At 46.8% G+C, this 72089-nt stretch overlaps 2 long non-coding RNA genes across 2 annotated transcripts in view; one reads left to right on the plus strand and one right to left on the minus strand.

Annotated features, from left to right (window-relative positions):
- Positions 1-10816: 10816 nt before the first annotated feature.
- LOC149336477 (uncharacterized) lies at positions 10817-27653 on the minus strand. The gene is made up of 2 exons (XR_016284282.1): positions 27426-27653; positions 10817-24528 (listed from the first exon to the last, which is right to left on the minus strand). It is a non-coding gene; the product is annotated as an uncharacterized LOC149336477 (long non-coding RNA).
- A 40328-nt stretch (positions 27654-67981) lies between these two features.
- Positions 67982-72089, plus strand: part of LOC149336478 (uncharacterized) — a 4198-nt gene continuing 90 nt past the window's right edge. Inside the window, exons 1-2 of the long non-coding RNA XR_016284283.1 lie at positions 67982-69308; positions 72013-72089. The exon at positions 72013-72089 is cut by the window's right edge and continues 90 nt beyond it. This is a non-coding gene — a long non-coding RNA (uncharacterized LOC149336478). The remainder of the gene's footprint in view (positions 69309-72012) is intronic.

Below are 72089 nucleotides of genomic sequence, written 5' to 3' on the forward strand. Positions count from 1 at the left end.
TACACTCGTTTTAAGGAAGATTGGAAGCATTCAGATGGGTATCCATTTCATGGTGTTGCAAAGCTGCCCTGCTTGTAAAGGCAGTGGAGCAAAAGCAACATATGAAGGATCTTTCCTGGCTGTGGGATTGCACATGACGATATAGGTTCTGCCTATTTGAAAAGGCCACGTTACATAGACTGCATTGGTATGGCCTCTCGCCAGTGTGGATGCGAAGGTGCATTGTTAGGTTACTCCTGATTGCAAAGCTCTTGTTACAATGCGTGCACTTGTATGGCCGTTCACCTGTGTGGATTCGAAGATGCTTTGTCAGGTCTCCCTTTGTTGTAAAGCCTCTACTGCAATGGCTACACTGAAAGGGGCGCTCGCCAGTGTGTGTCCTTTGGTGGACCTTGAAGTTTGTGTGCACATCCGTGGCATAGCCACACTCAGGGCACAAGAACCGCTGTCCTCCGGCTTGCGATGTTTGTTGAGGCTGTGAGTCGTTCTGCCACCAATTCGCGGCCGAGCCTGCGCAAAAGAAAAAAGAATTTGTGTCTTAAAATGGGGGGGATATGTTTCAGGGCATGAATGAATGCTAGTGCATCTCTCAAGAGTCGATGCATGATGAGAATATTAAGGCGAAAGCCTTCAATGGCTCATACTGTCGTGACCAAGATGTGTTAGCAAATTTGTCCGCATTTCAGATTGGTCCAAATGGTCATGACATCACTGCACAGAATTTTGACGGGTGTCCACCGAAATATGAGAGACAATTACTGCGCAATTTCCTTTCCTCAAATACAATTTTCGACTGGTGTCCACTGAGATATGTGAGACAGTTACTGCGTAATTTCCTTTCCTCAAATACAATTTTCATTTTCTTCATTCCACCCCTCTCTGTCTTTCTTCTTTCACTCCACTTCCTCCATTCCTGTACAGTGCTGTTCAGGTGTCCACCGAGATGACAGAGAATTACTGCGCCATTTCCTTTCCTCAAAAAGCGTTGGGCACTCCTAAAGGCAAAGATTAAACGTCATTAATTGGCAGTTAATTAATGCATCAACAGAATGTGAAGTGAACAATCGCGTAGCAGAATGCAGCACTCAGGCTTTGGCCTTTCATCACTTTAGCCGCTAAAGTTCCTCGTAATTTTTTTTACTCAGGGTTTGTCATGCTGCCGGAAAATGTGCAAGACAACTCTGCCGTAAAACAGTAAATTTCAACTACAAAGGTGGCATGCTCATGCCAGCCTGTTAACCCATAAACAGCCAATCATCAATAAAACCTTACAGAAATGCTTAGCCAGTGCATGACTTTTGATCACTTCCGTTCACAAAAGAAAGTGAAAACAGCAACACAAGCAACAAAGTCTGTAAAACTTTCACCTTGCCATCAGGTTCATCTCATAAATGACTCTGAACATCATGAAGCACATCTGACAGAAATAATTTTACAGTTACAAAGTGGCCACCATAAAATAAACATCCATCTAATTCACAGCTGCAACATTACAGGCAGCTATACAAAAAAGCATTGTCTCGCTTAATGAAGGAGAACTGGAAAAATAAAAGAAAAGGACACTTGTATTTGCAACGAGGCCTCACAATTTCTTTTCGCCACAGGTAAAGGAAGCAGGTGACGTAGCCATGGGTAGAACTTTGTGCCATCCTTGCAACCAAACTTGTAGAGTAAAAATACATGATAAGCGTTAAAACACTCTTAGAAGGGGTTAAACAGAAGTCGGCTGGCAGCTTTGAGGATGCTAAGACAGGCTATTTCCACAAGTCTCCACAAGTACACATGAGTAGAAATTTTAAAGACAAACTCCAATGGGGTGCTAATGGTTACATTCTTTACGTTCCATGCTAAATGTATGAGCCTGCATTTCAAACCGACTCAGGAGCAAAGCAGAACACATAAAACCCTATGGCTGATGCCTATAAGAGCAGAGAAAAAAGAAGGAAGGGAAACTGTTTCTTACAGTTTAAGAAGCCGTTAGGAATGGACATGGTTGGTTACACATTTTATCAACCTTGCTTGCTACTCTTTTTTTTATGCAAGCATGCATGACTGTAAAAGACATCAAGCATGAGCAAATTCATCAAGCAGAGAATGATGACCTAAAACACGTGTATAATATGGGCTGTTAAACACATTTACAGAACCTCCATCCTGCTGCCAGATTTGTGATAGCAGCATCAATTAGTGAATCGAACTCCCAGCATTATACCTTTTACACAGGAACTATTGGTTATTAGAAACAAACTTTCTGCAGTCATTAGAAACATAACCCTCTTTTCCTGTTCAGTACTTTGTGTATAGTGACATTGAAAGTGCACCTCTTCTCTTACATCACAAGTACATGGGTGAGTGCAATTTACAGTTGACCAATGAATTCATGACAGCATGAGAAAAACATTGGTAAACTACAACATATTTCTGCATATTCAGTAACCATACACATGCAATCATTCCGCAGCTATGACTCACAATGGTGATTTTCCCAGTGCACAAAAATACTTGTAAAAATACACCACCACTTGATTCCCTGTATTAAGTGCAGAGTGAGACATGGGACCTCCTCTGAACAGCGGCACACATAGCTAAGACTCTCAACATAACTGCAGACATCACTTTTAGCACACACTGGAGAGCCCTCCCAACAGTGTTTAAGCTGTTGGAAGGACTCCCCGGTGTGCATGAAATGAACATGGAAAGCAAAGTGTCAAAAATGGAATGCTGGGCCGCCACGTGATGCACTGACGTATATCATAACATTGTGCATCATTCCCTAATCCTTATTTCCCCATAACACCTGTTAACTTGACTGCACTGGTGTTTAAAGAGATAGATTTTCGAGACAATACAACTCATTTCACGTCAATGTGCGTAGTTCCATGTCAGCAGATGATCGAGGTGCAGATTGAGTAATGCAAGGCGGATGAAGCATGAAATGGCTGCAAAGTAACTGCTCCTCTGAACAGAAAATAAAAATGCATGAGGAAAACCATTATAAACATCAGCAAGGTGGGAAAGCGTCATGAAAAACACAACATAAAACAGGTGTGTGAGTGTGTGTGTTGCATAGTCAGCGAACACGCAGGGCACATCAAGGCGAATGATGTGACACTTCGACGAGCTGCGCTGGAGCGACAAGAGGAGGCAAGCAACAATGCCTCAGCAACGAGCAGCCTGCAGATTGGTGCACAGGAGACCTGCACTTGGTTGAGAATACGAGAGCATAGACTTCCAGTCTGAAAAACAAAGAAAAAGAGAATACATCATTTCTAGGCAGGAGTTCAATTCTCAAGCATTTTTTTCCCCAGGCGTTCCCATACAAATGCAGAAAAGAATATGGTATGCGAGTTCAACGACCCAAAGCTGCACACAGGCTTTGAGGGACACCCTAGTGAAGGTATCCAAATGAATTCGAACCACCTGGGTTTCTTGAATGTGCACTAGCAACGCACAGCACACAGGTACTTTTACATTTTGCCTCCATAGCGGCCAGTGGCATGTGGTCGCTAGGGCCAGACTTTAGCCTGCAAACTTAAGCACAGCACTTGAGCGCCAAAGCCATTAAAACAGTATGCAGGTGCAGAAAATAATATGACAAGTTGATGGTGCTTGGTGCAATTGCAAAATGCCCCAGCAGAAAAGGCAGCGTATCTCCAAAGTTTTCTGAATAGTTCGGTTGCCAGCAATGGTCTCGGACAAAAAGAGGAGTGGTTTATGGAGTACAGAGTTTCAGAACTCGGGTACCCATGTCATGCCGATCAGCTTCTAAGGGCTGTTTTCAGATAAGAACAGCCTACCTTTGAAATAAAATGATTTAGGTCATTTTCACACACAAGACAGACACACTGGAGTGGCCAAATAAATCTGTCTGACAATCCCAGATGCACAGAAAGCAGTGGCTGCAAAATATTTCCTTTGGTTTGCTTATTTGTATTTGGAATTGAAAAAAAAGTTAGCTGAGATTGGACAATGGCAACAACACAAGCATGACATCAGAAGAAAGCAAAAGCATTTAAGAAGAACCAGAACTGGTTTACTCCTATAGCCGAGCATTAAGATGTGCCATTATACAGAAAGAAAGGTGTCTTACATCACTTGCCAAATATTGAAAAACGCACTAAAACCAAAATGCTGATTCCAAGCTGGATTAAAAGAAACAGGTACTCTACAAGGACCCTTGCGCCATTAGACTGTTCACATACCCTGATGTTCATATATTCCTTTGAATCAAAGTTCTGAGTGTCCTTATGACGCTAGAATCGTGCGCGAAAAAGTTGTAGCAGTGTAAGACAAATGCAACGAACAGTTAGAAGAGCCATTCATGAAAATTTAAGTGCTAGCATGCTTGCATTAAGCCCACAAAGAGGAAAATATCTGCAGATAGATGCTCAAGGCAACTCCAGCTAGAATGAATTTTCCCACAGAAGCTCCTACACTAAGACAATCTTCTTGTTCTTTGTTTACTCTTTCTTCCTATTCTCAATCTTTCTATTTAAATGCCCCTTCTCACCTACACAGCTATGTCGGCTGTGTACACTGCACGCGGCCATTTGTAAAATATACAGTTTCAAAGATATCGTTTTCAATCTTGTCCAGGAGAGCTTGGACCTGAACTGTTATCCATATAAACTACGCAGGTTGAACATAAAAGTGGGTGAAAACATGTCACTCAACTCTGAGGATGCATTTCTGCATTACAAAGTTTAAGCACTTAATGCAACACGAACGCAGCATTGGTTTATGGGGTTTAACGCCCTAAAGTGACTCGGGCTATGAGGGACGCTGTATTGGAAGGCTCTGAATAGATTCAGCCACCTGGGATTCTTCAACGTGGACTGACATCTTACAGTACACAGGCCTCTATCATTTCGTCCCCATCGAAATGTAACTACAGCTGCCAGGACCAAACCCACGTCTTTCGGGTCAGCAACCGAGCACCATAACCACTGAGCCACCGTGGCGGCCACGAACGCAGAATCATCCAAAGAAATCAAGAAATAAAAAACATGATGAACAAACAAGAAAAAAGTGACCACACAACAGTTTACAGTATGGTCGCAAATTTTAAGTTCACTGCTTTGGGTGCACTCATACACAGGACCACACAGAAACACAAGGCACAAAGCATCAAGAGACAAAGAGCCCCGCAGTATCCTGACACACAGAGTGTTGTAATCACCAGACTAGCTATCTTACAGGTGACTCCCAAGCTGTAATCCACCTATAAAGATGAACAGATCTTATTCTGAAGCAGGGTTCACTTGTAGACTTTGCGTTCTTAATGCGAGCTCCAATGGCCATAAGAGTGTTCACAAAATTGACACGATGTGAGAAGCAGCTACACTTAATTGGCCCATACTTTTAAAATATACAGCCCTTATCAAAAATTATGCCTCTTAATGAGAGCTCTAATGCCCATAAGAGTGTTTACAACAAAAACGCAATGTTAGAAGCAGCTATGCTTAATTGGCCCGTACTTTCCACACATACAGCCCTTTTCAAAAATATGGATCCCAAGGGTTTTGCTTCCAAGCCCTGCAGCATGGCTTGATTTGCACCCTCAGCGAGCCTAATCTCCCAAAAGTGGGAGGAACTCATGTCCTCAATCCTCCCAAGCTTAGGACCCCCACATGTGCTAGAAGGCTATTCTAAGCAGCATAGAAGCAAGCCCCTTAAGTTGCACATTTTTGATAGAGGCTATAGATTCTCTGCTTTTTGAAGACGGCCATGGCACATAAAAAAAGAGCTTGAAAGGTTTTCACAGTTAAGCAGTTCTAGCTAAGATGGATGCCGAGTTCTGATCTTGCACAACAGCATGGCACAACTAAGGAATGCCTTCCTTCACAAGTGCTTGCACGGACAGCCAAAGCTGGAAGCCCCTTCAGTGTTGTTTGTGGCATCAACAGTTGATGCATGCTTAGCGACGCAATGTACCGTAAGCACTACCCCCCTTCTAATGCTGCCCTTGAGTCATCAACGCACCCTGAATTGTCTCACACATGTTGTCATAATTATTTGGCAAGGCATATTTGAGTGCATGTTAGGCTCTGACGGTTTGTGGGAAAATAACCTCAAAGAAAAATTGGTGCCTGTACACCCTCAACGCCTGGCGCCTCAAATGACCCTACGGCCGACAGAATAAGAAGCGCAGGGCGTGTCCTGCGTAATACGATTACGATTTCCAGGAATTTGTCAGGAAGTGGTAATGTGTTCGTCCGTTTTACCTCCCGCGCGCGCGATACTGCAGCGGTTGTGCTTTCGGCTAACTTCGTCTCGGGGATCAAGCGTTGAAGTGAACAATTCAAGTCACGTGTGAGTCGAAATTATTTAAACAGACAGCCTTAACAGCGGCGATGCTGGACAATAGTGCCCCTACTGGCATAAAGATTTCGAAAAACCCCGCGACGTCCATTTGGAAGTATCCACGTTCGGCTCGGTGAGCCCACAAAAATGGAGCACGCTTTCACTGCTTCAAAATGACAGGTGCTGAGCCGTCCACAGTGCAAGATTCAGTGCATCCGCACAACACTGTTACTCTGTCTGTTCGCGACACTCTGCGTCAAACACGCAAGAACAAAGACACACACTGTATGACGCCGATACTGCTTCAACTCGCTGCTATCTCTGCAAACTCCTTGAACTTGTTGACTTGTTGTCGTCGCCATAGTTGATGCATACCGCGTTGGGGCTTCCGCAACCATGAGAAGTTACTCTGTGTACCGTTTCAAAATTTAAAAGGCATAATTCCCAGCAATAATTTTATTTTTGCAAGAAATAATAGGGTCATTTCTTTAATCTACACCAGCTACACCAGTGTAGCGGTGCTTCATTGGAGGTATTGGACATTTGCTACACTGGTGTAGCTGGTGTAGGTTAAAGAAATGGCCCTAATATATAGAAGTTAACTGTCGCTCATGTATGGTGCTGCTCCCTAGTGCTGCACTTAGCTGTATAACCACTGTACCTATAGAATAAATATACCCATTGAAGCAAATTTGTCGCTAGCGCCGACTAGCGACGGCAGTAGGAAACCTGCGCGAAAGCGCACGGCCGGTCTAGAGGGGGGCGCGCTCTCCCCCCTCGTGTCCGGCCGTGGAAAGCGCTATCAGTGCACGCTCGTGGCTCGCCGCCTGCAGCCGTCTGTGGGGGACGGCGTGGACGTCCCCGGATTAGGTTTTTTTGCCGTGCGCTGATGTCGCACAGCATTCGGACCCTCTATATTTCGCATCCGTCTAAATGCGGTCGCTGTGACCGGGATCGAACCTGCGGCCTTGGGGTCACCCACGACCGGCTTTAATAAAGCCGGTCGTGGGGTCACCAAACGTCAAAACCACTGCGCCACTACGGCGACTTCGTCGTCTGCTGCAACTGCCCAGCCAGCCCCAGCGTCAGTGCTGTGTAGACTAGAGCTCGTGACTGTCTCCCGTTTGCAACAACAGCTGTGCTAATTCTATCTGGCAGTGCGAGGATCAAAGCGTCGACATTGTCGCGGTACTTCGAAGCACAAAAACAGCGATAGACAGAAGAGGAAGTATTTTCTATGCAGCGTAGTTTCTGCGCTTTTTCCACGAGAACGCTCGGGAAATTATGGACTAGTTTCTAACTCAAGAACTGTGTGAGCTTTAACAAGGCCGTAAACGCTGCCTGCTGACAGTAGGCGAAAGGACAATGAAGGGAGGGGCTGAACAGCATTTTCCGCATGGCCTTGAGTGAGTGAGTGAAAAACATTTATTGCTCCAAAAATCTGGTTTTAGCGGTGGGCCGATGTCTTCGTGCCTTCGGCCTCTTCACAAGGTCGGCGCCCCTATTCCAGGGCACCGCTGAGTCTTGCTGCTTCGCAGGCGTGCTGCACCAGTGCCCTTTGGGCCGTGAGCTCGCTGCTGGTCAACAGGCCCTCCCATTGTTCCGCATTCGGGTCATTTAGCTTGTGAAATGCTCTGTTACGTTCGCATTCCCATGTGATGTGATGACATTCTCGATCACGTTGAGGTCAGCTAACAACTTCGGGCCAGTTTGGGATCGACGGCGATTCTGAATGTCCGCAGCAGACTTGCTGTAGCAAATGCTGAGTCAGGACATACCGCTTAATCGCTAAAACTTCTCAAACTCGAATGACACTGTCATTTATGCCCCTTATGTCCCAATAGTAAAGCGCGCATGCTAGCAAAAGTGTCAGTTTTTTCTGACCCCATCGATCGTACGTCCCGTGCGTTCGAACGACTATAAAAAAAAGTGTGCGTAGAACACCGCAGCGAGCGGGTTATTGTTGTAATGACAGGGCGATCAATGAGAATAGTTTATCGCGCAATTTATTTGTGTACAAATGAACGCGTCATAGATGGGATGAAATGAATGGAGACCTCGACAACTCGTGAAGGAGAATCAAGATTTATGGTCGCTGCAGCTGCACTGGAACGAAGAGCTACAATTGAAAGTCGGTATATATACTTGGCTAAGCGCTGAATATTCGTCTAGTGTAGCGACGCTCATACATATATAGCCTCAAAAAGCAGGTGGCTTGGCGGAAGACTCCAACCTTGAAGCCGTGGGACTATCAAAAGTGTACGACTGAAGCTGTTATACAGCCTTAGCTATCGGTGGAACGCACTTCTTGTAGACGACGAAATGGGAGCGATCAAGAACTTGGCGCTATGACGATTGCGCCACTAAGCACTCTTCAGCTAGAACCTGCGCCTCTTTACGATGGACGCTAAATCTTTTAGTTGTCGCGCGAACAAAGTTTTAAAATAGCAACTTTTAGCGATACGCCCTTATTTGTCCGTGTGACTGAATCCTCAAGAAGGGTCATATTTCAACTCGACAATTCACAGAGGAAAGTTAAAAATGTGCAGTGTCAGTCGTCTGACATCAACATTATAGAGAATGTGCATAATACCATAAAGTGTATATTAACTCGTTCTCCTTTTTGCATATGGCCTATTGGTCATCGACATGCGAGTCCGTTGAGGACTGAGAAGGGACAAATGCCAATATCAGACGTTCTGTTGCGCTCACTGTCACAAACAGAGAAGCGACTGTCTACTAACCTCAGGCAACATATGACACAAGCGCAGAACCAATATCATCGATAGATGGCTCACAGCGGCCGACAACCCCACGACCACAGTAACTAGATGACGCACTGAAGGCCACGCCCTTCTACGCTCCATTAGGCGTCTTCCGTCACACCGGACGGTCGTACGTTTGCTCCCAGTGTAAGTTCCAACCCGTATGCATGAAAAATGCGAAAACGAAACTATGGCGTGTTTCAATTAATAGGCACATGAAACGCGGTTCAGAAGTGACTTTCAAATGCGTGCATTATGAATATCAAATACCACACTGAGCTTGCAACCACACAAGCGCGAGAAGTGAGCCGATAATTTATAATTATATATACTAAGTGTTTCAAGGAAGGTGATCAGTAATTTTCAAAAATAGGGTTATTGAAATAAAGAGAAGCTTTCTCCGGCGTAATATTACCAGTGTTGGCGGATGTATAAAAAGCAGGGGAATCACGTTAGCAAGTAAAGTGATTAACTAAATTTCTCTGTTACCGGGTAGTGTCTCATTTCTCCTTCAACTCTGCATGGACCCTCAGAATCGTGTCGCTACCCTAACCAGGGCCATCACAAATGGTGGGAACGGTGTGTGTACTTAAAATAGGTCTCAGGCGATTGAGACTACACCCTCACATCAGAGAGGAAATGGGACACGGAGCAACGGATGCCCAAGCAGGCGTGATGGGCTGTGTTAATTACGGCTAAGGGAATATGATCCCTGCCTTTACCGAGGATGGTAACGGAGGGATGATTTCTTCAATTTGCTGGGACAAGTGTGGGAAGACTGGCGGATGGACGGACGAAGAGCGGATGATAATGACGGATTTTTATGACGCAAGGGCATCTGTCAGAGACCCATTTCCCAAGCATTTCACCATAAAGAAGCCGAGCTCCAGGCAGGGGAAAGCTTGTACCTACTGTGTCACCGGTGGGTACCCGGCGGCACTGGGGATCGAACCCCGCCTTAATTGGAGGCGGATGCTGGAACGAGTAGGCCATCGCTGCGGATAGGGATCACGCGCTTTAAAATGGTCAGCTTCACCAGCAAAATTCTGCGACTTGAAAGTACTGCAGCGAGAAAGAGGTCTGACATCGACAAGTTTCTGTCGGCCAAACAAAACGGGGACGGAGACGTGCAGTCGCTGGGTAACGCCATCGTATCAGCTAAGGTTTCCAAGTCTAGCTCCAGGCAGGAAACTCGGTAAGAAATTTTGAGTGAGCCCCGTGAATGAGCTCCTCCACAAAAGGATTATCGAACACTAGACATCACCATGGGGGCGCTTAAATGTACTACTATAGCGGGATATAACTCATTAACAAAACGGCAAACTCCCCTCAAAAGGAGGTCGTTCAGTTAATGGTGTCAACCGATCTTCGCGACGCCGCGGTTAATCCATTGAAGCCGTGGTTATTCCCCATTCATCTGCCACGCCCTGCGATTTCACGCTAGCAGGTCCAAAGCGATCGGTCAAAGGGGAGATAGTCACTGGGAGAGGGGAGAATCGGTCGACGCCATTGGCTGGAGGGGCTCTTTTAATGGAAAGGGCATTCGCCACTTCGTTCTCGGGTTGGTCAAAACGGTTTGTCGTCGACTACCGCGATTTGAACCATGTAACGTTGACCCCACCCACTACAAAACAAACATAGTGGAGACGTTGGTGGTACTGGGCTCTGTAGAATTTTTCACAGTTGTCGATATGGCCGCCGGCTAATGGCAGATTCAAAATGCACGAGGACGATAAGGATTAGACAGCATTGATTTTTATTTATTTTCAATATACCTGAAATGCCCCTGTGCAGAGATTTTACATGAGGGGTGTGCATTTGCGATGACAGATGAGTTCTTCAGTGAAACGCTTGAAGTGCTCGTGATTGCAATGGATGACAGCAGCAGGGTCATTCCAGTCCATGGGCGTTCTTAAGAAAACTGAGAAAAGAGGGGCTCATGAACGGGCTGAAGGTGGGTACACAGTCCAGTCATTGTTGAGGTGGCTGGAGTGTCGATGTGCTGGTAGAATGGCAAGGTTGCACGGGCACTCATAATAGAATTTATGGAAGAGGCGAACGACTTTTCTGCGTTCTAAAACGTTGGGCAGATTAGCTTGCACTTTGAGTTTAGTAGTGCTTGATGGATATGAATAATCAGAACGCACAGCACGGTACTGGATGGATTCTAGTACGTTGATGTGGTTAGTTTCGACCCCGAGAGCACATGCGTACTCGAGTTTAGGTTGAACGAACGTGTAGGATGCGAGTAATTTTACAGAAGGGGCTAATCGAAGGTTGCGGCGTAAACAGCCGAGGACACGGTTAGCTTCATTTGTAAGTTTCGTTATATGATCGGTCCATGAAAGGTCGGCAGATTTCCTAAGTATCTGTAAGAGGTTACGTAGCTGCTGAGATGAGAGCCAGAAAGCGTATATTTGCGCACTGGATGTGACTTTCTGTGATGGAAAGTAAGAAGAAATGATTTCTTAATATTTAAAGATATAAGCCATTTTTTGCACCAGATTTGGATTTTGTCAACATCGGTCTGAAATGCATTAACATCAGTAATGCCATCAGGGCATTACCAGTGGTGTCGCATGCCTGTTGGTCTGGTAAACGGCACTGCTATATCACAACATCGCTACTACATCGATGTCCTCTGAGCAGGACTTCTGGGGCGAATCTGCCAAGTGTACTCAGATGACACCATCTACAGTAGCATATTCAATGGAACGTGCTCATAATTGTTCAAGTGGCAGCTAGGCCTTGAAAATAAGCCGTCAAGGCACCAGTTCTTGCTCCCCAAAGTATCTAGGACACCTTGCGTTGGCAGAAGGTGTGAATCCGGATCTACTGAAGGTGCAGTGCATTCAAGGCTTCTCCAAACCTAGAACCAAAATCGAAGTTGGGCAAGTCATAGGACTGTTGTCGTGCTACTGACGGCACCTCCTTAACTTTGCAAAACAGGCACGCTGCTTGACTAAGCTAACAACAAAGGAGCAGTTTAGGCGGGTCGAGAAAAAAGGCCACATTTACAGCCATGAAAGTAAACTGGCCATAGCACTGTTGCTAAAGTTCCCCGATTTAGTTACCTCGGGGTTACCTCTTTCCTATCTCTTTCGTTTTTCACTCCCACCTTCCTCCCTTCCCTCACAGCGCGGTTTGGGTGTCCACCGAGATGCGGGACAATTACTGCACCATTTCATTTCCTTCAAAACAAATTTTCATTTTCATGAGGGATGCCATAGTGAAGGGCTCTGGAAAGCTCAACCACCTGGGGTTCTCTAACGTGCACTGACATTGTGCAGTACATGGGCCTCTAGCATTTAGCCTCCATCGAAATTCGACTGCCGCGGCCGTGATGAAACCGGGAACTTTCAAGTCAGCAGCCGAGCTCCACATCCACTAAGCGACCGTGGTGGCCCCATGGGATTTAGGATCCATTCAGCGTGCAAATGTGCTTGAGCAAATGTTCCACACGAACAGTTGTTAACAATAGTGGGCTTGCACATGACGCCTTAGGTTCGCCCTGTCTCCAAAGGCCATGGAACATACGGCGCATTTATATGGCTTCTCGCCCTTGTGGATGCGAATGTGCGCTGCTAGATTCCCCTTTGCTGTAAAGCTATGGCTACAATGTGTGCACTTGTACGGCCTCTCGCCCGTGTGGATGCGAAGGTGCTCCACGAGGCTGCACTTCCTTGCAAAGCCTCGACTGCAATAGCTACACAGGAAGGGGCGCTCTCCGGTGTGTGTCCTCTGGTGGTTCTTGAAGCTGGTTCTGATATCTGTGGCATAGCCACACTCGAGGCAAACGAAACGGCGTCTTCCCGTTTTCGATTTTTGTTGAGACGGCGCATCACAGGTGCTCCGAGTTGCGACAGATCCTGCACAACAAGACAAAGCACAAGTTAACAAAAATGCAAGGAATAAATTAGAGCTGGCCTACTTCTCAAAACGTTAATTCATGGTGAGCATACTTTTATGCACACCGTCTTGTGTTGCTGGCAAATGTGGATTGAAATTGAGAAAGTCAAAGCTTGGGAGACCTCGATCTTGAAATAAAAATGTTCTGGTTCAAAGTTGGCATGCATTTCTCATCAGCCTAACAGTTCACAGAGAGCCTATCATCTCAAGACGCTGTGGCTACGCTGCAGCTAAGTTACAAACTAGATATTTTAAAACACTTCATGACTTCTGATCAATTCAGTTCACAAAAAAAAAAGAGAACAGCAGACCGCAAACTGCCTACAACAGCTTCACGTCACAGCTTCATAACATCGATGTCCCAAAATCATGACGTATATCCGACAGAATAATTTTACAAGTGAAAAGCCCCTACTTGCAGCCTATGTTCTCCAAAGACATCCAATTGCCAGCTGCAATGTTCCAGGAAGGGGAACGTAATGGCAGTTGCATCCAGTGAACAACTGCAACTTTATCAAGAAACAGTTTCACTGGGAACACGATCTCATTACCAAACTCCCTTTCTTCCTTTATGTTCTGGAACCAAGACTTGCAACCGTGAATAGTGTTTTGGGCAATGCGCAGTCTTGCAAACAAGACTTGCAGAACGAAAATAACGTCACTCGCTGATATTCACAAGCTGCACTGATTATAAGTGGGCTTTGAGGACACACAAAACAGGTTTGTTTTCACAAGTAGACACAAACAGAAATCTTTGTCACAAAGCCAAATGTGATGCAAGTAATTATTCTTTGTGCCTGACCATGCGTACTCAACTCAAAAGTGGAGCACAGGAAATGAAAGCACACAGGTAACATCTAGAAAATGGGTAGACAGGAGAATGGAACAGAGGAAGGACTCCATTCCCCAGAGTTAACGACGTCATTAGGTATGGACATTGGTTACATGCTGCACCCTGTCTTGACTGTTACTACTTCCTTTCTACATAATTATGAGACACAAATCACAAGAAGGTACATCATGAGCAGAAAGGCTACACAAAATTAGCAAAGCTTGACACAGGTTTTAAAATACATCAGAAAAATCATTGTCCTCTAATCAAATTAACGTAGACAGCATCAAATAATATAGCAATAATATACCAATATTATAGCATTAGAGCAATTTTAACATGGTTCAGTTCATACCTAACTATCTTACCACTATCAATTTCGATTTTCGCTAGGAAAATCTGCTGCATAAGGCCACAAAAACCTGCACATGTTCATTTTGGCCAGACAATAAATCTCTTACAGCTCTGCGGAAAGACTTGTAAAATTTTCATATGCACTTAACCAAAAGAGTACTCGTAGTCAAAAGTAACTGCAAGTTCTGAGCGGTGCCACAATACATGCGAGCACCACCAGATGATGCACTTCTGGTGTGTAGATTGGTGCAGTCTGCTAGTCTCGACACGAGGAGTGCATTGTCAGGTCATGACCTCGTGTAGTGAGGCAGTGTTCGGAGCTTGGAGTGGGGGGCTAATTTTGGCCCTGATAGCACACAATATCAGCGCCACACTATCAGGGGGAAAGAAGACTGGGGGCAAGAAGATTATGCATCATTGCATTACTTTACAGCCAAGCATCCTGCAATTATAACCTCCACTGCTGTTTTTTTTTTTTTTGGATGCACAAAATTCTCATGTTGCTTCCACATGGCACGTTTCGTTTCCTTTAATTTTAATGCCAAATACACCGTGAAGCCTCCTCTGATCACAGGCCCAAATTGTGAATCTTTTGATCCAATCACTGCTGACAGTCTCGTGGTGCTCCAACAGCCCAGACACTGTTAGAAGCATGCCCCTAAAGAATACAATGGTCACAAAAAAAATGGCCTTAATATTAAAGCAATGTGTCACCGGGAGGTGATTCATTATTCAAATTTTGCGAAATGTTCTATGTTTCACAATCTATAGTGGCCAAACAGAACTGATAATGCGACTGCACTGCTCATTTATTTCTTGTTTAGCATATGCAACCATCTCTGTGAAAATGTACGCAGTTACCATCCAATAAAATTTCCAAGGTGCAGCTTGAACAACACAAACAGGAAATAGCAGAAAAATTGTTGCTACTGGAAGGGTGCAATGAATATAGCTCAGATAAATCTGAATTCTGAACCATGTGAAACGTGAAGATAATACAAGCAAAACACTTTCACAACAGACTATGAATGTGTGATGTACGACACTCTTCACAGGTGCGCACTCGAGTAAGGAGAGAAGGTGAGTAAGAATCGCTTGGCTGTGAGTAATTCACCGACCAGTAAAACGGAGACTTCCACTTTGTCAAACATGTCAAAAGATAGCTTTCCTACCCAAAAAGAAGCAAAAAAAAGAGGAAATACATTGTCACTACCCATGACTTTGCTCCAACCCTGCCAATAGTTTTTTTCTTTTTCAGACACTTCTCACACCAAAAAAAGGGACGAATGTGACAAGTCAAGGCTTTTTGGTGCCACTGCAGAATGTAGCAGCAAACAGCCAGGGGATAACTCCAATGTCTGATCAAGAGTTAAAACACAACGCACGGATTCGGACACGAAGGGTAATGGATCCTTCAAGTGGTTGTTGAGCACAGAGACAGCCTTGCTGTACAAGCCGGCTTACATGGACTGCATTAACCTGAAAAATGCCCACATTGGCTTGTTGTTGCCCCATATAAAATGCGCAAACTTGCGGCCCTTTTTATGTACTATCAAAAAGAAATTACAAGAATGAAGTATTATTTGCCACTCCCAAATGCAGAGCACACAGTATCTGCAAATTATTTCTTTCCTTTGTGCTACTTGCTTTTCTCATTAAGGAGAGGTATTATGGTTATTGGGCACAGGCAACAAGTGAACCATGGCATCAGAAAATAGCAGAAGTGTTGTAGAAGAGCCAAAGCGATGGCACAGCTGTGTGAAATGCCCTTAACCCTTTGAAGGTTTTTGTCGTATATGTACGGCGGCGGTTTTCTGTCCCGCAAGGTCTTTGCCGTACGGGTACGGTTTCGATCTTCCGTTTGAAATTTTGCGCCAAAAGAACAATGCGTGCTCACTGGGGGGTGCTGCCACCTCTTAGGAATTACAAAAAGTGTTTGAATTTTGTGCTGCCTTCTTACGGAGATAAGCAGAACTTATGTCTAGCTTTAGCGCGGCGGCACAGACTGCGGGAACACCCCTTTTGTAGTTTTGGTTTCGCCGCGTGATCGCAACGGACGCGCGAAATTTGAGTTTTCTTTTTGTCAGCACTATCTTGCAGGGGCTGCCGAAGTTGATTTCTATCTTTATTGGCGCTGCTCTTAGCTTGCTTATCACCGTTGCTCGCGAGGTATTCTCGCCTTCTGTGGCAACGCGCCTACGTGGTTTCGATTCCGCCGCGGGATCGCAACGAAGTCGCGCGAAACGTGTTTTCTCTTTGTGGACACTGTTTTGCAGAGGCGGCGAAAGTTGATTTCTATCTTTATTGGTGCTGCTCTTAGCTTGCTTATCACCGTTGCTATTCTATTCTATTGAACATTTTCCAGTTGTGAGTGATGCTGTCACCAAAGTACTGTTCCTAATTTTTTTTTACTATTTATTCTCGATTATATACATTTTGTAGATTCAAGATTGGCAATAAAGTAATTTGACCACCTGGGAAAGTTTTCTTCAAAATAATTCGACCCTCAAAGGGTTAAACAAAGTGGATTTCTAGCTGCACATTTCAAAACACTGATACTCACACCAAACCCAAGAAACTGGTTTTGCCATATAAAAAACAGTCCTCCGAAAGGAAATGCCCTTGGCTTTCTTGGATTGTTCACGTACCATGACAGCTGCATTAACACCAAAGCCTTGTGCAAAGTACGGCACATGCATGCGTGCCAGAAAAGAATGTATGATGATTAAGAACTGATTTTAATGGTAAAGGCAGCTTGACCAAGGAGTCCTACAACTAACGTGCGATTGGTCTGCATAAAGTGGGATCTAAGACCCACATTCCCAAGTGTTCGAGCGGAGCACCACGCGAAGGGGGGGGGGCTTTTGCCCATTGCAAAGCACGTGGGTACTTGATGACACTGGAAAATAATTGTGACAAGGAGATTGGGTTACAGGATAACCGGAAGTAATCAGCCGGGCATCTGTTTAGTAAAACCGAAACAGTAACATAAGACAAAAATTAAGGCATAAAAGGCCCCATGAAGAAAGGCTTCTTATCTTGAATACCTTTCATTTATTTATTTAAAATACCCTCACGACCATACGGCATTATAGAGGGGAGCGGTTGTACAAAGTACCAAACTGAAATGTGAGCATAATTTTACAGAAGGTTGCTAGTTATACAGTGTTAGCTAATGCATTCTTAAAATAAACGGTTATCATTAATCAGTGCCAGCAGTGGGGGAAGGTGATTCCACTCGTGGGACGTCCGGGGTAAAAATGAATGAAAGTAGGTTTTCGTTTTGGAGAATGGTATTCCAACCTTGTGGGTGTGATCCATCCGGGGTGACACGTACTATGGGGATAAGTTCTTCGCGCAGGTAAGAATGGTGAAAAAGTTTATGAAAAAGGCGAAGATGAGGTATTCTTAGACGAGACGCAAGGGAAGGCAGACCGAGACTAGCTTTCACGCTGGTTATGCTTGCAGTTCTGTTGTAGTTAGAGAGAATGAATCGAGCCGCTGTATTTTTGACCATCTCAAGTGAGTGTGTTGAGTTCTGATGATAAGGATCCCATATTGATGCTGCGTATTTGAGTTTAGGTAAAATAAGTGTTTTGTACAGTAAAAGCTTCAGAGATGAAGGTGCTTTACCAAAGTTACGGCGAAGATATCCAAGAGTTTTGTTGGCATTGTTAATGACATGTGTAACATGAGCAGTCCAGGTAAGGTCATTAGTAATGTGAACACTGAGGTATTCATAAGAGTGTACAGAGTCTAGAGACAGGCCGTTGAGGTAATAAGAGGCCAAGTTATAAGTCACTCGAGGCACACGCATAGATTTGCACTTGTTAACATCAAGGTCCATTAGTCAAGATTTACACCAGGTTCAGATGGAGCCAAGGCCGGATTGAAGCATTATTATGTCACCATCGTATGTTATTTCCCTGAATATTACGCAGTCGTCGGCGAAGAGGTGAATGTGAGATGAAATGCAGGAGGGTAGGTCGTTAATGTAGATAAGGAAAAGAAGCGGACCGAGCACAAAGCCTTGCGGAACGCCGGAGTGAACCACACTCGGATCCAAGGTAAGGTCATTAACAGAAACAAACTGTTGACGGTTTGTAAGAAAAGCTTCAAGCCAGGTTAGAATCTTCGGGACGAGTTTAAGTTGCTGAAATTTGTATAGTAGCAAGCTATGGTATAGTTTATCAAACGCTTTCGCGAAATCTATGAACACACAGTCAGCTAGTGAATTACGATCAAGAATAACATGCAACTTGTTAGTAAAGGATACAAGTTGGGATTCACACGAATATGACTTATGAAATCAGTGTTGAAATTGCGAGAAGAAAGAGTGCGATTCTAGGAAGCTAGCTAGGTAAGAAAACAAGATGTGTTCAAGGAGTTTACAGGGAATGCTGGTGACAGAAATTGGCCGGCAGTTTAGTGGAGAATGCGTGTTACCCAATTTATAGAGTGGAATCACCTTCCCGACCTTCCGTGCGGCAGGTAGCGAACCCTGCTCAAGCATGGCATTATTTACCTCATCACTAATTATGTATTTTCACCACATACAGAATATACCCAAGGAGTAGAAACTCAACACTTTTTTAAAATATAAAATGCTTGTACTATTAAGACAAAAGAACGCCTCATTTTCTACTCCAATATGTACAGCACACTTGTAAAACGTTACCTTTATCTCCTGCACTGAGTCTGACACTAAGGTGAAGTATTTTGATTATCAGATATCGGTGGCAAATGTAAGCACGAAAGGAGATGAGAGCAACAGCATTGGGGAAGAGCCAGATGGAGAGGCTTATCATGACAGCACAGTACTGGGAAATGCTTTACACAGATACGACCAGACTACAACAGGTATACAGAACGTGGTCATCCCCAAAGTTTAGCTTTTGTTTACGATATGAGAAAAGGTACACTACAAGCAGGGGCCTCGGCCTACGCGACTTCACATATACTGATGCCCACACATTCATTTGCATCAAACTTCCTAGCATAAGTAAAAAAATACCACGACATACCTACACAACAAGAACCTGGCAATCAAAATGAATCAGGAAGACAGCCATTCATAAGAATTGTCAAAAGAAAAACACGAACAAGAACACGTGGAAGGGTCAACATGCACCATGAAGATGGGCTCATTCCATGGAATCTGGACTAGTAATGGTGTGGGCTAGCCGAGATGCCAGACATGGAAAAATAAGAAACAGAAGATATGAAAACCGTACCTTGCGGTACAGATGCAAACACCAATGCTGTATGTGCACTTTTACACATGGACAAACAGAAACAGATGCACAGTGCCTAGCTGCAGTGGCAGAACACATGCACAGCCGTGGCAATACTGCTGGTACAAAGGGGTGAACACAGGAAATGCCCTCTGTGCTTGGGTGCACCACACACTATTTTACATACCGCGACCTCAAGCTATAATCAAACCACGAATATCGGCTTGATTCATTTTGCAGCAGCATTTTCCTGCAAGCATGTCTTTAGCTTCCTGGTGGGAGCTCCAACGCCTGCGAGAACAAAGAGAGCAATACAGCATGTTTATAACAAAGACCAAATGCTCACAGGCAGCTGTGCTCAATTCCTCCATGTTCTCTACAAGTACGTTCTTGGTGCCTGTCATGCATTTGGAAGGCGGATTTAAACAGCACATTGGAAGACCTTCTGTGGATTTTGAGTGAGGCAACCATCACTACTATATCTAAGTTGCAGGTATTTTAGTGTGAAAGCACTAGTTCACTGGCAATCCTGGAAAAGCCGATGGGTCTCTGAACACTCGACCTTCGACCCTTGACCTCTGAGATGAAATGACTTGGATACGGTGTGGTTAGGGGAAGGTCACATGGTATGAAATGTTTAAATAAAATAGACCTCTCCCTAGTGTAAACAGTATGACGTCAAAAAGGTGTGGCCCGATGGGCAAAATCATCCACTTTCGGTTCTGAACCAGTTTTACTGGTGTCGAGAGCTCCCCCGCCGCCTTTGTTCCCCGATTCGAGACGCCCCGCAGCCTTTCTTCTCCCTGTGAGAGCCTCCTCGGTACGGTGCATGTTTTGCCCATCAGACCAGAAACGCGTGCGCTGATGACGTAGGCCGGGAGAGGTCTATTGGACACTGTGGATACTGCGAGGTCATGCGGTATGAAAGTTTAAAGAAATCGGCTTGTGCATGGTGATGCTAATGTGATGGTCATGTGGTATGAAAGTTGCCTTGTATACTGCGTGGTTACTGAAACGGCCATGTGGTATGAAAGCTTAAATACTGTGTTGCTACTTGAATAGTCACATGATGTGTCAACTCCAACAGGTACTGTATGGTCATGTGGTATGAAAGTTGCGCTGCATACTGCATGGCCATGTGATATGACAGTTTCTTATTCATGTGGTATGGAAGTTGCTTGGTCATGTGGTACGCTATTGCAAAATATTACATGCTTAGCAGTGCTAAAACACCACCCATCTTCTTCTTGTGAATGACCAAGGCAACACTGAAGCCTGCTCTTTTATGACAAGGATGCTCTCATGGAGGACAATAGTGAGTACATGCATTTTCATACCCTGTAGGCAAAAACATACTCATGCTTAGTGGACTGACTAACTGTCAAAACTATACCTTCTACCACCGCTCAAGTCATCAGCATATGCTGCCACAACTGTCAGGATTGTTATTAGCAAGTATATACAAAGCACACATTAACTAATGCTTGTACTCCCTAAAAGCTAGACGGCTCAGATGACACTGCAGTTCAAACATGTCTGATTTGGAAGTACAGACAATTCGTTCAGTAGTACTTTGGAGATATTCATGAGTAGCGCAGGATACAGGAAGATATTTCTACTAAATTCCCACTATTCTTAAAAACTACTGGCAATTCTTGGTAATTCAGTCCAAACCATACTGTAGCATAGAGCACCAAACCCCGAGACAGATGTATATACCACGTTGTGCGTTTCTTTGGCTAGCAGGTAATAAAAGCCTAGGAGATGCCGCAAATGCAACCAAACTACAGCATGTCAGTAAAATATAAATGAAGTGCTGCAAAAATTAAGACACTATGGGCAGCTGAAGACAACACCCATAACAGTAAGCTAATGCAAATCCGCAACACAATGGCTCTCGTAGCCAGAAGCTGCAATGCTTGATGCAAATGAATGCTTTAAAAGTCGTATTTGCCATTCAAACTATGATTACGTTTTTTATCAATTGATTTCAAGAACAACATACTACAAGCACTGACTCCTTCTGCATGTGTCCTTCCACACCTACACACTAAATCCAGCCATTTCAATGTTGCATGATTCAGTAGTCACCATTTGCAAGAACGAAGGCACCACAGTGCCCTCTGGAACTCGCGATGAGGGCACAGTGCAACAGTAACAAAGAGCAATCAGGCATTGCTTTTTCGTGTTTGTTGTATCTTTCATTTTTAACATGTTCTCTGCATATGGAAAAAACTTTAAAGACGAAGCTGACATCTGTTAGGTGCATTACCCCGCTTGAAATGTCCAGGTAGTCCAGCAATATTTGCAGTATACCACAAATTTCAGATAGTCCTCCGCAACCAGCACGTTTGTTTCGGGTGAATGGCTGAAGTGAGAGCCACTAATTAACTTGCAAATTGGCAGACCACTAATGAAGCCTGAGAGACTGTCGTGCCGGAGTCTCTTTTGTGGGGTGCAGCATGCAAGGGGTCAAGCAGCCTTACAGGTAGTTTTGTAACCCTCTGGGAGCAGTTTTGGCATCAACTTAGTATGCTGCGCACAGTATGGATGCCAAACAATGGCAGTTTATGCTATGAAGTGGCTAACATCATCATCATCATCATCAGCCTGACTACACCCACTGCAGGGCAAAGGCCTCTCCCATGTCTCTCCAATTAACCCTGTCCTTTGTCAGTTGCCGCCACTGTATCCCTGCAAACTTCTTAATCTCATCCGCCCACCTAACTTTCTGCCATCCCCTGCTATGTTTGCTTTCTCTTGGAATCCACTCCGTTACCCTTAAGGACCAGCGGTTATCTTGCCTTCGCATTACATGCCCTGCCCAAGCCCACTTGTTCCTTTTGAATTCGACTAGGATATCATTAACCCGCGTTTGTTCTCTCACCCACTCCGCCCGCTTTCGATCTCTTAACGTTACACCTATCATTTTCCTTTCCATAGCTCGCTGCGTTGTTCTTAACTTAAGCAGAACCCTTTTCGTTAGCCTCCTCCACGTTTCTGCCCCATAGGTGAGTACCGGTAGGATACAGCCGTTGTATACGTTTCGCTTCAGGGATATTGGTAAGCTACTATTAATGATCTGAGAGAACCTGCCATATGCGCTCCACCCCATTCTTATTCTTCTAGTTATTTCGCTCGCATGATCCGGATCTGCGGTCACTACCTGCCCTAAGTAGACGCCAGAAAAAAGTGCTTGCAGTGCTTCCTGCCTAGCATAATCCGTCACCAAGCAGAACAAAACTATTGCATAAATTTACACATACATACAATCAATGCAGTTTCAAAGCATGTGCAAGCAGTGTGCTGCAAATTAATCCTCTTTTCTGTTTTAGCAGTGCTCATCTATCTTTTTGTCTTTCGTCTGTTTCCCGTTGCACCACTCACAATGAGCTCTTTTCTGTTCTTTGCCTCCTCTCAAGTCTGGCAGGATACGACCCTTTTATGTTTCCAAAAGCGGACCTTAGTTTCAAGACCACTAGTGCAGACCCAAAATGGGGTCAAGAACTTGGATCCTAATCTGCATCCGGATAGCAACATTGTGGTTTTTCATGCCAGAGAATAGGCTGCACCATACCAACAGCGCAATCAACAAATTTGTTCTTTTAAGACCAGCACACTCAGTAATTTTGGCACTAGGTGCGTCTTAATTCACTCGCGAACATTTCCATCACTAAATCTTGGTGTGTGTACGCCCAGTAGCAAGCTGGTTTCGTTAGGTTCAAGAGAGAGAGAGGGGAAAACCCTTTAATAAAAAGCATAGAATTTAGCCGGCGTTTAAAAAACAACTCTGCATGCCGAAAGAAGTTTGGGAGACAAAGACTGAAGGAGAGCGGTGCAGAAAATGTAAAATAAAAATAAAAAGTGGACAACGCTTGGCATCACCCACAGAAAGTGCTCTTTCTTCACAATCTCCCGTAAGAATTTCTTATTTCCACAGCAAATTCTGTGCCCGTACAGCAAGAACTCAGTCATCCTACTTAAAAAAGTTTAAAAGAAAACAGCACTGGCACAATAAACGTGTACATGGTTCTTGCACTATTCTCATGCCTGAATGCGCAGCTCTCACACTGTCCACCCAAAGCATATTATGTGGCCAGCCTTTTATACCCTCTTAGCTTTCTACAAAAGACAACAAATTAGTGACTTTTTCAAAAGATGACAGGCAATCAGCTGCCCACAGTGAATGCTTACGCGACTAGGGTGGCTGGCAACACGTGCTTTCTGTCCACAACACTTCACCACAAACACCCAAAAACGCCAGTGACTCAACCTGCTTGAACTCATGCTAGTATACTTTACCTCTCTGGTGGACTGAATTAGATCTGGACCTTCCCATTTGTATCGGATGTACACAGTGTCCTGGCCGCTGCAGCTGGGTCTTTGCTACCGCGTTATACACACAAAACCTGCTGCTTATGTCTCTGCCAATTTTCAAGGCGGCGTTTATTCGTTTTGACCGCTTTGGCCCTGGTGCCTTCATGTGCTCCCCACTGCACCACCTGACGATGATGATGTAGGCTGCACCCTTTGGAGCGGGCAGTCGGCATCGCTGGAACTTATCCAGCAGTTTGTACACGACACTTGAAAAGCATGCAACACTAAAAAATTATTAAAAAGGGTGCACAGTGCCCACACATGTAAAAAAATGAAAAGCGACACACCTCCACACATGCAATACCACATGCATCTCACCGTTCTCCGCCGAAACTGGAGGTGGGTTAACTCACACACATGCATGCACACACTCACACACCAAGTAGAGCGGCAGTTCACAGTGGACCATCCTCCGCCAAGCCTGCAGAAGAGTTCTCGTCACAGCAGCAGTGCTTGCTTGGGTGGTTTCACGCACAGTGCACCCATCCTGACTGGAGCAGAAGCCGAGCGCCACTGGCAGAGTGGCGCCCTCTGTAGGCCATGGGTGCAGGCAGTGCCAGATGGTTTCTTATGAAGTGTGTACCCATCGCAGCCTGCACTTCGGCTGTACAAAGCACCAAGAGCAGGTCAGCATTGGCTGACCTGCTTACGTGCATGACTCGAAAAGCGATGAGCTGGCAGCGCTGCTGTCATACAGCTGCTCCTTGCTAATGGTCGTCTTGTGGGTTCGGCACATGTTCACGGTCGTCTTGTTCTGCATAGATAGGGACCACCAGCACCCAAAAAGCTGAATTTCTGGTGCAACAGATTCACTCACTCATACCAAAGCATTCTGATACCTTTGAAACAGACGCAGCGGTACACCCGCTGCACCCATCGGTTTGGTTTATGGGGTTTAACGTCCCAAAGCGACTCAGGCTATGAGGGACGCCGTAGTGGAGGGCTCCGGAAATTTCGACCACCTGGGGTTCTTTTACGTGCACTGACATCGCACAGTACACGGGCCTCTAGAATTTCTCCTCCAAAGAAATTCTAGCTGCCGCGGCCGGGATCGAACCCGCGTCTTTTGGGTCAGCAGCCGAGCACCATAACCACTGAGCCACCGCGGCGGCCGCTGCACCCATCGAGAGTCTTTAATAAGGCAAAGGTGCCCATCATAGCTGAGTTTGCTGCAGGTCTCGCGTGCCTTGACCAAGGACCATCCAATGTCTCCCTGGATCACCTTAACTACCACGTGAATCAAATTAGCCAACCTCTCTCCGACCACGTTCAAGCCAGGTATGAGTGGGGGCAGACACACATACCACAGCATTAAAAAACATGAGCACTGACATATGGACAGTTTTCCATACCTCACGGACCAGTCGATATCGGTTGCACCCCTATAGACAGCGGCACCGTAAAATTCAGCCAGCCCATTAGGAGGAGCGCCTCAGGTGATCCTCGTGTAATGTGTACAGCCTTTGTCAAAAATTTAGAGCCCAGGGGGTTTGCTTGAACGCACTATTGTGGCGCTCCTGTAGCACTCATGGAAGTCCTACGCATCGTAGGGAGCAGGACGAAAAATCTTCTTACCTTCAGGAGATCTGGGACGCTGAGGACGCATTACGAGCAAAGCAGTGTGGCCCAGAAGCAAATCCCCTGGGCTCTAAACTTCTGACAAAGGCTGTACATGTTGGTAGCGCTACTGAGGACAACTCCAAAGTGCTGGTAGTGTAAGACCGGGGCTATGGTTTCGCCACTTGGCAGGGTCACAGGACTGGCCAACTCCGATGTTCCAGCAAATGTTAAGGCCACTGACTTAGGTTAAATCGGAGCCCATCGAAGCTATGTGGGTAGCATAGAGGAATATGAGCTGTTATAGTTCGCAGGCATTTTTGGACAGTAATACCAAACTGCCGGCTAACACAAGGCCTGGACGTGTCCAAACACCTGGTCGTCCTTGCTGTGTTATGCGAAGCTGAAAGCCAGAGCCCGATGCAAGAAGAACATGTTCCAGCCCCGCTGTGTAAGGCAAGTAAAGCAGCAGGGACAATGAGCAGCCGTGCTTCAGTCCTCTGCCTACATTGACCGGCTGGGAGTGAACACTGGCAGAGAAGGCCAGTACAGTGTTCTGGGTGTACAAAAGGCACAGCAGGCTGATATCCGTCATGCAGGACGCTGTTGTAGGATCAAGCAACATCTAAAGGTCTCCGATTTGGCTGCACTTTCTGCACCAGTTCAAGGAGCGCAGCACTTTTGCATTCATTTTGCCAATGTAGCGCACGCCCACCGCACTTCCGTCTTCATTTTGCAAAAGTGCCAACCCTGTGCAGCATTAGTTCTTGGCTGGCTTGCACTCTCCGAAGTGGAAGTGCAGCTGCAGTGCAGCAGTATGGCAGCACCAATTTGTAGGACGGAGAAGCGAAGCAGATACGACGGTAGTCGCTTAATGAAATGATGGCAGTTCTTTCTTGAGAGGAGGAGCTGATTAACTGTTTATGGTGTCACAATTGTAAACCTAAGCGGCTAAGCGGTTTGACAGATCAGAAGTCTTTTTTATCTGCTGTCATATCATCATTTTAAGCCCAGTGTATTCATTCATGCTCTTTTGTATTTTTAGGTAACCGAGTGTATTTAATCTTGCTCTTTGTCTTTCTATAAAACCCTGTGTGTTAGCTTTTGCTTCTTTATTCGCATTTTTACTTGCTTTGTTTTGTCGCGATGTACGTACGATGTATCCTTGCACCGCTCCTGCCTTGGCCACCGAATGAAGGCTGGCAGTATTGAATAAATAAAAATAAATAAAATAAAGTTGAGGCGCATGGGCGCCACTCCAACGCATAATCGTAAATGGTCTGCGTGTATACATTCAACGACTTTTTTTTTTTCTGTGAAACCAAGATTTCCTGGAGCTGGTTCATGGCAACATTTCTTTAGGATTTTCTGCTTGAAAATTCTTCACGTGGCTCGAGATTTTGGCAGTCGTTGAATCGATGTCCGTGGCACGCAGCTGGCTGTAAACTGGTGGCGGCAAGGCTAGCAGAAGACCAGGCCTGCACTCGACCATTCGTTTTGGAAGCAGCCAGTGCCAAGCTGCACTTGAACTGACGCTGCACGCGGGCGGCACCGCGGCGGAACCTCACGCAACTAGTGCAGCCAAATTGAAGAGACCTTAAGAAGCCGCTCTGCTCCGTGCCGGCTATCTCCGCTCTGCTCCAGCAAGAACCCTTCACGTCAGCAAGCGCCCGCACTCTTTTCTTCCAGCCACATGCGCCCAGCGATCCTCCCCGAGCCCACAGGTGCGCATCATAAAGCTGAGCTTCTCCACTGCCTCCCGGGCCTCAGAGGAAGACCAGCCTATGCACAGCCTCGTACCTACGCACCCTACGCAACGCCTATGCGGCCTATGCAACGGGTATGGACCTGCTTGCACCGCCTCGTAAGGGGCCGTCCTACGACGGGCACCCAGGGGCTGCCGCGCCAACTCCCACTGTCTTCTCTCTAAGAATGCCCGCGCCGCTGCCGAGGCGCTGCGTCTGCGTACGTCAGCCCTGGTACCATAGCTGCGTTCTTCACAATGAGCAGCACCTCTATTCTTTTAAAGGACCGCAACGCTTTGGCCCTACTAAGCACACGGTTGCGCAGAGCCTTCACTCGAAGTCCACTCACGTAGTTTTCCAGGTAAGCACGCTGGGTTGTTAGGTCGGTCATGATGTATCGATACGTTGACGCCCACGGTCTCTATAGCCACAGGATTTCGCGCCCTTGCAGCAGTAGCTTCGGCTCCTCGCCGGCCTTTTACATAGGACCAACAGAGAACAGTATTCATCCCTGTGCTGAACTGCAAGCCCGGCTGCTTTCTGCATGCTATGTAAACAGTAGTAAACAGCCCGACAGCCTGACGACGGTGTGGATTGGATTGACTTTTAGCGCGTTTAGTGATATCACCTAGAGGGAAAGCTCACGCTATTGATAAATGGATAGAAGATAGCAATGTCTCCTTTGAAACAGGGTGGTGGCAGTTGCTGTTACTGTGGTGCTCGGCTTTTTTTTTTTATTTTTGTTAAAGTATGTTGTACGTTGTTATTAAATTCTCCATTTTCTCCAAATACGTTTTCCTACGCTTCTAACCTTTTGTCACCTCTCTGCTTTTGAGCCACTAATCTTTCAATCGCTTTTTGCTAACTTTCACCGCAGATTTATTCCTTGGGCCTCAGGAAGACTGACTCACTGATCTCCACTAGGGGAGCTGGATGCCGCATCGGGCTAGAGTCACTGGAAATTTTTTCCAGTGACTCTACATCGGGCGCCCGAAAGTGAAGCCACCGGAAGTAAGCGGCCTTGTCCCGGAAGTCAGCCTTTGGCAGTGCATGAAATCGGAGCTCAGCACGGTTTTTCAGTTCCAGTTTTGTTTTCCCACTTAGCATTTCGTCTTTTCGCCGTTCTCGTCTTTTTCCATGACAATACCTACCTTTTGCGCCGCCAACTGAGCGAGGAGACCAGCGAAGTCTTCGGGAAGGACGTTTCAAAAATAAGGGCCCATTGCATTTCAATGGGGCGACACTAGCAGACGACAGGACGCCGCTACGCACAGCAAGTATGGAGCCTCGTCTACTCGGCTCGGTGTCGTCTCGTTTGCCTAGCTTTGCCAACTGTGCTCTTTACTGCGATGCTTGTTCCCACGCTCAAGCCCAAGTTATGCTATCAATGGGGGATAAATATAAGAAAGAATAGGTTGAAACATTCACCAGGCAGCTTACTTTGCAGCGACCATTTTACCGAATTATATTTAGACCGAACCGGAGCGAGGGCTAGGCTACTATCTTGTGAGGTGTCGACGGTGTTCGGTTGGTTCACATTAGCGCCTCCAAAAGGTATGGTACTGCTTTTTCGACGGAGCGTGTCATGTACTGTTTCGTGTTGTTGCAAGTTAAGCCTGAATGGTCTTTAATTCGTGGTGCTTGGTGCAGTTGACTTCTAACAGCGCTTCTCACGCGCACTGCACCATTCGCCTTTCTTGTCAGTCGTTCCTCTCGCGCTGTGCCTTTTCTTTGCTGCACGAAAATTCGGTTTTAAGGTGACCTAGCCTCATCGTCATTCCACTACTTCTCCTTTACGCTAGAACCAGGCAAGAACATAGTGTTTAATGCACGTACCCCTTTGCCGAGGCAGGGTGAGACCTGCATGCCTGTTTTCTTCACTTTCGCAGAAATTACAGGGTTCTGCACACAATACTCACATTTCTCGCGTTCAGCTTGCTTGTTCCTTTCATAAAACAGCAGACATCACACGAAAACAACGCAAAAAACTGAGAACGAAAGGGCGAAAGACACGACTTTTTTCATTGAAATACACAGCAGACACCCGACTTCCGGGACAAGCGGTCCAACTTCCGGTGGCTTCACTCGCGCTCGTCTCGGAAAGCGGGAATGCGGCATCCAGCCACCTAGTGGAGATCAGTGGACTGACTGTGCCTGCACCCTCATCCGGATACTATCACATTCTAATACATATTTACCACACACTGCATATCGGTCTTCTTCTTCGTTATAAATTTCTTTTTTCTGCCTGCGCGTTCTCAGACACAATAACCTAGCTTCAAAGAGTAGGGTGCTGCCTCTTGAGTTATCATAGAACAATTCCTCTCCTGATCTGCCTTTTCCAGCCTCGATACAGTTCACCGCTATGCTTCTTTTCCACTGCATTAATCCAATGTTTACCTTCCGCGTTTTTTACCTGTCGTTTAATGCTACCGTATTTATTCGAATCTAGGCCGATAGTTTTTTTAAAAAAACGAGATGTAGAACTCTTATGTCGGCTTAGATTCGAGGATTTCGTTTCGAGGTTTCGTATTCGTAAAATACGAATAAATGTAGCACGCAGGTGGCGCCCCCACGAAACGCCAACGAAAGACAGCACTGTAGCCGTTACTATCCGTAGCCGTTGCTATCCGTAGCCGATACTGATCAAAGCACACATGAGCACTGGCTGCCATTTTGGCCTTGTTCTGTTCTCGTGCGGTGGCGTGAGCACATTCGCAGCAGTGAAGTTTTCGTGCGTGGTTTTTATCACCAACACCATGGCACCAAACAGGCGGTGCCATTATAGTGCCGCCTTCAAGCGGAGTGTTATACTCGCTGCAGAGCAATCGTCAAATCTTCAAGCCGGGCGGGACTTCGGCGGCTGATCCCGGGCTGGCGTTGCATATGTCTCCTCGCCCAAACGCCAGCCCGGGATCAGCCTGGCAATAAATGTCGTTTGCGTGCTGTACCTCTTGTTCGCAGTTGTTTTTTCGGCCGGCCTACAATCGAGGTAAGTTTTTTTTTTTTCTGTGGCCTTCAACTTTCGGGTCTCGGCTTAGAATCGTGGCCGGCCTAGATTCGAGTAAATACGGTATGTCTTTCTCCGTCCTTGTGTCCGGCATGCTTACTGGTTAGTTTAGTTCTTTTGCGCCATTGTGAGTCAATGCTCTTTTTGTATTTAAATACCTTCGCTGCCCGCCTGTTATCGTTCAGTTTCCTCAAGCGTTTTTCATATAATATTTTACTCTGAGCTTTCCGTGTTTCGAGCAATGCCTAGCCCACATCCCCCTGTACTCGTGTATGGTTTTGCCGTGGGCACCTAGCGCTAATCTTCCAACAGCTATCTGATTTACGTCTTATATCGACTGAACTTCTGCCCTTAAGCACAGAACCGCATTCACGAAAGTAACCCTTGGCACCATTATTTCTTTCCAAATACCTCTCAGTACTTCATATTTGTTGCACCCCATAATGCCCTATGTTTCATTATCCCGGCGTCTCTTCGTCCTTTTGCCCTAAGAGCCTATTCATGCTTTTCCGTGTATATCTGCCCTTCGTTTAGCCATATCCCAAGGTATTTGTATTCGGCCACTTTGGGTATTTCGTGGCCTTGTATTGTAAGCACCTGATCAGTTGTATCGTTGAAAATCCTCACACCTGACTTAGTTGCGCTAAAACTGAATCCTAGAGCGTCTCCTTCGTCTCCACAACAGTTACTCAAAGTTTGTAAATCTTCCTGGCTATCTGCTAACAGTACAATATCGTCCGCATACATTAAACCCGGGAGCCGTTGCCCAACGACCTTTCCGCCTAATCTGTACAACGGATTACAACCTAGATTACGTCCTTCTAGCCTTCTTTCCTTACTTATAATATACAGCATGAACAGCAGCGGTGATAGAGGACAACCTTGCCTTAATCATTTGCGTACCTTGAGAGTTGTCGTACTTTTTATCCTTTCCCATGTAATTTCAATTTTATTATCTCGGTATATTTCCTGTAGAAAATCAAGTACCTCATGACCGAAACCTTCATCTTTTAATATGTCCCACAGGACTTCGGTGTTCACGTTGTCGTATGCACCGCTTATGCCCAGGAAGGCTGAATACAGAGGTCTGTTTTCCGCCTTAGCTATTTCTGTGCCATGAAAGGTCATGCTCAAAAAAATACGACACGAAGACAGAAGACACGACAGGACGAGCGCAAACTAACAACTAGTCTATTCAGAAGTTGGCACCTCTAAATATAAGACAAGCCGGGAATGCCGAGAATGCCAGAAATGCCGGGAAGACAGCGGTGAATACAAGGGGGGTACTGCGCACAAAAAGACAAGGACAAGAAGATAACACAACAAGCGCAGCAATCATGGTGAATACAAGGGGGTACTGCGCACAGAAAGACAAGGACAAGAAGATAACACAACAAGCGCAGCAATCATGGTGAATACAAGGGGGTACTGCGCACAGAAAGACAAGGACAAGAAGATAACACAACAAGCGCAGCAATCATGGTGAATACAAGGGGGGTACTGCGCACAAAAAGACAAGGACAAGAAGATAACACAACAAGCGCAGCAATCATGGTGAATACAAGGGGGGTACTGCGCACAAAAAGACAAGGACAAGAAGATAACACAACAAGCGCAGCAATCATGGTGAATACAAGGGGGTACTGCGCACAAATCGCACAATTTTTATCGATTTTCAGACGACATGGGAAGGGTCTAACCTTTACTCACGAGTTACCGGAACATGACAAGCTACAGTTTTTAGATATTAACCTGACTTTAACACCAGATCATGTTTGCTGGATGTACTTACCACGTGCACGGAAAGACCTGTTGCCGTTCAGGTCAGCACATTCCAAGAATGTTAAACGGGCTATCGGAACCTATTGCCTGCAGGACGCCTTGTCTAAGTCTTGCGCTCACCTGGTGCACGAGAGCCTCAATAATCAGGTAATTAGGATGACGAAGGCTGGTTTTCCTGCTTCAATCATTGTTGCAGTGGCAGAGAAGCTTCTGCGCAAACTGAAAAATAGGACGTGTCGGGATAGTGGCCGTTCTAAGGAAATGAGGCCAGCGGTTCTACCGTATATTCACAGAATTTCCCACAACTTGAAGAACGTGGCGAAACGGTACGGCGTGCCGGTAGTTTTTACCGCCCCATGCAAGTTGGCCTCATTGTGCCCTCAGGTCATGTCCGGAGGGAAGAGGAGAGCGGACTGCGAGAAGCGTCATGCCACTCGTTTTGTCAGGTGCCAGACGGGTGTCGTTTACCAGATTCCCCTCACCTGTGGCAGGGTATACATCGGTCAGACAGGCCGATGTCTGAATGAGCGCTTAAGAGAACACCAGCTTTCCATGAAATCAGGGACAGGGTCGAATTTACCCCTGCATTGTGGCGCATGCCCGGATGCTACGCGCAATAACCCTTGCCTGCCTTTGCTGACAGATACAAAAGTTTTGAGGAGGAGCCGTGACCAGGTGGCGCGTGAGTTGGCGGAGGCGTTTTGCATCAAACAGAAGGATAAAGATTGCGTAAGTGACCCTTCTATCAAAGTGTATCACAATGAAGACAGGTTGTTGGTTTCATCATGTGTGTGATGTGACAGTTTTGAAACTATAAAAGGAGTGTCGTGTTTTCAATAAAGTTAGTCGCGAGTACCGACTAGCCCAACAACGTACGCTTTTAAGACAGCGGTGCCATACTTGGCTTGGTTGTAAAATAAAACTACGACTACCGAAATACAAATATTCATAAATTACATGTTGCAAGGAAGCGTTCTTCTACAATAAAATATGCTTACTGGACATGGCACTAAATGAGCAAGAAAGCGGATAGACGTAGACGAACACCAAATTGGCCCATGGCGAGAGAAGACATTCTCTAACCGTGGAAAATATATTTTTGGGGGTTTAAGAGACACACATTTTAAAGTAAATTTTCTTGCAAAAAATTCTTAGCGCTTAAATACTACACTTAAAAAGCTTCCGTTTTCGCATTGTGAAAAACGAACTTTTGATTTGTGTAGTCTGATAGTGCGGGTTCGCACCCTATGCCCGTGCGTATACTATGTCCGTGCCATGAGAAACTTGCCCGAGCCTCCGCTTTTCCATGGGCATGCACCGAGTGCCGTCTCTCGCCATGTTCTGGCGCTGCGCTTATAGCTTTTCCAAAGAAAAACGTGAACAGGATACACGTAGCGACACGCCGTCGCTGTCGTTCAGCAGCTTGGCGGTGTCTCTCCGCGATACGTTTCTCTCTGCATCACCATCATTTATACACCGCGACCTTCCTCCTCCCCTTGCAGCGCATGCACAGTAGAGCCCGACGCTCCAGTTGCGTGCCGCGCATGCGCAGTCTCTCGGTAGGAGGCGAGCGGCGTCGGCGCGCGGCGCCGGAAGCTGTGACGTCACTCGGCGGCTCATCTCGGTCGGAGACGAGCGGCGCGGCGCACCAGCTGCGCGGGTGTGACGTCACTCGGCTCCTCGCGCATGCGTACAAGTGGCGCCGAAGGCCCACAGCTAAACGGCGGGACTGCGGGTAATGTAGCTCTCGCTACAAAACTTTGTTCTCTTCTTTCACCCTTCAATGCACAAGTAGCACAGGTTCCCGCTGAGCAAACCCAGCTTGCTGCGTAAATGGCTCCCAGCGAGGGGCCAAACGGACTAATAAAGGACTAGCAGGCACCAGACACTGTGCTCAGCTAATTTGGAGTCAAGCTCCTTCGGATAGTTCGGATCTAAAATGAACTTTGTGCGTTGTAGCATGGACATCTACACCACAAAGCGCATAAAACATTATTAAAAACTGCAACACTGAAAACGAAACTGAACAACAAAAAATCGAATCCATAGCTCAGTGAACAAGCCACCAGATATCAATCCGAAGCGCTCTCTTCCCGGAAGCGCCTCGGGCGTCCATGGCGGATGAATTGCATAGCCGCCAGCGTTCCCGCTAGTGAACTGCAAGAAACTCTGGGTGCATTCCAATACCTCCAAGTAGACGTCTAGCCAGACAGCCGCAATCTTAGGACGCGTTCCATTCCTGGCAAAGTCGTCCAAGATGACTGATTCGCTGAAATCAACATCATCAGCATCAGCCTGGCAGTTTTCAAACATACGAAATTACTTAAATTCAAGAACGTTTAATACCCAGTCATGTTCATATCGATAAATCTACGCGTTATGCATTACATTGAGCAATACACATGCCAGTAGCGACAAAATAGTGGAAGTTCGGAACTTATATCCAACCATTTCCTTTTGGAATAAGATGGTTAATGCAGCTCGTGACAGCACAGAAAAATGGCGCTGCCACGCTCTCAACCCTTTATCACAGATTCGTTCCATGTTATAGTAAAGAATGCAGTCAATTTTTTTTTCATGGCGTGACGCCGGAAGCAAACGGACTTATCAACGCTTTGGTAAAATATCCCAGGGAATCAAGTTGAGATAAAGAAAGCCTGTGACCTCAGGCGCAAAGACAGGCTATATCTGCGTCCTTGGAATGTAAAAGCGGGACACAGCTGATCTAGTTTAGACACTGGAGTGATACTGGAGGAGTAACGTGTCGAGCAAGCTCGGTGAACTGAACTTCAGCGTTGGCCGGGTAAAGATGGCTGGCTGCAGTGGCAACTATGTCACCGCCATCAAGTTCAATGTTCCTGACGACTTTCTGCACGGAAGGACGATCCACTTCGCCGGTCCATGTCCCGACGGGTATGTGTGCGTGTCCTGCGGCGTCCTACACAGCCACGTCAAACTGTCGAAGTGTCAACATCCCTTCTGCTATTCGTGCGGCAGAGTAAATTTCAAGCTGGGAGCGCTTTGTCCTCTTGACGGTGAGCCGGTTTCCTTCAAGAAAACAGTGATTAGTCATTTTGACGAGGCCGCCAAGTCCGAGTACATAGTGCGCTGCCTCAACGCACAGCACGGATGTTTCTTCGAAGGAAAGCTGGCCGACTTGGAGGAGCACGTACTGGAACACTGCCTACACAAACCGGTGCCCTGCAGAGAGTGTCTGCGACAGATGCCCATATCGCAGTTGAGGCGCCACAGGGTAGCGTGCTACGGTAGAATAGCGGCTGGTGCTGCCGGCGGTTCTGGACTGTCGGACAGGAAAAGGGCTAGCGAAAAGTACGTCGAACCCGAAGAGTCAGAAAATGTAGGAAGAGCTGATTCGGCAGAAGCTGCAATGAAGAGCATCTTGCTAAGGACTGTTGGACGCGAGGAAGACAAAGATGCAGCTAATAGACGCATCAAGGAGGAACTGTCATCAGAGAAGCCGAAGCGCCCATTCCCTAACTCCGCTGACGTCATGCTCGGTATTCGCCGACACCCACTTTGGACGCAGCCACACGCTGTCAAAAGTTCCCAAGGCGATATGAATCTTTCGGATCGAGCGCTCATTTCTGGCGACGGTAATGACGGAGAAGCACCCGAGACGGAGGTAAGCTGGGTGTCCGCTTTCGGGTCACAGTCTCCGGACGAAGACTTGCGGAATCAGAAAAAGGATTCCACTGTCCGAACCATGGCTCTGGACTTGAGCCCCAGGAATGTCCCGACACTCACGGCAACAAGACTGGAAGCAGGCTTAGTCAATGGTGCCCTTCAGTCGCCAACCGCGAAACTAGCCAGCGCTTACGAAATGTCCTCGTTATCGGACGTGCTGCAAAACGGCGTGGCTGAAAAGTTATTTGCAGCGAAATCCGCCGTTACGGCTGTGGTAGAAGATGAAGATACAGATACTTCCACGCTCGTTGACTGTGACCTTCATGACGAGGACAGGGGGCTGCTGCCCTTTTGCAACCTCTTCTGTTGAAGTTCCAAGAGGTGCGTTTTTTTTCTGCTGTCTGTCATCCCACGCGGTGGACCAAGACCCAAGTTGTCGTATATGTTTCCCTGGCAGAGCAATATGTTCTAAGCGCCTGTCGGACATCAAGACTGTAACCCATCTATACACGTTTACAACACTCGAGGAGGAAGATTCTGCGCTACAGGACCTGATACGAGGACTGGGATGCTTCGGAAAACAAGACCCCTACCGGCAGCTCACAGGATCTGGGCATTTATAATTTCAGTCACGGAGCCTAACCTGATACCATGGCGTGCTAGTCAGCGGCAGCGGCGCGACTTCTAAACCAGGTGTGACAGAAGCTTCATCGATAGCGCCACTTCGGAAAAATGAAGATTTAGTAAGAGCACCTACATGTTCGCGGTAACCTATTCTTCAAAAGGATTCTCGAGTTCGAGGACAAGGAGCTGATGTTCGGCGAGCTGGACGTCATCTGCGGATACCAATTCAGCAGGACTTGCCACAGACGATGGAAGTGGCAAGTTTTTTAGATGTATTTCTTTCTTTTACTAGGGCGAGTAAGACTACTGGTGCCCGTGGCCATTCCATACCAAGATATCCCTAGAAGTTGTTCATCTCAGGAAGGGCAACAGGAACATTCCAGTTCACCTGTGTCCCTTTCAACGAAAGAAGCTGTGGCATTTGACAAGCTGCAGCCTTGACAGCTCGTCGTATCTCATGGGCGTCACTTAAGAACTGTGCTTGGAGAAACTATTGCGTCGGCACGCGTTGCCCGCCGTGCACTGCGTAGCGAGTGACGTTCTTATCTTTTCTTATCTTTTTATTCGATATCAATGGGAGAATGTAGACACCCATTTCATTTCATTGACGCGATTATCTCAGAGAATCAAGTTCGAAATAAACTGCTGAAAGGTTTTTTCCGCTCTTGTCTTTCTGCTCTTTCCCGGCGCATGGGATAAAACCTATCCCCTAATACGCAGCGAATTTGGTATCTTTTTTTTTTGAGCAAAATCAGAGCCGAACAAGCAGCACGCCCTAGCGACAGTGTGGCACAACCAAGCGAAAGACCCATAATGCGTTCAATCGTACGAACCTGTTGCATATATAAGTACTGATCTCGTGGCTGGGAGTGTACTCAACAATGATTCAGCATTCTTCCCCCCGAAACCGTGTTCTCAGCTGACAGAAAGAGGTTCAGATATGAGAGCAATATCGCGGTGCAATGGTGGCTCCATCGGCGGAACGTCGTCCTCCCCTCTTTCCGATTTGTGCCTCGCGAGCAGTTGGAAATGGCGGCTGGTTTTAAAAGACCGCCATTTCCAGGCAAAAGTGAACGGCGGCGGCTCAAAACACCGCAGGGATTAAACGATTTCATCCAAGTCCCGCTTGCGAATGGCGAGTCCATGGATTCATCGGCGGCAGTTTCAATCTCGTGTATCACTTCAAAAGCTTTTATATGGCAGCTAAGCAGGCAGTGACGAATGTGCGGCAAGGATTTATAAGAAGCTCGTCAGCTTGGCGCAGCAACCACTTGCAATATTGGTGTGTGGAAATAGACTGAACAATGGAACAACACGGGCTTGTTGTTAGGTTCATAGGAGAAATCGAAAACAATTTCACTTCTTCATTTTACAGCGATAGCTGTTAGAGCCACGTTTGCCGTTTATACGGCGCTGGTGTTGTCGGCGTAGCACACCAGGCGGAGGGCGTCACGCTGATTGGTAAGAACTCCAATAGCTCACACACAATGACGTAACTTGTGACACTACAAGGCATCCACGAGAGTTTAGCGGCATAGGGACCGGGCGGTCGTTGTATGGCGCCACCGTCGCCTCAGCGGAACAGCGCCACCCGTGGCAAAACGCTCGTCAGAGTATAGTGAACTAGAATACTCTCTAGTGGCGCGAGCGGCGAGGCGCAGGCAAGCCATTTTCCAACAGACGCCACCAGATGGCGCCACCGCAACTTTTCCTAGGCACGGGAATTCGCGGAGTGTTGAAAAGTTCGTCTGTTATCTTGCGTTTTTCAGCTCATTTACTAATTAGAATCGTTCATTTATTCTTTCTTGCTGTTCTCCACCTGTTAGTTACAATGACTAGCCTTGTTAAGGATTAAAACGCGTGTCCGAAAACCACGTAATTAAGCGAGGATACAACGTTCCTACTGTCGCGTCGTTGACCAAACTCCAACTTGCAGAGTGATTTTGTGGCGCGAAACGCCATCGCAGAATGCCAAGCGGTCAGCATCACATGCGGAGCAGATTATTTGCGCGACCATTACTGTGGTTTGAAGATCAAAACCCGAAAGCAATGCCATTTAGAGTGTGTACCCACCGTCATTTATTGCTCACACACTTTCAGAAGCAAACCGGTTAAGCTAAATTTTATGCGGAATTTTGAGCTCATATATGGTTTAGAGAAGTCAATGCGCTTGTAGATATTTATTTACCGCTATGATGTGAGTTTTGGTGGTGTTGTTGATTTAGTAATAGTCATTAAATTGATGTATGTACACATGAACACCATATGAAGCTTTTATTTGCAACTGACTTCAGTGCAGAAATGATAAGAAAAACAATCTTGTTTGCAAAAATCCACAACTTCCCTGCCATTGACTTGTTCAGCACCTATTCAATTTAAGGTGCTTTGATGCGCGGTATGAGAGGTAGCGCAAAACGGGACAAGGTACCGAGAAAGACGCACACAACACAGGCGCTAACGCGGCGCTTTGACGCGGTATGTGAGTTAGCGCAAAACGGGACAAGGACACACACAACATAGACGCCTGCTATCGCTGGCTCCGTTAATGCTCTTCGTGAAAAAATGCAGACGAGTTGTGAGGTAAAATGCAGTTATTTCTGCAGATATGGTTTGAGCGTGCTCAGGGCATCGAATTGAGCAACGAACTTTCGCGCGACGTAACCAGCAATTTAAAAGGTTAGCCTGCCGTCGCTTGATGCCACAACAACGGAAGAATGGTCAGGCACAGCTTTTGTGAGCAGTGCGTCGGCTGCGTTCAAGTTTCCGGCATCGAGAAATATCTCAATCACTTTCTCCCTCCCAGAGCAAGTGTACTGCTCACCAGCATCTGCATTCAAGAGTGAACTTAGAACAGCGGGCTCGCTGTTTCCTCTTGACACAGTGCGCAAGGTTGCTGAAGCTGACACAGTTCACTGTAGCAATGAATTGCTGAAGTGTAGGATGAGGACTGCATCCTGATGACTGCCTGACGATGAGAAAGATGTTCCACGGGGTCTTGGCTCACCCTGCTTGTCATTACTTGACTACTTCAACAGCGATAAGGTACTGCATAGTGTAACACGCAGTCCAGTAACTGCGGACTGACTTAGAAAGCCTCGCTGCCCATTTGTGTGGCGTTCCCACTCTGACAGAAACGACAGAAAAGAATTCAACTTCTCGGCTGATGCAGAGGAGGCAATGCTTCAGCTGGAAAGCGTGATGTCATGACTTGAATAACACCATGAATGAACGGTCCTGCAAGAGCAATCTTACAATGAGATGCATGTACAGCTAAGAACCATTCAAAGTATTACGTTAATACAAGATTTAGCTAAACAACAAAGTGGCAGTGGTTTAATCATGGTTCAACCGAGATAGATGAGCGATAGCTCGGTTTTGCGTGGTTTATCATTTGTTTTTGGATTCTACTCGTTGAGACCTTTTAAACGATATGAGTTGCTGCTGTATCGCGAATTTGTTTTAGTCATAATTAACTAACGGAACTTAATTAGGACCTGCAATTAGCGTACTTCAATCGTACTAGAAATAAGCTATCCATCGATATATGTCTTGAAACTGCAGCATGAAGTTCAATATCGAATCACAAGTAACTTTTTATTGGCAGCTAATTGAGACTTAAATTTAACCAATGAAATGATACACAACCGAAGCTATCCGACATATATTGGTGCGGCAAACAACGATGCTTTTGGCGAGCCCGGATAGCCGGTGCGGCAGCCTGGCGCAAAACAGTGGGAATCAGTTCTTCTTATCGCCATAACTTCGTCAAATTTCCTGTCATTGGTGCAACAAAGTTCCTGCTCACTGCTATCACTACTTAACAGCAAGATACGAACGCTGAAGTGAAAATATCTGCGTAACAGCGCGCGCCCAAAGCGAGCTAAACCACACACCGCATTGCCATGTCCTGCCAAAGGGCGCGCCGGAGGCTAGGAAAAGGCGCAGCAGCGCCCCTACCGGTCGTCAGTGTCAATTCGCTTCACCCGAGCTGGCCCCAGCAGCCGCCGGTCGCGCCACTAGAAAGTATTCTAGTTGAGGAATGAGGAGAGAGAGGCGCGGCCGGTAGCGCTCGGCGAGAATGGCTCTACCCGCCATTCTGCGGGGCGGCTTTCAAAGCTTAAATAATCGCACGCAGTTTTTCGATCAGCCAATCTCGAAAAAGGGAAGGGCCTTCACGATGCAAGTGATGTGTACGACATGCGCAAGTGTCAAGGTGTGGTCACACACATATTCGGTCTAAGTGCATGCCACAGACAAAGCTGACTGCGCCAAGCTATACGATGCGGACCTGGAAGTGCAACGTGATTCCTTCGGGTAACCGTTGTAATACACAAAACGGATTTTACATGCCGCATTACTTCCTGCATGCAGTTGGCCACACCAAGGAACATATCTGCAGCGAAATGTTCCTGTAAAGCCGGCGTAGACGGCCGATGCGAGCGTGCTTTGGCGCTCGCATTCGCCGTTGATAGAGAAGAAACGGCGTCGTGCACGAGCGCCAGTCAAAGTTTGGGGGCGCCTTCTAAGAATATTTACCCGAATGTAAAAAGGTGGCGCTCATTGGACGATGGTACCTAACTTCATTGCTTACGGCAGAATCGGGGCCAGTTTCACGGCAGTGCGACGGTGTTCACAAAAGCCGTAGAAATCCGTTTCTAGAATAAACACCGCTTGACAGTAAACAATTGCTGGAAAGGCAGTGCTTTATGGCTGAACTGAAGGAGAGAAGCGTGGTACCAGATTTCTCTTGCTGTTCCTTGAACAAAAATTCCAGAGGTGCACTCAAGTATGCTTAGGTGTAGTAATGCGAAAGCGTTTCTTTTACTGCTGCCAATTATGCTGCTGCGTGTTCTTTTGTTTACGCCTGTGCCATTTCCAAGTCGTGTTTCCGCACTAATTTCGGTTCTACCGCATACGAAGACGTGGGTCCCTCTGTTAGAGCGTCTAGTAAGCACACAAAATTGCTTATTATTGCTTAATTTTGGTAATTAACTAATTCATTAATTAAACCAGCAGTTCGATTCCATTGTCGATGAATGTAAGAAATAATTCACTAATTGGTATAATCAATTCGGTCAATATCTTAATTACTCAGTTAACCAATTGGAGACTTAACATAATTTAATGAAACTTAATTTTCTATTTAATTAGAGACATAATTAACCAATTCACAGGTTTGTATAAATTAGCGCTTGTTTGGTTAAGCTATTGATTAATTCAACCAATTAATTAAATCGCTAAGTTAATTATTTACCCTTTTAATTGATCACGTTAGTGACGTAAATATTCATGCATGATAAATATTTATTTAATCACCCATTTTATTAATTTGTCCGGTAATGGATGACTGACAGTTCGTGCGGACTCGCTCTGATGACATGTCCTGTACAAGCCACTCATGAGACAAGAAATGCTTTCCCATTAATAAAGCGTGAAGGTCCTTTGCTAGCTTCCGAAGAGTTTCCCTCAGTTTCACGCCCGAATGGTGTGATCGCGAATTTTGCTGCAAAGTTTTGAGATTTTCGCTGCTCCTATTATGACTTCCTCGAGAACATGAGCTTTGTGGACCTAGAGTGCACATACTTGCAACTTTTTATTGCAGGAAAAAAAAAACTGGCTGTGGCTTAGCTTGGTTAAGCCTGGTAATTACGAAGCAATACGATAGGTTCCGCTATTTTATTGGTTTCCCATGTACTGACACGGCTAATGACGCATAGCCAAGAATGACGACACACACGTGTTACTGAAAGTCGTTCACGTTCTTCTGCCTTCTCCGTAGCTCGCTGATGCTTCCTCTTTGCATTCTGCCGAAGTGTCTTGCGTGCTTGAGGCGGCATCTGACAGGCTTGACGAGAGGAGCGAACCGGCGTTGGTGCCTACCAGCCTCGCGCTGCGACGGCGTTGTTGTTGTTGTTGTGACTGAGAGAAGGATGAAAAGGAAATGGCACGGGCCTGCTACTGGCTCGAGCCAAGCCACCACCGCTGCCACGTGCACATACAGGAGAGTTAAAAGAGCAGAGGAAAGAGAAAAAGGAAAGAAAAGACGCGCGTCGCAGCAACAACTGCGTCCGCCGGAGCAGACGCTGCTCAAAAAACAGATAAGCGGCCGAAGCCGCGCTCGCCGAAGCGAGAACAGATACTCTAGATGGGGCCCCGTTTTTACACAGATGGTATGACGTCACTCCGCGCGCGGCGCCCCTGGTGAGAGGAGAGGGAGTTAGGCCGCCGTTGGTGCCTACCAGCCTCGCGCTGCGACGGCGCGAGATGGGGCCCCGTTTTTACACAGATGGTATGACGTCATGCCAAAGGTCAAGTGGTGCCTACCACCGCCTCGAGAGCACAGCCGAGAGCGGCGGGCATTCTGTTCGACGACCGCCGAGCACGCTTGTTGCTACGCCGCCCCCGAGTGATTCAGTTCTTTGCGGGCGCAAGTGAGCCCAAATAAAGAGTTTCGTTTCGAAGACATTCTGGCTGTTTTCTTGTTCGCCGGACTGCAGTCACCACTACGTGACAATATGATTCAGCGTTTCATTCAGCGTATACTTACTAGTCGTTAGAGCTTAGCTCGCGCCAAGGAATGTAATGGAATTTGGAATAGAATTGGTTTTTGAGGAAAAGAAATGGCGCAGCATCTGTCTCTCATATCTCGGCGGACACCTGAACCAACGTTACTAGAACCAACTCAGTTTCACAGCTCCCAATACCGCCCAGCGGAGGAGAGTGTCCCAAGCGGCGGTCACGAGAACTAACGGCGCTGCAGTCGAGTCTTGCTCCCTGCCGGGCGCGTCCCGGCACATATGAGGTTTTGGCGAGCTGCGTTTGCGCTCTACATGGCTGCAGTAAATAATGCATCCATTACGGCAGCTTTTGCTTCGAAGCTGCGTGTTATCTTGGAGAACACGTTTGTGTGATGCGAAATTAGGCTGCTAATATCGTGAAAAAAGTGCAAAAACGCTGCCAGCACGCTCGCGAGCATTGTGTCTTGCTTTGCTCAATGGCTTTTTTTTTCGAAGTCAGTTTGCGATCCTTTCTGTGAAGTGCACGCTCCCACCTTTGAAACTCGATGGTGTCTTTCGGTGGCCCGAAGAAATGACGGTCCGTGGAGTCATCGTTACGATACCCGCTATTGCATCCCAGTGCAAAGCAGGTCAGCATGAAGAGGCCCGATGTCACAAGATAGTAGCAAAAATTCAGGGGCCACTTTGACGATGTAAATTGCGCGAGGCGAAAGCCTTTCCCCGCAACTTTGGCCGCACGGCCGTTGGCACACACGAGGCGGCTATGGGGCGACTTGGATTAGGTAGCCATGCGAAATTGGGTCGTGACTAATTAGTTATGACCCATGAATAACTAGTCATGATTGGTTGATTAGGAACTTGTCATGTCTGGCTAGTCATGACAAACCAGTCATGACTAAAAGGTAATTAACCAGTCATAGCTACTAATCACTGATCAATGACTAACTAGTCATGACTAACTATTCATGCCTGCTTAATAACTAACCAGTCATGACTAATAAGTAATTAGCCATGGTTAGTCATGATTAACCAGACATGACTAATGGCTAACCAGTCATGACTATTTAATTACTAACTAGTCATTAACCAGACATGACTAGTTTGTCATTAACCAATCATGACTGGTTTGTCATCGCCGGTTAGTCATGACTAGTTCGTCATTACCAATCATGACTTGTTAGTCAATAACCAATCATGACTAGTAAGTCATGGGTCACGACTAATTAGTCATGACCCATGACTTACTAGTCATGATTGGTTATTGACTAACAAGTCATGATTGGTAATGACTAATTAGTCATGACCCATGACTTGCTAGTCATGATTTACTAGTCATGAGTTACTAGTCAGGATTTACTAACCAGTGACTAATTGGGTCATGACTAGTTATTAGTCATGACCCAATTAGTCATGAATGGTTAGTCATGACTAGTTAGTAATTAAATAGTCATGACTGGTTAGCCATTAGTCATGACTGTTTAATCATGACTAACCATGGCTAATTACTTATTAGTCATGACTGGTTAGTTATTAAGCAGGCATGAATAGTTAGTCATGACTGGTTAGTTATTAAGCAGGCATGAATAGTTAGTCATGACTAGTTAGTCATTGATCAGTGATTAGTAGCTATGACTGGTTAATTACTTTTAGTCATGACTAGTCATGACTGGTTTGTCATGACTAGCCAGACATGACAAGTTCCTAATCAACCAATCATGACTAGTTATTCATGGGTCATAACTAATTAGTCACGACCCAATTTCGCATGGCTACCTAATCCAAGTCGCCCCATAGCCGCCTCGTGTGTGCCAACGGCCGTGCGGTCAAAGTTGCGGGGAGAGGCTTTCGCCTCGCGCAATTTACATCGTCAAAGTGTCCCCTGAATTTTTGTTGCTATCTTGTGACATCGGGCCTCTTCATGCTGACCTGCTTTGCACTGGGATGCAATAGCGGGTATCGTAACGATGACTCCACGGACCGTCATTTCTTCGGGCCACCGAAAGACACCATCGAGTTTCAAAGGTGGGAGCGTGCACTTCACAGAAAGGATCGCAAACTGACTTCGAAAAACACAAGCCATTGAGCAAAGCAAGACACAATGCTCGCGAGCGTGCTGGCAGCGTTTTTGCACTTTTTTCACGATATTAGCAGCCTAATTTCGCATCACACAAACGTGTTCTCCAAGATAACACGCAGCTTCGAAGCAAAAGCTGCCGTAATGGATGCATTATTTACTGCAGCCATGTAGAGCGCAAACGCAGCTGTAGTACAGCAGTATGGCAGCGCCAATTTGTAGGACGGAGAAGGGAAGCAGATACGACAGTAGTCGCTTAATGAAATGATGGCAGTTCTTTCTTGAGAGGAGGAGCTGATTAACTGTTTATGGTGTCACAATTGTAAACCTAAGCGGCTAAGCGGTTTGACAGATCAGAAGTCTTTTTTATCTGCTGTCATATCATCATTTTAAGCCCAGTGTATTCATTCATGCTCTTTTGTATTTTTAGGTAACCGAGTGTATTTAATCTTGCTCTTTGTCTTTCTATAAAACCCTGTGTGTTAGCTTTTGCTTCTTTATTCGCATTTTTACTTGCTTTGTTTTGTCGCGATGTACGTACGATGTATCCTTGCACCGCTCCTGCCTTGGCCACCGAATGGAGGCTGGCAGTATTGAATAAATAAAAATAAATAAAATAAAGTTGAGGCGCATGGGCGGCACTCCAGCGCATAATCGTAAATGGTCTGAGTGTATACATTCAACGACTTCTTTTTTTTCTGTGAAACCAAGATTTCCTGGAGCTGGTTCATGGCAACATTTCTTTAGGATTTTCTGCTTGAAAATTCTTCACGTGGCTCGAGATTTTGGCAGTCATTGAATCGTGGCACGCAGCTGGCTGTAAACTGGTGGCGGCAAGGCTAGCAGAAGACCAGGCCTGCACTCGACCATTCGTTTTGGAAGCAGCCAGTGCCAAGATGCACTTGAACTGACGCTGCACGCGGGCGGCACCGCGGTGGAACCTCACGCAACTAGTGCAGCCAAATTGAAGAGACCTTAAGAAGCCGCTCTGCTCCGTGCCGGCTATCTCCGCTCTGCTCCAGCAAGAATCCTTCACGTCACAGCAAGCGCCCGCACTCTTTTCTTCCAGCCACATGCGCCCAGCGATCCTCCCCGAGCCCACAGGTGCGCATCATAAAGCTGAGCTTCTCCACTGCCTCCCGGGCCTCAGAGGAAGACCAGCCTATGCACAGCCTCGTAGTACCTACGCACCCTACGCAACGCCTATGCGGCCTATGCAACGGGTATGGACCTGCTTGCACCGCCTCGTAAGGGGCCGTCCTACGACGGGCACCCAGGGGCTGCCGCGCCAACTCCCACTGTCTTCTCTCTAAGAATGCCCGCGCCGCTGCCGAGGCGCTGCGTCTGCGTACGTCAGCCCTGGTACCATAGCTGCGTTCTTCACAATGCGCAGCACCTCTATTCTTTTAAAGGACCGCAACGCTTTGGCCCTACTAAGCACACGGTTGCGCAGAGCCTTCACTCGAAGTCCACTCACGTAGTTTTCCAGGTAAGCACGCTGGGTTGTTAGGTCGGTCGTGATGTATCGATACGTTGACGCCCACGGTCTCTATAGCCACAGGATTTCGCGCCCTTGCAGCAGTAGCTTCGGCTCCTCGCCGGCCTTTTACATAGGACCAACAGAGAACAGTATTCATCCCTGTGCTGAACTGCAAGCCCGGCTGCTTTCTACGTGCTATAGTAGTAAACAGCCCGACAGCCTGACGACGGTGTGGATTGGATTGACGTTTAGCGCGTTTAGTGATATCACCTAGAGGGAAAGCTCACGCTATTGATAAATGGATAGAAGATAGCAATGTCTCCTTTGAAACAGGGTGGTGGCAGTTGCTGTTACTGTGGTGTTCGGCTTTTTTTTTTATTTTTGTTAAAGTATGTTGTACGTTGTTATTAAATTCGCCATTTTCTCCAAATACGTTTTCCTACGCTTCTAACCTTTTGTCACCTCTCTGCTTTTGAGCCACTAATCTTCCAATCGCTTTTTGCTAACTTTCACCGCAGATTTATTCCTTGGGCCTCAGGAAGACTGACTGTGCCTGCACCCTCATCCGGATACCATCACATTCTAATACATATTTACCACACACTGCATATCGGTCTTCTTCTTCGTTATAAATTTCTTTTTTCTGCCTGCGCGTTCTGAGACACAATAACCTAGCTTCAAAGAGTAGGGTGCTGCCTCTTGAGTTATCATAGAACAATTCCTCTCCTGATCTGCCTTTTCCAGCCTCGATACAGTTCACCGCTATGCTTCTTTTCCACTGCATTAATCCAATGTTTACCTTCCGCGTTTTTTACCTGTCGTTTAATGCTATGTCTTTCTCCGTCCTTGTGTCCGGCATGCTTACTGGTTAGTTTAGTTCTTTTGCGCCATTGTGAGTCAATGCTCTTTTTGTATTTAAATACCTTCGCTGCCCGCCTGTTATCGTTCAGTTTCCTCAAGCGTTTTTCATATAATATTTTACTCTGAGCTTTCCGTGTTTCGAGCAATGGCTAGCCCACATCCCCCTGTACTCGTTTATGGTTTTGCCGTGGGCACCTAGCGCTAATCTTCCAACAGCTATCTGATTTACGTCTTATATCGACTGAACTTCTGCCCTTAAGCACAGAACCGCATTCACGAAAGTAAGCCTTGGCACCATTATTTCTTTCCAAATACCTCTCAGTACTTCATATTTGTTGTACCCCATAATGCCCTATGTTTCATTATCCCGGCGTCTCTTCGTCCTTTTGCCCTAAGAGCCTATTCATGCTTTTCCGTGTATATCTGCCCTTCGTTTAGCCATATCCCAAGGTATTTGTATTCGGCCACTTTGGGTATTTCGTGGCCTTGTATTGTAAGCACCTGATCAGTTGTATCGTTGAAAATCCTCACACCTGACTTAGTTGCGCTAAAACTGAATCCTAGAGCGTCTCCTTCGTCTCCACAACAGTTACTCAAAGTTTGTAAATCTTCCTGGCTATCTGCTAACAGTACAATATCGTCCGCATACATTAAACCCGGGAGCCGTTGCCCAACGACCTTTCCGCCTAATCTGTACAACGGATTACAACCTAGATTACGTTCTTCTAGCCTTCTTTCCTTACTTATAATATACAGCATGAACAGCAGCGGTGATAGAGGACAACCTTGCCTTAATCATTTGCGTACCTTGAGAGTTGTCGTACTTTTTATCCTTTCCCATGTAATTTCAATTTTATTATCTCGGTATATTTCCTGTAGAAAATCAAGTACCTCATGACCGAAACCTTCATCTTTAAATATGTCCCACAGGACTTCGGTGTTCACGTTGTCGTATGCACCGCTTATGCCCAGGAAGGCTGAATACAGTGGTCTGTTTTCCGCCTTAGCTATTTCTGTGCCATGAAAGGTCATGCTCAAAAAAATACGACACGAAGACAGAAGACACGACAGGACGAGCGCAAACTAACAACTAGTCTATTCAGAAGTTGGCACCTCTAAATATAAGACAAGCCGGGAATGCCGAGAATGCCAGAAATGCCGGGAAGACAGCGGTGAATACAAGGGGGGTACTGCGCACAAAAAGACAAGGACAAGAAGATAACACAACAAGCGCAGCAATCATGGTGAATACAAGGGGGGTACTGCGCACAAAAAGACAAGGACAAGAAGATAACACAACAAGCGCAGCAATCATGGTGAATACAAGGGGGTACTGCGCACAAAAAGACAAGGACAAGAAGATAACACAAGCGCAGCAATCATGGTGAATACAAGGGGGGTACTGCGCACAAAAAGACAAGGACAAGAAGATAACACAACAAGCGCAGCAATCATGGTGAATACAAGGGGGGTACTGCGCACAAATCGCACAATTTTTATCGATTTTCAGACGACATGGGAAGGGTCTAACCTTTACTCACGAGTTACCGGAACATGACAAGCTACAGTTTTTAGATATTAACCTGACTTTAACACCAGATCACGTTTGCTGGATGTACTTACCACGTGCACGGAAAGACCTGTTGCCGTTCAGGTCAGCACATTCCAAGAATGTTAAACGGGCTATCGGAACGTATTGCCTGCAGGGCGCCTTGCCTAAGTCTTGCGCTCACCTGGTGCACGAGAGCCTCAATAATCAGGTAATTAGGATGACGAAGGCTGGTTTTCCTGCTTCAATCATTGTTGCAGTGGCAGAGAAGCTTCTGCGCAAACTGAAAAATAGGACGTGCCGGGATAGTGGCCGTTCTAAGGAAATGAGGCCAGCGGTTCTACCGTATATTCACAGAATTTCCCACAACTTGAAGAACGTGGCGAAACGGTACGGCGTGCCGGTAGTTTTTACCGCCCCATGCAAGTTGGCCTCATTGTGCCCTCAGGTCATGTCCGGAGGGAAGAGGAGAGCGGACTGCGAGAAGCGTCATGCCATTCGTTTTGTCAGGTGCCAGACGGGTGTCGTTTACCAGATTCCCCTCACCTGTGGCAGGGTATACATCGGTCAGACAGGCCGATGTCTGAATGAGCGCTTAAGAGAACACCAGCTTTCCATGAAATCAGGGACAGGGTCGAATTTACCCCTGCATTGTGGCGCATGCCCGGATGCTACGCGCAATAACCCTTGCCTGCCTTTGCTGACAGATACAAAAGTTTTGAGGAGGAGCCGTGACCAGGTGGCGCGTGAGTTGGCGGAGGCGTTTTGCATCAAACAGAAGGATAAAGATTGCGTAAGTGACCCTTCTATCAAACTGTATCACAATGAAGACAGGTTTTTGGTTTCATCATGTGTGTGATGTGACAGTTTTGAAACTATAAAAGGAGTGTCGTGTTTTCAATAAAGTTAGTCGCGAGTACCGACTAGCCCAACAACGTATGCTTTTAAGACAGCGGTGCCATACTTGGCTTGGTTGTAAAATAAAACTACGCCTACAGAAATACAAATATTCATAAATTACATGTTGCAAGGAAGCGTTCTTCTACAATAAAACATGCTTACTGGACATGGCACTAAATGAGCAAGAAAGCGGATAGACGTAGACGAACACCAAATTGGCCCATGGCGAGAGAAGACTTTCTCTAACCGTGGAAAATATATTTTTGGGGGCTTTAAGAGACACACATTTTAAAGTAAATTTTCTTGCAAAAAATTCTTAGCGCTTAAATACTACACTTAAAAAGCTTCCGTTTTCGCATTGTGAAAAACTAACTTTTGATTTGTGTAGTCTGATAGTGCGGGTTCGCACCCTATGTCCGTGCCATGAGAAACTTGCCCGAGCCTTCGCTTTTCCATGGGCATGCACCGAGTGCCGTCTCTCGCCATGTTCTGGCGCTGCGCTTACAGATTTTCCAAAGAAAAACGTGACACACGTAGCGACACGCCGTCGCTGTCGTTCAGCAGCTTGGCGGTGTCTCTCCGCGATACGTTTCTCTCTGCACCACCATCATTTATACACCGCGACCCTCCTCCTCCCCTTGCAGCGCATGCGCAGTAGAGCCCGACGCGCCAGTTGCGTGCCGCCTATGCGCAGTCTCTCGGTAGGAGGCATAGAGTTTCTTACTATTACCTAGAGGGAAAGCTGGCGGCGCTGCACTTCAGCCACCATGGACGCCCAAAGCATCATGGGGCGGTGAGCTACTTGTTGCGAGACAGTCGTAGTTTTTGTGGAGCATTGAGTGGCACTACTAAGACGTTTTATTCCAAAAACGCTGTTCGTTTGTGCGCAGACGACTTTTGCGCGAACACAGTGTGCAAAACCCATAGTAGTGAAAACGCGACGACACACAACGCCAATAAAAGGTTTCACTTTTCCGGAATGCCATTAAAAACCTCTTATAGTATTTAAGCAACAACATCTTTTTTTAAAACATATTTACTTTTAAAAGTGCGCCCATTAATTACGAAATATTAGTTTTTATTGTGTTCATTACTTGGCCAATAGGAGAGCGAGTCGTCTCTTATTTTGGGCAAACTTTGCACTTAAAGGCTTTTCTGCTCGTTTGTTGCAATCATTAGACACGATATTAAATGTTAGGACGTTTGTAGTTATCAAACAGCTTTATTTTTCTATTATTTTTTGGCCAAAAGTTGCAGTTCCGCAACAAGTAGCTCACCGCCCCATGATGCTTTGAGCGCCCATGTTGGCTGAAGTGGTCTCGAGGGGTCGCCATGCAAACTCCCATAGACGGGCTGCCAGCTTTCCCTCTAGGTAATAGTAAGAAACTCTATGGTAGGAGGCGAGCGGCGTCGGCGCGCGGCGCCGGAAGCTGTGACGTCACTCGGCGGCTCATCTCGGTCGGAGACGAGCGGCGCGGCGCACCAGCTGCGCGGGTGTGACGTCACTCGGCTCCTCGCGCATGCGTACAAGTGGCGCCGAAGGCCCACAGCTAAACGGCGGGACTGCGGGTAATGTAGCTCTCGCTACAAAACTTTGTTCTCTTCTTTCACCCTTCAATGCACAAGTAGCACAGGTTCCCGCTGAGCAAACCCAGCTTGCTGCGTAAATGGGCTCCCAGCGAGGGGCCAAACGGACTAATAAAGGATTAGCAGGCACCAGACACTGTGCTCAGCTAATTTGGAGTCAAGCTCCTTCGGATAGTTCGGATCTAAAATGAACTTCGTGCGTTGTAACATGGACAACTACACCACAAAGCGCATAAAACATTATTAAAAACTGCAACACTGAAAACGAAACTGAACAAGAAAAAATCGAATCCATAGCTCACTGAACAAGCCACCAGATATCAATCCGAAGCGCTGTCTTCCCGGAATGCCTCGGGCGTCCATGGCGGATGAATTGCATAGCCGCTAGCGTTCCCGCTAGTGAACTGCAAGAAACTCTGGGTGCATTCCAATACCTCCAAGTAGACGTCTAGCCAGACAGCCGCAATCTTAGGACGCGTTCCATTTCTGGCAAAGTCGTCCAAGATGACTGATTCGCGTAAATCAACATCATCAGCATCAGCCTGGCAGTTTTCAAACATACGAAATTACTTAAAGGGGCCCCGCGATGATTTCCTCAGTACCAGTTAATATCATTAAATAGATTCGTCATGCTTTCCCGAGACCAGAGCAAAAAGAATTATTGATATCGGAGCATGCAAACGAAAGTTATTCCACTCTGAAAATTCGAAATGAAAAGCTCAGACGAAAACGCACTTCACTCGCCCATTTCACTCACCCAGTGCCGAGATTGGGCGCTACCAATCAGAACCGCACCTAGCGCACACGCAGCGGATGCGTGCATGCAGTTGTTGCTCTGTCGGGGCTGTAGACAGCCGCGCATTTTTACGGCGTCTTCCCACCGTCTACGCGACGCCGTAGTCAGGGCAGGGGTGACTAACAACAAAGGAAGCTCCCCGAAGTTTCTTTTTTAGTCGGACTGGAAGGCTGTGGGCAGTAGCCCCCCTCCCCCCCAAACTCGACTCCCGTCTCCTGTCCGGCCGTTCTCTTCGGGCAAGGTGTGTCGACTGGCCTTTTTTTTTTTCGCTGCCGTCTTGCAGTCTTTCTAGGGACCCTAGTCTTGCTATGGTCACGGCCGGTCTCGACGCGCGCGCTTTCTGTTTTGAGCCAACGTTTTTTGAACAGCGCTGGCCGCCACGAAGGTTTGAAGTGGAATGGAAAGTGTCGCCCCTAGCTCTATTCTTGTTAGTTTTCGTTCGCTTTCCCTGCTTCTTTCCAGTTTTTGTGGCATGCGAAAAGCTTTCAGTGCTCAGAGATATAATATTTTGGATTCATTTCGCAAGTATAAAGGGACAATATGCAAACTGGACGCCCAACCAATGAGAAATGCAGCGCCCTATCTGGATGCCACCTCATGTCCGCTGCCGCAAATGGCCGCTGCGTTGCGACACCATCGGCTCGAAACAAGCATTTCTAGCGAAGATCAAAATATCAAATATTATGATTTCGGTGATCTCATTGCGCGTTCGGGACTCACAATGTCCCTTACTCTGCATACAAAGAATAAAGACCCCATGCTTTATCTACGTCGCAGGGCACCTTTAAATTCAAGAACGCTTAATGCCCAGTCATGTTCATATCGATAAATCTACGCGTTATGCATTACATTCAGCAGTACACATGCCAGTAGCGACAAAATAGCGGAAGTTCGGAACTTATATCCAACCATTTCCTTTTGGAATAAGATGGTTAATGCAGCTCGTGACAGCACAAAAAAATTGCACTGCCACGCTCTCAACCATTTATCACAGATTCGTTCCATGATATAGTAAAGAATGCAGTCAATTTTTTTTTTCATGGCGTGACGCCGGAAGCAAACAGACTTATCAACGCTTTGGTAAAACATCGCAGGCAATCAAGTTGAGATAAAGAAAGCCTGTGACCTCAGGCGCAAAGGCAGGCTATATCTGCGTCCTTGGAATGTAAAAGCGGGACACAGCTGATCTAGTTTCGACACTAGAGTGATACTGGATGAGTAACGTGTCGAGCAAGCTCGGTGAACTGAACTTCAGCGTTGGCCGGGAAAAGATGGCTGACTGCAGTGGCAACTATGTCACTGCCATCAAGTTCAATGTTCCTGACGACTTTCTGCACGGAAGGACGATCCACTTCGCCGGTCCATGTCCAGACGGGTATGTGTGCGTGTCCTGCGGCGTCCTACACAGCCACGTCAAACTGTCGAAGTGTCAACATCCCTTCTGCTATTCGTGCGGCAGAGTAAATTTGAAGCTGGGAGCGCTTTATCCACTTGACGGTGAGCCGATTTGCTTCAAGAAGTCAGTGATTAGTCATTTTGACGAGGCCGCCAAGTCCGAGTACATAGTGCGCTGCCTCAACGCACAGCACGGATGTTTCTTCGAAGGAAAGCTGGCCGACTTGGAGGAGCACGTACTGGAACACTGCCTACACAAACCGGTGCCCTGCAGAGAGTGTCTGCGACAGATGCCCATATCGCAGTTGAGGCGCCATAGGCTAGCGTGCTACGGTATAGAATAGCGGCTGATGCTGCCGGCGGTTCTGGACCGTCGGACAGGAAAAGGGCTAGGGAAAAGTACGTCGAACCCGAAGAGTCAGAAAATGTAGGAAGAGCTGATTCGGCAGAAGCTGCAATGAAGAGTATCTTGCTAAGGACTGTTGGACGCAAGGAAGACAAAGATGCAGCGAATAGACGCATCTAGGAGGAACTGTCATCAGAGAAGCCGAATCGCCCATTCCTTAACTCCGCTGACGTCAGGCTCGGTATTCGCGGCACCCACTTTGGACGCAGCCACACGCTGTCAAAAGTTCCCAAGGCGATATGAATCTTTCGGATCGAGCGCTCATTTCTGGCGACGATAATGACAAAGAAGCACCCGAGACGGAGGGAAGCTGGGTGTCCGCTTTCGGGTCACAGTCTCCGGACGAAGACTTGCGGAATAAGAAAAAGGATTCCACTGTCCGAACCACGGCTTTGGACTTGAGCCCCGGGAGTGTCCCGACACTCACGGCAACAGGATTGGAAGCAGGCTTAGTCAATGGTGCCCTTCAGTCGCCAACCGCGAAACTAGCCAGCGCTTACGAAATGACCTCGTTATCAGACGTGCTGCAGAACGGCGGGGCTGAAAAGTTATTTGGAGCGAAATCCGCCGTTACGGCTGTGGTAGAAGACGATGAAGATACAGATACTTCCACGCTCGTTTACTGTGACTTTCAAGACGAGGACAGGGGGCTGCTGCCCTTTTGCAACCTCTTCTGTTGAAGTTCCAAGAGGTGCGTTTTTTTTCTTGTCTGCCATCCCACGCGGTGGACCAAGACTCAAGTTTTCGTATGTTTCCCTGGCAGAGCAATAGGTTCTAAGCGCCTGTCGGACATCAAGACTGTAACCCATCTATACACGTTTACAACACTCGAGGAGGGAGATTCTGCGCTACAGGACCTGATACGAGGAGTGGGATGCTTCGGAAAACAAGACCCCTACCGGCGGCTCACAGGATCTGGGCATTTATAATTTCAGTCACGGAGCCTAACCTGATACCATGGAGTGCTAGAGTCGTACGAAGTTTGGCAGCGGCGCGACTTCTAAACCAGGTGTGACAGAAGCTTCATCGATAGCGCCACTACCGAGAAATGAAGATTTAGTAAGAGCACCTACATGTTCGCGGTAACCTGTTCTTCAAAAGGATTCTCGAGTTCGAGGACAAGGAGCTGATGTTCGGCGAGCTGGACGTCATCTGCGGATACCAATTCAGCAGGACTTGCCCCAGACGATGGAAGTGGCAAATTTTTTAGATGTATTTCTTTCTTTTGCTAGGGCGAGTACGACTACTAGTGCCCGTGGCCATTCCATACCAAGATATCCCTAGAAGTTGCTCATCTCAGGAAGGGCAACAGGAACATTCCAGTTCACCTGTGTCCCTTTCAACGAAAGAAGCTGCGGCATTTGACAAGCTGCTGCCTTGCCAGATCGTCGTATCTCATGGGCGTCACTGAAGAACTGTGCTTGGAAAAACTATTGCGTCGGCACGCTTTGCCCGCCGTGCACTGCGTAGCGAGTGACGTTCTTATCTTTTCTTATCTTTTTATTCGATATCAATGGGAGAATGTAGACACCCATTTCATTTCATTGACGCTATTATCTCTGAGAATCAAGTTCGAAATAAACTGCTGAAAGGTTTTTTCCGCTCTTGTCTTTCTGCTCTTTCCCGGCGCATGGGATAAAACCTATCCCCTAATTAGCAGCGAATTTGGTATGTTTTTTTTTTGAGCGAAATCAGAGCCGAACAAGCAGCACGCCCTAGCGACAGTGTGGCACAACCAAGCGAAATACCCGTAATGCGTTCAATCGTACGAACCTGTTGATAGATAAGTACTGATCTCGTGGCTGGGAGTATACTCAACAATGATTCAGCATTCTTCCCCCGAAACCGTGTTCTCAGCTGACAGAAAGAGGTTCAGATTTGAGAGCAATATTGCGCTGCAATGGTGGCGCCATCGGCGGAACGTCGTCCTCCCCGCTTCCCGATTTGTGCACCGCGAGCAGTTGAAAATGGCGGCTGCTTTTAAAGGACCGCCATTTCCAGGCAAAAGTAAACGGCGACGGCTCAAAACACCACAGGGATTAAACGATTTCATCCAAGTCCCGCTTGCGAATGGCGACTCCATGGATTCATCGGCGCCAGTTTCAATCTCGTGTATCACTTCAAAAGCTTTTATATGGCTGCTAAGCAGGCAGTGACGAATGTGCTGTTAGGATTTATAAGAAGCTCGTCAGCTTGGCGCAGCATCCACTTGCAATATTGGTGAGTGGAAATAGACTGAACAATGGGACAACACGGGCTTGTTGTTAGGTTCATAGGAGAAATCGAAAACAATTTCACTTCTTCATTTTACAGCGATAGCTGTTACAGCCACGCTTGCCGTTTATACGGCGCTGGTGTTGTCGGCGTTGCACACCAGGCGGAGGGCGTCATTGGTAAGAACTCCAATAGCTCACACACAATGACGTAAGTTGTGACACTACAAGGCATCCACGAGAGTTTAGCGGCATAGGGACCGGGCGGTCGTTGTATGGCGCCACCGTCGCCTCAGCGGAACAGCGCCACCCGTGGCAAAACGCTCGTCAGAGGAATGAGGAGAGAGAGGCGCGGCCGGTAGCGCTCGGCGAGAATGGCTCTACCCGCCATTCTGCGGGGCGGCTTTCAAAGCTTAAATAATCGCACGCAGTTTTTCGATCAGCCAATCTCGAAAAAGGGAAGGGCCTTTACGATGCAAGTGATGTGTACGACATGCGCAAGTGTCAAGGTGTGGTCACACACATATTCGGTCTAAGTGCATGCCACAGACAAAGCTGACTGCGCCAAGCTATACGATGCGGACCTGGAAGTGCAACGTGATTCCTTCGGGTAACCGTTGTAATGCACAAAACGGATTTTACATGCCGTATTACTTCCTGCATGCATGCAGTTGGCCACACCAAGGAACATATCTGCAGCGAAATGTTCCTGTAAAGCCGGCGTAGACGGCCGATGCGAGCGTGCTTTGGCACTCGCATTCGCCGTTGATAGAGAAGAAACGGCGTTTTGCACGAACGCCAGTCAAAGTTTGGGGGCGCCTTCTAAGAATATTTACCCGAATGTAGAAAGGTGGCGCTCATTGGACGATGGTACCTAACTTCATTGCTTACGGCAGAATCGGGGCCAGTTTCACGGCAGTGCGACGGTGTTCACAAAAGCCGTAGAAATCCGTTTCTAGAATAAACACCGCTTGACAGTAAACAATTGCTGGAAAGGCAGTGCTTTATGGCTGAACTGAAGGAGAGAAGCGCGGTGCCAGATTTCTCTTGCTGTTCCTTGAACAAAAATTCCAGAGGTGCACTCAAGTATGCTTAGGTGTAGTAATGCGAAAGCGTTTCTTTTACTGCTGCCAATTATGCTGCTGCGTGTTCTTTTGTTTACGCCTGTGCCATTTCCAAGTCGTGTTTCCGCACTAATTTCGGTTCTACCGCATACGAAGGCGTGGGTCCCTCTGTTAGAGCGTCTAGTAAGCACACAAAATTGCTTATTATTGCTTAATTTTGGTAATTAACTAAGTCATTAATTAAACCAGCAGTTCGATTCCATTGTCGATGAATGTAAGAAATAATTCACTAATTGGTATAATCAATTCGGTCAATATCTTAATTACTCAGTTAACCAATTGGAGACTTAACAGAATTTAATGAAACTTAATTTTCTATTTAATTAGAGACAAAATTAACCAATTCACAGGTTTGTATAAATTAGCGCTTGATTGGTTAGCTATTGATTAATTCAACCAATTAATTAAATCGCTAAATTAATTATTTACCCTTTTAATTGATCACGTTAGTGACGTAAATATTCATGCATGATAAATATTTATTTAATCAACCATTTTATTAATTTGTCCGGTAATGGATGACTGACAGTTCGTGCGGACTCGCTCTGATGACATGTCCTGTACAAGCCACTCATGAGACAAGAAATGCTTTCCCATTAATAAAGCGTGAAGGTCCTTTGCTAGCTTCCGAAGAGTTTCCCTCAGTTTCACGCCCGAATGGTGTGATCGCGAATTTTGCTGCAAAGTTTTGAGATTTTCGCTGCTCCTATTATGACTTCCTCGAGAACATGAGCTTTGTGGACCTATAGTGCACATACTTGCAACTTTTTATTGCAGGAAAAAAAAAAAAACTGGCTGTGGCTTAGCTTGGTTAAGCCTGGTAATTGCGAAGCAATACGATAGGTTCCGCTATTTTATTGGTTTCCCATGTACTGACACGGCTAATGACGCATAGCCAAGAATGACGACATACACGTGTTACTGAAAGTCGTTCACGTTCTTCTGCCTTCTCCGTAGCTCGCTGATGCTTCCTCTTTGCATTCTGCCGAAGTGTCTTGCGTGCTTGAGGCGGCATCTGACAGGCTTGACGAGAGGAGCGAACCGGCGTTGGTGCCAACTAGCCTCGCGCTGCGACGGCGTTGTTGTTGTTGTTGTGACTGAGAGAAGGATGAAAAGGAAATGGCACGGGCCTGCTACTGGCTCGAGCCAAGCCACCACCGCTGCCACGTGCACGTACAGGAGAGTTAAAAGAGCAGAGGAAAGAGAAAAAGGAAAGAAAAGACGCGCGTCGCAGCAACAACTGCGTCCGCCGGAGCAGACGCTGCTCAAAAAACAGATAAGCGGCCGAAGGCGCGCTCGCCGAAGCGAGAACAGATACTCTATACTCCGTTTCATACATCAGGTGCAACGCTGTCAAAGCTAGGGCTCTTTTTTGCGCAGCCTGCATCCGTGACAGAAAATAGTGCGTTGCTTGTGGTGAGCGAAAATTAACAAATGCATTGCCGACAGGCGTCGTGGATAATAAATTTGTCATCAGCGTGACAAAAAACGATGTTATTGCGAGCGAATCGGTCGAGATCTGTGATTTTGTATTTTACGTTTGTCGTCTTTTTCCATTTCACGTTTTCGCGGTCCCCGCTGGCCGCCGTGTTTACTTTTTCCGTCCGCCCCGCCTCCCTTTCAGTTTTGAGAAAATGTCGTCCAGCTGAGCGGCCGCGGCCAGCTCTCCTGTACGCATTTTCCCGAAGGTTCGTGCACGCCACGCAATTGCGAATGTGTTTGGCCGCACCAGGATCCGTTTTCCGGAGAAGTCTGTTCGGGAAGTACTGAGTGCTGTGAGCGAGGACGCCGGAGTATCTCCCCGTAGCGTTGCCAAAATCAAGGCGGTGCGTCTGTGCGGGCCCGTGGCGTCTCCGAAGAAAAGACCTCGCGACGTGAAGATTTCAAGCTCGCGAATAGTCAAGAATGACAGCTTCACAGTCCATGCCATTCGTCTGAAAGCGCACAGTATGTACGCGAAGAGGGAAGTCCCAACACTGGGCAGTGTGCTAAAGGCCATATCATAGCGTGGCTCTTGAAAAAGCACCACTGGCTGTTTCCAGAATAAACCATTTCTCGCAAACGCGTTGTACGACTTTTTCTGCATTCTTACTTGACGCTCCCACAGCTTGGAACTCTTTTTACCTGACTGCACGGGAAAACAGGCCATATCGAGGTGGTGTGTGTAAAAATAATTTGACCCGAAAGTTACAGACGGCCACTTGTTAATCGGGCCACGGCGGTGCACTCAGCACTGTGCTAATTAATTAAACCCGACGAATGAACGTCATCTTTCGCACAATCCTCTAGCTTGCATCTACAAAGTATAGTCACAATGCTGCAGAATCGGGAAGAAAACCACTACTAGTGAGCAAAAGCCGGTGCGAGCTCAGTGACAACGAATTTCGGACAGCTCACATTAACGCGGTATGCATCAAATGAACAGATGCATGCAGTTCATTTCAGAACACGCAATAATATTCAAGCGATTCTGAACGAAACGGGTTTTCTCATTCAAGTCACGCGAAATTCAACTTGCGATGAAAAAAAAATGTGTGAAAAAAAAGTTCTACCACCCGGGATTTGAACCCACGCACCCCCACTGCCTTTCGACTCCCCGGAGCGACGCGTTAGACCGCACGGCCACAAAACAGCGCGGAGTGATACATTTCTCTTTATTTTTTTTTTGCGAACTACTTCCGTAGCCTTCACAGCGTTGCACATGATGTATGAAACGGAGTATAGATGGGGCCCCGTTTTTACACAGATGGTATGACGTCACTCCGCGCGCGGCGCCCCTGGTGAGAGAAGCGGGAGTTAGGCCGCCGTTGGTGCCTACCAGCCTCGCGCTGCGATGGCGCGAGATGGGGCCCCGTTTTTACACAGATGGTATGACGTCATGCCAAAGGTCAAGTGGTGCCTACCACCGCCTCGAGAGCACAGCCGAGAGCGGCGGGCATTCTGTTCGACGACCGCCGAGCACGCTTGTTGCTACGCCGCCGAGTGATTCAGTTCTTTGCGGGCGCAAGTGAGCCCAAATAAAGAGTTTCGTTTCGAAGACATTCTGGCTGTTTTCTTGTTCGCCGGACTGCAGTCACCACTACGTGACAATATGATTCAGCGTTTCATTCAGCGTATACTTACTAGTCGTTAGAGCTTAGCTCGCGCCAAGGAATGGAATGGAATTTGGAATAGAATTGGTTTTTGAGGAAAAGAAATGGCGCAGCATCTGTCTCTCATATCTCGGCGGACGCCTGAACCGCGTCGTAAGGGAAGGGAGGAAGGCGGAAGTGAAAGAAGAAAGAGAGAAAGAGGTGCCGTAGTGGAGGTCTCCGGAATAAATTCGACCACCTGGGGATCTTTAACGTGCACTGACATAGCACAGCACACGGGCGCCTCTTGCGTTTCGCCTCCATCGAAACGCGGCCGCCGCGGTCGGGTTCGTACCCGGGTACTCCGGCTCGGTAGACGAGCGCCTTACCACTGAGCCACCGCGGCGGTGGATTGGAACCGGCGACTTATAATCGGGGGCTGCGGGTGTCCACCGATATGCGTGAGACAGTTATTGCGTCAAATCCTTTCCTTAAATCCAATTCTCTTTTCCTTCATTAAGGCGAGCCGCCGCGGTGGCTCAGTGGCTATGGTGCTCGGCTGCTGACCCATAAGACGCGGGTTCGATCCCGGCCGCGGCGGCTAGAATTTCTTTGGAGGAGAAATTCTAGAGGCCGGTGTACTGTGCGATGTCAGTGCACGTTAAAGAACCCCAGGTGGTCGAAATTTCCGGAGCCCTTCACTACGGCGTCTCTCATAGCCTTAGTCGCTTTGGGACGTTAAACCCCACAAAACCAAACCAAACCTTTTCTCTATTCTTTCTTTCACTCCAACTTTACTCCTTTTCCTGAAGGTGCGGTTCGGGTGTCGGCCGAGACGTGAAAAAATTCTGCGCAATTTCCTTTCCTGAAAAAAGCGTTGCGTTCAAAGCTGTTTCCAATGGCAAGGCGTCGCGCCGAACGGGCGATGACGCCATTGGACTCGCTGGCAGCGCTGCAACAGGCTGTCGCGTTCCACTCCTAAAGATGAAGCTTAAGCGTCCTCCAGTTTTTGGCATTTATACAGGCAATGCTCAACAAGGGGAAGCTTTGGGCCAGTTGGTCAGACATCCCTCCTCCCCAAAATACAGGCAATGCTTGGCTACTTTTCTCATAACATCTTTATTATGTAACCGCTAACGTGAATTTTGGCGCAGAACCAGAGGTGCAGAAATTTTTTGATAATCTGCATACAAGAGCATGATAATCTGCGAAAAAAAAATTGCATCTTTGATTGGATTCTCAGTCATAGTTATGGCGCTCCGTGCGGCAACTTGACGGCCTAGTCGTATCCACCTTTGGCTACATTTTCACCCCTTGCAACGGTGTATTTATGTTGCTCATGTTAACGTGGGGGGGAATGTGAAATCATGTGTTTTACGGAAAGGGAGCAGCAGCTCTCCATTCTTGATACCTCTTTGAAACAACGCCTTAGGGCATGGAACCGAAGGTTCGAAAGCATGTCTTCTGAGGAAAGGAAAGGGCGCAGTAGCGCTCAGATCTCGATATGTCAGTAGACACCCCAACCATGCCTTAAAGCATGCAACTGGAGGCGCATGTCGTCGGTCCGAACCCCTGTATCTATACTCCGTTTCATACATCATGTGCAACGCGGTGAAGGCTACAGAAGTAGTCCGCAGAAAAAAATAAAGGGAGGTGTATCCCTCCGCGCTCTTTTGGGGCCGTGCGGTCTAACGCGTCCTCCATCTTCCTCCCTTCCCGTTACGGCGAGGTTTAGGTGTCCACCGAGATATGACAGATACATTTCCTTTCCTCAAAAACCAATTTACCGACGAGCAAGGCGTATTTGTCCGCATTTCAGATTGGTCCAAATTGTCGTCACGCCGCTGAGCTGGACGTCATTTTCTCAAAAGTAAAAGGGAGGCGGACAGAAAGAGTAAACACGGCGGCCAGCGGGGACAGCGAAAACGTGAAATGGAAAAGGACGACACACGCAAAATACAAAATCAGAGATCTCGACCGATTCATTCGCAATATCATCGTTTTTTGTCACGCTGATGACAAATGTATTACCCACGATGCCTGTCGGCAATGCATTTGTTATTTTTCGCTCACCACAAGCAACGCACTATTTTCTGTCACGGATGCAGGCTGCGCAAAAAAGAGCGCTAGCTTTGACAGCGTTGCACCTGATGTATGAAACGGAGTATAGCTAACCTCACATCTCGACATCTTGGTGAGCACCTGAACTGCACCTTAAGGGAAAATGTAGTCTCAGGAAGCGTGCATTTCAAGGTGCATATGTATTAAGGCGAAAGCCTTTAATGCCTCATACTGTCGTTAGCAGACGCGTCGGCAGAAGTGTCGACAGACGCGTCGGCAGGAGTGTCGGCAGTAGTGTCGACAGACGCCCCCCCCGCCCCACCCCTCCCTAGATAACAGACACGCAACACTGGCGCAGATTACAAACACATACTCTCCCCTCGCCCCTTACCCTAACCCACTATCATCCCTCCTTCCCCACTCCTGCTTGCGCCCTATGCCCAGAACCCTTCGCTTCTTCCCTCCACATCCTTTCCCTCTGCCCGGCGGACCCTCCCCCGCGGGACCTAGAGAACCTCAAGACCTGGGAGGACTGGGAGACCCTGCTGCGCTCGGAGGACCCGGCCGTGCAGACCATCGCCACCGGCCGTGCTGCCAGTGTTATGGACCTCAGGAACATAAACACTTGAGTGCAGTGGGGTCGTGCGGGGACCCTGGGGCGTGCCCCGAATTCCTTTGTAAATAAAGTTTTCTCTCTCTCTCTCTCTCGACAGACGCGTCGGCAGCCGTGTCGACAGACGCGTCGGCAGATTCGTCCGCCTTTCGGCGTCACTGCTTAAAAGGCTCAAGGTTCCAGCATGAATAAAGGCGCATCTAGTGAATGCATGGTCTTCATAAATAAAAGGAGTAAAGTCAAGAAAAGGGAAATAAAAAATAAAAATAAGAAAATAAAAAAATAAACAATAAAAGATGACGTGAAAATAAAAATAAAAACAATAAAATTAAGAAAAGGAGCAAAAAAATGAAAAATAAAAAGTAAATAAAGACAAACAGTGGCCAGGAAACGCTTTCGCCTTGCAGCACTTTAGAGAGCCAAAGTGCCCCCTGAATTTTTGGAAACCACCGTCGCAAGCTAGCCTCCAACTTTACTATAACATGTTAGCTCTATGCAAAGAGAAATGCTGTACAACAACGGTTGCTCAAAACTAGCGTCCCCGACGAACGCTCTCTCTCCCCCGTCTACATCGAGGCTTTCCCGCTGAGATCAACCCAGCACAGCCAACGGACGCAGCTCGACGGCTTCCCGGTCGCCTTCCAGAAAAATTCAGGGGCACTTTGGCTGTCTAAAGTGCGTATAGGCGAAAGCATTTTCCGCACCACTTTGCCTATGTGACACTGGTGACGTTACCACTGGATGACATCACACATAATTGATGACGAAGTAATGACAAATTACTAATTAGTGGCTAATTACTGATTTATGACTATATGCTAATTAACTGCTAATTAATGACGCTTAAGCTTCGCCTTTAGGAGTGGAACGCGACAGCGTGTTGTAGCGCTGCCAGGCAGTCCACGGAACGCCACCACCCGTTCGGCGCGATGCCTTGCCCACGGCCGCTCGATCGATGATGATGATGAAAAGCCTTTATTTAATAAAAGAGGTGAGGCTTTCTTAAAGAGCCCCGCAATGGGTGGAGTCCCTATTCCGGGACCCCATTGGTCGAAGCCGCCAGCTTAGCCCTCTTGACCAAAGCCTTTTGGGCCTGAAGGTCCGAGCAGCCAAGCAGGGCCGCCTCCCATTCCTCTCTGGTAGGGTTGGGGTGGGGGGAGAGAGCTGAGTTGCGCTGGCAAGCCCAAACCATGTGGTAGGTGTCAGCCACCTCGCCACAGTGTTTGCACCTGCCAGTGAACGCGAGATCGAAGTGTTTTAATACTGCCGGGCACAGCATTGTATTAGTGAATAGTCTAAGTAGAACGCGTTCGTTTGCTTTCCCCAGTCCCTTTGCAGGGGCTGGGTACACGCGGTGCCTATCCTTATAATAAGATGTTATGTCTTTGAACGAGAGTAAAGAGCCACCTTCAGGTTTCAGGTGCTGAGGAGCCAATGGGAACGCCCGGTGAATGAGTGCTCGGGCCGCCGCGTCTGCAGCTTCGTTTCCTGCTAGGCCCTGATGGCCCGGAGTCCAAACTATGCAGCGGGGAGTAGGATCGGTGTCTCGGCTGCAGTTCCTTAGTATTCGTTCAGCTAGTGGAGTTATCCAGCCAGCCTCATAATTCTACACGCCGAACGCGAATCTGTTATGATGTGTTTTGATTTGGTATCAGAAGCAGCTAGGGCGATAGCAACCTCTTCAGCTTGTGTTGTGCCTGGGGCTTGAAAGGAGAGACCATCCACCTGTATTTCTTGATGTATGACCGCGGCCGTGTACCACACCCCGTGGGACGGCCCGGCTACATCTACGTAGTAGACACCTTGCTTGTTGCCCTAGTGGCGCGCTAAGGCTTCCGCCCTAGCCTGGCGACGACCACTATGGTCTTCCTTATCCATCTTAGTGGGGAGGGGTCGAACTCTGACGGCGCGTCTCCAGAGTTCTGGCACTCGGACCCACTCCTGAATGTGGAAATCGTGTTGGATGTGAAGCCGGGCTAGCAAGTCCCGGCCCGACTTCGTTTGGGCTAGCCTCGTGTATTGATTTGTGAGATGGGCTTCCTTGAGCTCCTGAAAGGTGTTCACCACTTCCAATGCAAGAAGTCTCGCATTGGAAGTGGAGACAGGAAGGTCAAGTGCCCTCTTCATCATTTTACGGAGTATTACCTCAACTTTGTCTTCGTCGTGCTTCCGCAAGTGTAGATAAGGGACCGAATAGAGAATTCGGCTGATTACGAAAGCATGGGCCAGCTGAACTGCATCCTTGCTTCGCAAACCCCCTCTCTTATTGGAGACGCGACGGACCATACGGCCCACCTGGTCTCTAATTTTGCGGAGCTTGTGCAATGTTGTGTCTACTCTTCTTTGGTTATTGATGAAGAGTCCGAGTATTCGAATTTCTTTGGCCTCATGTATGGGGCCACTTGTTAAAGGGTCAGTCTACTGAATTTTATCGACCATATTTTCTTTGCGGCAACCGATAGCTCTTTACTCAAATTACCGTTTAGCCAGCTGTGGTGCCAAGGAGTGCGGTAGAACATTTTAAAATAGAATTTATTAATGTGGGAACACATCTGTATGAGATGGTAGTCTCATCTGGCAACCATCTGGATTTCCGCCGCGCGGCGACAAACATGGTGGCGCCCGTCGAAGCCGGACCTCTCGCTTTGGACTGAATTCTCGTTGCTGCTGCCTTTTTCAGTGCGTTCACTGGCCATAAATGGGGCGCCTGTCTTTCGCTTCGTCTCATCTCGCCTATAAGAAAACATATAAGAGATAAATTTGCTTTATTTTAATTATTAGAGCGACGATTCTGCCGCTCCTAGGCTTGAGTGGAGAGTCGGTTTGTTTACAGCAATGGTTCCCGTCCTGACGACCAGATGGCGCCACTATAGGCTGAGTTTATTTTTGCGTCTCTGCTAGCATACGCTGAACTAAAAGTGGGAATGTGCCTGCGTTTTGCGTAAGTGTAACTATAAATATTCATGTGATTTACAAAAAAAGAGAGCGGTACGCCTTCTACAGTTTACTAGAACAAAACGTGCGTTTCTCTGACATTGGGGCATACAAATGGTACATAGTATATTCACTTATGCTTCTACAAAAAAAGACTACCACTTTCTTGAACAAAATGAACGTTTGGGGTCGCCACCATGCTTTTTTACGCGACTTTTAACGCCGAAATAAAATATAAATTCCTGCCTAAACCGGGCGCAGACCCCTCGTTATTGATGTTATAGGGTGCCAACTACCAGAATATGCCATTATTTATACACTCATCTCGGTGAGTAGACTGACCCTTTAAGGAGAGATGTATTTTGGTATTGTCCTTAGGTGATGCCCTAAGATGTACAAATTCAGATTTGCTGGGTGCGCATTGGAGACCACAGTGCCCTGCGTAGCGATCCACTACGTGAGCGGCTGTTTGCAGGCATTCCTCCATGCGCCCTAAGTTTCCCTCTGTGGCCCAGATCATGATATCATCGGCATACAGCGCATGCCGTATGCCTTCAATACCCTTCAACTGGTCCGGGAGATGGAACATCGCCAAATTAAAGAGAAGGGGGGATAGCACCGCGCCTTGTGGTGTCCCCCGCGTACCCATTTGATACGGACCGTATTCTGCCTCTTGGATTTTGATTAATGCTGTTCGATGGGTGAGAAAGTCTTTGATATACTTGAAAGTGTTGCGGCCACAGTGGGTCTCACTGAGGTGTGTCAGTATGACGCTGTGTTTGATATTGTCGAAGGCTCCTTTCAAGTCTAAGGCAAGGACGACCTTCTCATTATGTGGATGTTCAACTGGTTGTATTATGTCGCTGTTGAGTTGGAGGAGTATGTCCTGTGCCGACTTATGTGGGCGAAAGCCGAACATAGTGTCTGGAAATGTATTCCGTTGTTCCAAGTATTCGGAGAGCCTATCCCGCACCATTGTCTCCATTAGCTTGCCCACACACGAGGTGAGCGAGATAGGCCTCAAGTTGTCTGTGTTGATTTCCTTTCCCGCCTTGGGGATGAAGGTTACTAGAGATGTTTTCCAGTCTAGAGGGAGCGGGGTTTCGCCCTTCCATATAGTGTTGATGTATTCCAGAAGGGCCTCATACGCCTGGTCAGGGAGATTGGCCAGAAGCTTGACTGTGACCTTATCCCGTCCAGGCGCAGTGCCCCTTCTCATTTTAGCCAGGGCTCCCTTACAAAAATGGTCTATAGACTTTCTATGAGCGAGATAGGCCTCAAGTTGTCTGTGTTGATTTCCTTTCCCGCCTTGGGGATGAAGGTTACTAGAGATGTTTTCCAGTCTAGAGGGAGCGGGGTTTCGCCCTTCCATATAGTGTTGATGTATTCCAGAAGGGCCTCATACGCCTGGTCAGGGAGATTGGCCAGAAGCTTGACTGTGACCTTATCCCGTCCAGGCGCAGTGCCCCTTCTCATTTTAGCCAGGGCTCCCTTACAAAAATGGTCTATAGACTTTCTATAGACTTTTTATAGACTCTATAGACATCCTATAGACTTTTACTTTTGTCTATAAACAGTCTATAGAAAATCTATAGACTAAAGTCTATAGCTGTCTCAATTTCCCTTTGTCCATAGACTGTCTATAGACTCTCTATAGACTAAAGTCTATAGCAGCCTCAATTTCCTTTAGTCTATAGACGGTCTATAGATTCTCTATAGACTTAAGTCTATAACTACCTCAATTTCCTTTTGTCTATAGACGGGCTATAGACTATCTATAGACTAAGGTCTATAGCTGTCTCAATTTCCTTTCGTCTATAGACGGTCTATAGACTCCCTATAGACTAAGGTCTATAGCTGTCTCAATTTCCTTTCGTCTATAGACGATCTATAGACTCCCTATAGACTTAGGTCTATAACTACCTCAATTTCCTTTCGTATATAGACAGTCTATAGACTCGCTATAGCCTAAGGTCTATAGCTGCCTCAATTTCCTTTTGTCTATAGACTCTCTATAGACTAAAGTCTATAATTGCTTCAATTTCCTTTTGTCTATAGACGGTCTATAGACTCGATATAGACTAAGGTCTATAGCTGTCACAATTTCCTTTTGTCTATAGACGGTCTATAGACTCTCTATAGACCAAGGTCTATAGTTGCCTCAATTTCCTTTTGTCTATAGACGTTCTATAGACTAAAGTCTATAGCTGGCTCAATTTTCTTTCGTCTATAGATGGTCTATAGACTGTCTTTTGACTAAGGTCTATAGCCTCAATTTGCTTTCGTCTGTAGACGGTCTATAGACTCTCTATAGACTACGGTCTATAGCTGCTTCAATTTCCTTTCGTCTATAGTCGGTCTATAGACTCTCTATAGACTACAGTCTACAAATACCTCAATTTCCTTTCGTCTATGCACTGTACACTATAGATAGTCTGCTGTCTATAGACCAGTCTATAACAATCCTAATTTTATCTAACAATGTTCGATACACTGACTTTCGACTAAGTATAGAACAATGTCAATTTCTTTTTGCACTGCATGCTGCGGGGACCTGCATCTGGTGACCGCAACTATGTCGGGAGTCCTCCACCTCCTTCGCTATTACGGAAATTAAAAAAGTATTGCGTGAGGACATTACAACACCCACCTGTATATTTTCAGGAGCCTTGACAAGCTCCTTTTCGTTATATCGTGACGTATATTGTCAATACAATTAAATATTTAATGCTAACAAGTAAGCCGCGGAAAGGCAGCCGTTCTTGAAGTAAGGGCGCCGCAAACTGTACTACATCGAATGAATACGCTGTCCCTTAAAGGAATCGCTCGACACAGTTCCATTCCATCTTTCGATCGTTACTGTCCAACGCGCTGAAATCAGACACATTTCATCAACGCTTCTACATTTCTCTTTAAAACGTCCTGAAAATAAAGGGGGGGAAGGACGGGTGTGAGAATTCAAGGAAGCGCCCATCGCTTAGAAACACCTCAGAATAGTCTCAAAGAGCCTGGTCCTCTGTGCGATTAACATCTCCCATTTATACCTTTGCAGTTTGTATTCACGTGAATAAGTTCACCGACGCAACAATCAGAAAGGCAGTATTTTTTCGTTCCTACCCTTGCACCTGTTGCTTCGGAGCCGATGACACGCTGATGTCGAGCATATCAGTTTTCTAAACACGAACACACGCAAAAAAGACGTTATGCTATGCAACATTATAATTATTATTTGAGAATTGTACCACATACTATTCGGTGGGAGATGCGGCGCGTATACAGTCAAGCAGTTAGATTTCGGTTCTTTTTTCACGAAAACAATAAGGTTTTTAGAGGGTATGCGAAGAATTCACGCTTATAAACCAGTTACGTTCTGTGGTCTTGGATCAGATCAAGCTCCACACGGAAAGAGTGCGAGCGATAAAGATACGACCGTGAAATGGGTTTCTGTTTCACGTTTTACCGTTTTACCACGAGACGGCGGAAAATCATTCGGGCTGCAAACAACCCTGTGCGTGGCTGCATTGGTGGTGTCGGCGTTTTTTTCGCGGATTACGTTTTCTTCAAAATCCAGCTGCATCGTCCGCTTACGGTAAGTCTATACGTTTATATTTTATTCATTTGGTCTCCTAAACCACTCTAAGCAGAGCTGTGTGTGCAGAACAGATTATGTGCGCAGTGACAAACGTCCTATCTTCGTTTCTAAGGCGGAAGCCATCGGGTTCTCGACTAATGCCGCTTATCTCTGTGCCGCTGTCTTTACTAACGCGCGGAAAGGCAGTCTGTGCGATGCCCTTGATGATAAGCCGCTCCTCGCGAGCTGTCTACTAGAGTTTTCGTGTTTCAAGGTAGACGTGCGGCCAGAAATGTCGTTTAGCCTGTGAATGACGGCCGAAATGGAACTGTGCGGTAGTTAGCGCCGTGTGAGCTCAATTTACTTTGAACCTCCGAAAACGTACTTACATACACTCTCGTTCTGTGGTGGATTACATTTATTTTCTAATCTTTGTGTTATCGCCTGTCTGGACCTTGGAGTGCTGTTCTTTTTGAGGTGTGCATTTCCTTCCTACGTATGGACGCTCGCTCGGTGCGCGTCGTGGGCGCCGACGTTTCAGCAAAGGTGTCTTGTAACGCTACAGATTGGAGCGCGAGACGTTTGTCAAAGTTGTAGTTAAGCAGCGCTGAAGGAATGCTTTTAGTGTGATGGTATAAAATTCATTGCCCGCGCGATTGGCCGGCGTGCTCAAACACCGCGAAGAACCCACGAGCTCCATCCCGTCTCCCCGTCGTTGCACACGTACGGATTCCTCCATGTCTGTCATCAGAGCCGTTGGCCGCCCCCGCTCGCCTGCGGGCACTTCATTTTGAAAGCTGGGTAAAGGTCGGCTCGACAAGAGGTGGCTTACATTTCTTTCCGAGTGGTTCGTTCATGATCCCGCTCACGCGTGCACAGATTTCTCTAATACCATTTGCGCGAGAGGCAAAGTATGTGTTTCTGATTTCAGACTGCTAACTTACGAAAGCGCCGATGTAATTCGCCGCTTATTTGCGCCTAAAATTAAATTAAGCTCTCGTGTTATTATAGCTGCACCTGTTGAAAGCGTTAATTGTTTCATTTAAATACTTCCTACTTTGAGCGCGTTCAATGCTTTCGTTGATTTTTCTAGCAGCGTTGGGTTAGGCTACCTCCATGTAAGAAACACACCTCTTTACGGCGCTGTTGGGGCTGCACTTGAAGGAAAAACTAATTGAATTTCAGACGGTATTTTATCGTGACAGTAATTTGTTGTCTTAAACTCGCGACTGCTTTTGAAACGGCGCAGCTGCAGCCTCTGTGTGCAGTATGGGTTTTCTGAATAATGAGCGCGGCATGGAAGCGCTGCAAACCGCTTGTTTCTAAGAGCACGCGCAGATGTATGAGTATGCTGTTCCATCTTTGTGCTTCAAGTTATAGGCGCAAATCTGTGGTGAACTGGTCGCTTCTGCCTGCTGGTTTTGTATAGCTTGTGCCCGTTTGAGTATCGGCTTACGTACACCCGGCCAAATTTTTAACTGGCTCTGGTGTTGCATCGATAAATGAACCTTGTAAAAAAGGTGCCTTTTGGCTACACTGCTGGCATATTCATGTTGTAATTTGACACGTGAGATGGCATTTCATAGTTTCTTTTTGTTAATATAACGTTTGAGTGGAGTACTTGCGTGTTTCGAACAAAGTTATCAGAAATATTCATCGTCTTCTGCTACGAACAGCCGAAACAAGCGGAATACGCACCAATGGTTCTGGTGGCGCATTTGCACTTACTCTAGGTAAACGACTTGTCCGCCATGAAAGGAGTGGTAGTTTACCCAGAGGATGAGGCCATATGGACCAGATTCATTGCTGCGTCTGCCGCTTGTTTCAGCTGTTGTAGTGGCAGACGAATATTTCTGATAACGTTGATCTAAACACGCAAGTGCTGCACTCAAACATTATATGGACAAAAAGGAACCACGAAATGACATTTCACTCGTCAAATTACAGCATGAATATGCTAGCAGTGTAGCTAAAAGGCACCTTTTTTACAAGGTGCATTTAGCGATGCAACACCAGAGCCAGTTAAAAATTTGGCCGGGTATACCAGGCTTCACGCAGGGTATTTTGAAGCGCTTCTTCTATAGCGGTTATAAGAATAAATGCTGCAATATTCTTCTTTTTGGATCCCTGTGTAAGGTGCGCTGAATCTGTATTTTATGGAGGTGGCATTCTTAACACCTCCTTGCGAGTCAATGCAGATATGTGGCACAATTGTTCAATGTCTTCTGTTACAAATAATGTATAAGGATTGCCATACAGAAATCAGTATCAGTACTGGATTCAGAGTAGAGTGCTCCAGGGATTACGGGTCTTTGTTACAATGTTTTCTGAAGACACTTATAATCTGTCTTATAACTGAAATGATTATAAGTGAAATGATTGCGCCGGCGTGATAGCTCAGTGGCTATCATGTTCGTCTGGCGACCTGAAAGATGCAGGTTCGATTCCGGCCTATGCGGTCGCATTTTAATAGAGGCAAAATGCTAAAGGCCTGTGTACTCTGCAGAGTTGGCCGAAATTATTCCGCAGCCTTTCACTTCAGCGTCTTGTAGCCTGTATCGCCTTGGGTCTTTGAACCCCATAAAACCAAACCAAAAGATCAAGATTGCCTTTCTAGAATGGCATAGCCAGGATATGCCTTTCATTGTAAAGCACATGTGTAGAGATGGTATGGGAATTTTTTTTGGGTTCCTCTGTTATTTTTTTCCTTTGTGCTGTACAGGTGAACATGCCCGGATGATTGACTGCAGACAACAGGCCGCAAGAATGCTTCTGAGGAAACTAGCGGGACTGTTACTT

Source organism: Amblyomma mixtum, chromosome 7 (genome assembly GCF_055824585.1).
Source record: "Amblyomma mixtum isolate Tamu chromosome 7, ASM5582458v1, whole genome shotgun sequence".
NCBI classification, from domain to species: domain Eukaryota; kingdom Metazoa; phylum Arthropoda; class Arachnida; order Ixodida; family Ixodidae; genus Amblyomma; species Amblyomma mixtum.